The sequence below is a fragment of the Saimiri boliviensis genome, chromosome 8 (genome assembly GCF_048565385.1).
Source record: "Saimiri boliviensis isolate mSaiBol1 chromosome 8, mSaiBol1.pri, whole genome shotgun sequence".
NCBI classification, from domain to species: Eukaryota; Metazoa; Chordata; class Mammalia; order Primates; family Cebidae; genus Saimiri; species Saimiri boliviensis.
The window spans coordinates 83,098,359-83,170,124 of record NC_133456.1 but is presented as its reverse complement, the minus strand read 5'-3'; the positions used below and the strand labels follow the sequence as shown (position 1 = coordinate 83,170,124).

The following is a 71,766-nucleotide window of genomic DNA, read 5'->3' as shown; positions in this document are numbered from 1 at the left end:
AATTAGATAGACTAAATGCCCTTTAAGTTCCCTTCCAACCTGGAGATTTTATGATTCTATAATTCTATGTATTGTAAAGAACTTAGCCAAATCAAAGTACTTCCATCCTATTCAAATTATAGTGACCTACCTTTTAGCTTCCCCGAGGGAACGGACTTAAAACTGCTGTGCACTCGGAATAGATGATGAGATGCCGGCAGTCTCATTCCAGGTCAGTGCACCTAAGTATGGAAGGAATTATGGTGGCGGAGATGCACCCACGTGCTGACCGGCAGCTGAGCTCGGCATTCGTCTCTCCAGAGCAGGAATGACGGGCTGGCTGAAAACAGAGTGTCACTTTGACACTTTTTTTTTTTGCTGATGCTTTTTCAATTTTCTGTTACTAAGCTCAGCATTTTCCTAGTTGACTCTGGGTTTTGTTCTCTTTAGAAAATTTTAGTTAGTTCTTATGTCTTCGAAGTAGCTCACTAAAGGAGGTAGCAAGAGGAAGAGGAGATGTCCTATATGATTCTGGCTCAAAGGTGCCACAGATATGACTGATGGCAGGACTGGGACCCATCTCCAGAGCCCAACTGAGTCACAGTTACTCCATGTGTCCTGGAATAAAATACAGGAAATAAAGACCGTTCCAACATCATGGGGCTTGCATCTTATTGGGACAGAGTTATGGAAACCCCAGTTTGGCTCAGCAAGTAACCTTTTCAACAAGGCTCATCATAACATTCATAAAACCATTGAACATTTTGCAATTCTATTCTAGTTTTAGTGACTCTCCTCAACTACTTCCGTCACCATAACCGTCTATTTGATGACCAGCAGCAGATGCATTCTCAGGAGACATGGGAGGCATCAGATGCAAACAGAATCTCCAGCCCTAATAAGGATACGTTTGTCCTGGAGTCTCCTTCTGCCTTCTAGTTAGCTTGTAGCATCTTGTGACTTAAATTATCTGCCCAACGCACTGAAATATTCCCTTATGGAACAAGGCTTTATCACTCTGTGGCATAAGACGTTTTGCTCAAGTCCTTCCTCGAGTTCAGCGTCAGGAGATTAGGGGAATATTAACATTATGCGAGTCCAACATGTCACAGGAGACAGAGGCAGAATCAAAGGGATTATCATCCTGTTTAGTCCATAATAAAATCAAGTTGATAAATGGCTTAGTGATGCCTAACGATAAAGAACAGAAGGGCAGAAATACTAACAAAAACTCCACTCACTGTCTGGAGAATCAGAAAGAGCTCTTCATTTCTGGTAACGTCACCTTCATCAATGCAGCCTAAAGTATATCAGTGAGACTTGCTTGACCACATATGGCATCTGAACATACTGAGGTTAAAATCAGAAACTATTGATACCATCCTTGGCTGTTTCTAAATAGATACTAAATAGCTCTGATACAGGATCCATAAATCTACAGGATTCTTCAACCAGAATAGAATGAGAATGATTTAGCAAGATGGAAAGAGAAAAAGGTTGTACCAGAATCAGCCTGAGTAGAGGTACTGCAATGACAGCTGAATTTTCGCCCTTGAAGAGTCTAGACTCACTCTAAGTTTCCTCACTTAGACTCGCCATGAGGTTTCTAACATATCATGATTCTTATAAGAAATAGTTACTAGCGTTGGCCGGGCGCGGTGGCTCCTGCCTGTAATCCCAGCACTTTGGGAGGCCGAAGCGGGTGGATCACGAGGTCAAGAGATCGAGACCATCCTGGTCAAGATGGTGAAACCCCGCCTCTACTAAAAATACAAAAAAAATTAGCTGGACATGGTGGCGCATGCCTGTAATCCCAGCTACTCAGGAGGCTGAGGCAGGAGAATTGCCTGAACCAGGAGGCGGAGGTTGCGGTGAGCCGAGATTGCACCATTACACTCCAGCCTGGGTAGCAAGAGCAAAACTCCATCTCAAAAAAAAAAAAAAAAAAAAAAAAAGAAATAGTTACTAGCATTTACCAAACAGGTACCATGGTAGGAGGATGGAGGGTAAATAGCGTTGATGTGAATTATCATAAAGCCCAGGGAAAAATCATACTCTAGAAAATGTTGGATAAACATAAACCCTTCTGCCACAAACGCCTGGATTAAATGTAACAAAAATTATTGTAAACAATAGCCAAGCATGCAAGTAAGAAAAGAAAATTACCAGGTACCAGAAGCAAAGAGGTAATCAACAGCTCCAGTGGAGACTGAGATGCCGCTGCTTACCCTTGGGACAATGGTGGGGAGAGGTTGACGGTGGAGCTGGGGTGGTGGTCATGATGTCATCAGTTTCAGCAACCGAAGGGCTCGGGCTTGCATCCTCATATAAGGTCAGGAAATGAGACCTTGGAGAAGGAAGGGAGCTAGAAGGAGACTTCTGCTACAATCTGCATTCTTGGAGGGCCACACTCTCAGGGAAAGTTGAGATTTGGGGAAAAGCCTGTCCACTGGCACAGCAGGATAACAAAAAGCATATCTGTCTCTACTTGGGCCCAGAGTGAAAATTTCTCCCCCAAGAAATCAAAACTCAGGGCCTGTGTTTATTTTTTTATTTTTATTTATTTTTATTTTTATTTTTTTGAGACGGAGTTTCGCTCTTGTTAACCCAGGGTCGGAGTGCAATGGCACGATCTCGGCTCACCGCCTCCGCCTCCTGGGTTCAGGCAATTCTCCTGCCTCAGCCTCCTGAGTAGCTGGGATTACAGGCACACGCCACCATGCCCAGCTAATTTTTTGTATTTTTAGTAGAGACGGGGTTTCACCATGTTGACCAGGATGGTCTCGATCTCTTGACCTCGTGATCCACCCGCCTCGGCCTCCCAAAGTGCTGGGATTACAGGCTTGAGCCACCGCACCCGGCCTTATTTTTATTTTTTTAAAGACAGGGTTTCACCATGTTGGCCAGGCTGTTATCCAACTCCTGGCCTCGTGATCCAGCCATCTTGGCCTCCCAAAGTATTGGGATTACAGGCATTAGCCACCACACCCATCCGAGCCTGTGTTTCATATAGATTTACACGTGAATTTATACTATCCAGAAGTTCAGGGAACTCCCAAACTGAAGCCCTTAATATACAGCCAGGCACGATGGTGTGTGTCCCAAAGTCCCAGATACTTGGGATGCTGGGTGGGAGGAGCCGTCGAGCCCAGGAGTTAGATTTCAGCCTGGGCAACATAGCAAGACTCCACCCCTTAAAAATGGGTCCCAGGCTGGTGATACTTTCGATTTGCCTAGAGATGTAAATATAGCAACACTTTAGAGGGACTATTCTACATATAATCTGGATGAAAGGGTTTCACAGAATACACAAGCTACATTAAAGATAAGAAAAATATCCACCAAGCATGAGAATCTGGTGACATAATTAACAGAAGGAGTAAAGTTCCAGGAAATTGGGTTAATAGCCAGATAAAGAATGTGAGTGTGTCTAAAACTAAAAGAACTTGCACATGTGAAAAAACAACCTATGTACAAGATTTTTGCAGTATTACATGTTAAATGAGTTTCATAGTATGCAAATGATATCTCTCTAAAGCTGTTACTTTAAGTGGTCTGAAAATTAATGACTAAGCCTACAATCCAAGAAGCAAGAAAAAGTGCAAAAGAGAATAGAAGGAAGAAAATCATAAAGATAAGAGCATAAATAATGGAATAGAGAAACATGAGAGTGATCTTTGCAAAAATTAATAAAATAGAAACATCTATGGCAAGACTGCTAAGGAAAATGTGAGAGAAGGCTCAAAATAGCCCAAATCAGGAGGAAAAAGGAGCCATCACTAGGGATGCTGCAGATGTTACAAAGATAATGTGAAGGTGGTATGAACAAATTTTGGCCAATAAATTAGACAATTTAAAAGAAATAGGTAAATCCACTCCCGAATTCTATTTGTTATTGCAGAGATTCTGGGCCTCCCAGGCTTTTTACATGGATCAGTTTAACTTACAGAGGAGGATGCTGGATTAACATGGATGTGGGCAGGCAGGGAAGAGCAGTGGTCCTGGGGGCAGGCCTGGGTAGGGCACCATGGAGGGAGGTAATTGGCATTGAGGGGACACCAAGAGGGCTCTGGAGCCTGGGAGGGAGCATCAAGAGGGTGAGTGGAGGTCGCCAGTGGCTACTTTCCAGGGTCACAGCGTGGCTTCAACATGACCTCCCCATCTTCCGCTTTGGGCTGTCATCTTTCTCTGCCACCATCTGCCCTGCAGCCTTATGAGGGTTCTCTGTCTCCCAGGCTGGAGTGCAGTGGCATGCTCACAGCTCACTGCAGCCTCAACCTTCTGGGATCAAGCAATCCTCCTACCTTAGCCTCCTGAATAGCTGGGACTACAAGCTCATGCCACCATGCTCGCCTAATTTTTTTTTTTTTTTTTTGAGATGGCGTCTTGCTCTGTCACCCAGGCCAGAGTGCAGTGGTACCATCTTGGCTCACTGTAAACTCCACCTCTTGGGTTCAAGCGATTCTCCTGCCTCAGCCTCCCAAGTAGCTGGGACTATAGGCGCCCACCATCACACCAAGCTAATTTTTTTTTTTTTTTTTTTTTTTTTTAGTAGAGATAGGGTTTCACCATGTTGACCACATTGGTCTTGAACTCCTGACCTCAGGTGACCCACCAGCCTCAGCTTCCCAAAGTGCTGGGATTACAGGTGTGAGCCATCGCACCTGGCCAACCCCTGGCTAATTTTTGTATTTTTTGTCGAGATGGGGTTTTGCAAGAGATGTGGAACAGGGCATGTTTGGTGATTTTGCAGTTTCTCCGCAATTCCAAGGTACAGAGCAAAAGCTGAAATGGTGGTTTTCACACTGTGTTTTGTGGAACCTCAGCGTTCTAAGAAAGATTCTCAGCCATCTCCGAGAAGTGAAATTCAGGAGCTCAGCTGCAGGGTTTAGGCCTCCTGCCTCACTGGCATCCTGCCAAACCCTGCCCATAGCTGTGTGATATCCTTGTGAAAGTTCATTTGCAGAAAAGACTCAAGTCTAAGCAATTTTCAAAGTCCTTCCCCATCTAAGTTGTAGTCAGAAAACAGGCATCAGATGGTCATTGACTGTGGACGTCTGGATTCCCTGCTGAGGCTCAGGGCCAAGGGAGTGTCTGCTATGAGCTGAAATGAGGGTTTCATCTCTCCACTGTGGGCTGTGCAGCTTGAGATTGGTCTGTGTTGGGTCTGTGATTGCTGCACATCCCTGAGGTTTTCAGAGCACTTCATATATGCCTAAGATGCTGATTAATCTTCCCAACACCACCTGAAGAGCCTCAGAAGAATGTGAGCCAACCTTCGATGTGGCTGTAGGCAGAGGTTTCTGCTTTGACTGGGTGTCTGCCTTGTCTTCAATCCTGTGCTGGGTTTATGATAAGACAAACAGTGGGAACAGGAAGTAGGGCAGGGGTGGAATTTGAACACAGAGGAAGAAAAGGCCAGGCTAGTAAGGTCTACCTGATGAGAAAACATGTCTAAATAATTCAAAAAGAACCAATGGTATTTTTGGAGGGGGATTATAGAAAGAAAAGGAGCTGTGTGAGACTTGCCAGATGGAAGACGAATAAAATCGTGTGACCTCCAGAAGTAGAACCGTGAGTGGAAGCTACAGAGAGACACATCTTGGGCTAATGTTGTGAAGCTTCTCTGAACTCTCAGCCTGACCTGAGACTGAATGACCTCCCTGGTGACGTGAGATCCGCCCCCTCCACAGGTGTTCAGAGTCTACACAATTCTTCTTGGCAATGTTGAGGAGAGAATGGGTTATGGACCAGTGCGGGGCGGGGTGAGTCGTGTGATCTCCATGGTGCCTTCGAGCCTGTGGGAAGTAGAAAATTTCCTTTTTAAAGTTTCCTTTCCTCTTAAAGAATAAGTGTGCTAATTACTTTGTTAAACCCTATCCTGTGTAGCTATTAAACATGCCATGCTTATAGGCATGTAGTATACTTTATGTCCTTGTACTTTAACCAAGACATCTGTGCTGAGCACGTCCCAACTCTCCATTGCTTTTACCTGTTTAGAAAAGTTTTAAGTTCTTAGCCGATCAGGTTTTAAATTGTGAGGTCTGTCTCCAGCCAGCGGAGATCAGACACAGCAATAAGGACCACCCCAAATGCGTAAGGGAGAAATTTGTCTGTTTTCCTGTATTCATTGTACTCTCGTGGCACGATGGCTAGCGAGAATACTCTTCCTGCAGTCCAGGAAGTAAAACTTGCATAGCTAAAAGGTCCTTTGTCTCAGTGTTAATTTTTCTTTTTGGCACCGAGCATCTATTTCCAACATCTACTTCCAGCAAAGCCCTTGTGAATTCCAGTCAGGAGCTACATTTTTAGGTGCAGACTCAGCTACTATAAAAGTCTAGAGAAAGAAGCCAGCACAGTCCAGACTGGTCAAAAAGGTCTTCCTTAGGCCCTTGCAGTCAACCTTGAAACACCAAGTACAACAGCTGTGCTCCAGGAGCATTAGTGAGGAAATTACGGTACAGAAAAGTGCACTGTGATCTATCTCACTGAGTGTGGGTGTGAGATACCATCAGGAGACGAGACAGCACCGAGGCCTGGTGTAAACAGGCACAGGATTCCAATAATTGGAGCTATCACATGGGCCTCGTTAGTTTGACTCTGTACCTTCTAAGCAGCCTCTGAGTGAAAAGCACATTTATGAAATGCTCCATTCATTTCCTGCCCGAGATCCTATCTTAATTCTGAGCTCTTGCCTCTTGGAGAATTAGCTGTTTCTCGGAAAACATTCCCCCCGCTCCTAAAGATGCTGAGGCTTTCGGAGGCTTCATTTGGCAAAGCAAACTCTGCGATTGCGTGTTTTCCATATATTTTCTTAAGTATACTTTCTTTGCTTGTTTAAACATCTGGTATAAAACACTAGACCAATTTGATGTTGCATCACTTCCTATCACAGATTTTGGTTGAGCTGAGAGAATACACTTAAAAACTCTGAAAATTATCTGAGTCACTGTAAATGCTGCAGCCAACCATCATGGAGAGCCACTGGGTCTTGATATTGCAGATGTAAAGCTGTTACACACTTTACCCTGCTGCGTGCAGGGTATGGCTGCGTGCACGAGCTGACAGAGACTGCAGACGTCCAGTGAGGATGGAGACAAGCCAGCAAGTCATGTCATGGCTTTTGTAAGGCAATCTGAAACGGTGACTTGTATGTAGCACTGTTTTCAGATATCTATCTTATAATGACAGGAGGAAAATTAAATTCCACGGTCATTCTCAAAGGGTCAGCTAAATTGTCCCTGGCCTCGGCCTATGAAAATTTTTCATTGTATATATCTGTGAAGAATTGACATTCTCAGTGTCTGAGGAGAGGATTAAAGCATGGAAGTAGGAGCTTTGATGTGTAATTCCACAAGCCCCTGAGTTTTGGTGACATGGGAGTTGGCTGGCACAACCACGTGCTTACTGACTTTAGATTGGGTTGAGCACCTGTTGGGGAAGACAGATACCTCTCCCGTCCTACGGCTGTCCTGAGGCGTTACACAAGCTGGGAAGGGGCCTGGATTGTAGAACTGCGGCAGCCAGCCCTGGGGACTGCCTGGAATGCCACGTATGAAATGGGGTGGGGTCAGGGAAGATGAGCATCTCTGAAATTACAGTGTAATTGATGAGAAGATAGGACTGAATTGTTCAGCCTTTCCCCAAAACAGTATCTCCAAGAAAACTGAGGTCGTTCTTACTTTTCTGGCTGCTCAATTCTGCCCTGATCTCCTTTGAGCCTGAAGCTCTTCCTTGGCTCCATCTCTCCCTCCTCAGAACCCCACCAGACTTCCGCTGCTCCCTCCTCCGTCCTCTCTCACTGCCCACCTTGCGATAAAGGCAAGTCTCTGGTCCTGCCCAGACCGCAAGCTGCTTGAGGGGAGAGACATTGCCTTATGCACCTCTGTGTTGCCACAAGTAAGTACAGGTGAGGGTGAGTGCTGAATGAGCGCTGGAGCCGGGCCCGTGTCGGCTCCATCTCTGTGTTGTTGGCACACAGCAGGGCCTCAGTAAGTGTTTGCTAAATAAAGGACTGACAATCAGAGTCTGGGGACCCTCTGGGATGGCTATTTGAGGGTGCCACTAGAGCCCCTTGCATGTAGAGAGGAGACTGTCTTGTTCAGCCTGTGAAGCGGGTGACTGACTTGCCTTAGAGCACTCTCTGTGCTCTGGGGAGCCTAGCTCTTGCGTGGCGCCCTGCACCAATGTCCTTGCTTACCCTCCTAGGCTGATGCCAGGGCTCGTGATGGCTGGATGGAGGCCTCAAAGTGTTTCTCTCCCTCTGGAACAGAAACAGTGATCCAGAAGAAGCAGCCGAGCGTCAGGACAGTGAGGAGTCTAGAGGAAGTGCCAGTGGCCGTAGCCAGTAGTTGCCCTCTGTGCCCCAGTGTGGAGACGGAGGCACCTATCCATGGTGGCTGGTTCTGGGATCTGGGGGCAGGGAGCAGGCAGCCGGGCTGGGCCACCCACTGCAGACTCTCTTGGGATATTGTTTCTCACTCCTGTCCTTGGCCACTCTCTGGCTCACTGTCACCCAGCACTTCCCTGCTCCAACCTGCTGGGCACCCTTCGGGCCCCCATGTCTTCTCTCTTCTCTCAGCTACCCAAAGGGCCTCTGAGAGTAAATGACAATGCTGCACTTTCTCACTTTTGGGTCCCTTCTGCCTGGCTCTACACTGAATTAAAGTCCCCAAAACTATATTTAGCACCTCCAAAAAGCCCTTCTATCGATTGAGGGTAGGAGCTGGGAAAGGCATTGCTTTTACAATTTTTGCTGAATATACATGAGTCCAGTAAAGTGTGGAAATCCTAACAGTTCGCCTTGGTGAACCTTTCCATGTGTGCTTGCCCATGGAGCCACCACCCGGATCGATCGAGACTTAGAACATTTCCAGCACCGTAGAAGGCTCCTCCCAGTCAATAACCATCCTTCTCCAAAGGGAACCACTCTCTCGATTTTGCATGTGCACCGTGTATTAGTTGACTTGTCTTTCACCAAACGATGCAGGTACAACTGGGTATTTACATGCAAAAAACCTTCCTGTCTCACGTCGTACACAATTTTGTGTGTGTGTGTGAAATTTCTTCATTTAAAAATACGATGCCATTTTAGTCAACATTGTGCTTGTGCTTCCAGCCAGGGCGATAAGGCAAGAAAAGAGATAAAAGGTAACCAGATGAGCAAGAAAGAAGTAAAATTATCCCTAGTTGCAGAAGACATGATCTTTTATACAAAAATTACCAAGAAAGCCACTAAAAATAAAACTACTAGGACTAACAGATAAGTCCAGCAAATTTGCGGAATGCTAAATCCACTTACAAAAATCAGTTGTATTCATATACATTTGTAATGGATAATCTGAAATTAAAATGAAGAAAGTGATTCTATTTATAATAACATCAAAAAGAATAAAATAGGAAGACATTTAACCAAAGAGTACAAGACTTGTACTCTGAGAACTGAAACACATAATTGAAAAAAATTAGATAACTCAATAATGGAAAAATATAAAATATTAATGTATTAGCTGACTTAATATTCTTTTTTTTTTTTTTTTTTGATATGGAGTTTCACTCTTGTTACCCAGGCTGGAGTGCAATGGCGTGATCTCGGCTCACCACAACCTCCGCCTCCTGGGTTCAGGCGATTCTCCTGCCTCAGCCTCCTGAGTAGCTGGGATTACAGGCACGTGCCACCATGCCCAGCTAATTTTTTTGTATTTTTAGTAGAGACGGAGTTTCACCATGTTTACCAGGATGGTCTTGATCTCTTGACCTCGTGATCCACCCACCTCGGCCTCCCAAAGTGCTGGGATTACAGGCTTGAGCCACCTCGCCCGGCCTTAATATTCTTAAGATGGTGCCCACAGCCAGTCCCTGAGCACAGGGGTTGGAATAAGCCTATTACTGCAAGACAAGGACTCCTCCAACAGGTGACCTTGGCTCCCAGACCCCCTGTTGGGACCCTGAGTCACTTCCTCCGGCTCTCCCACCTGGCCCTCTCTCCTCGACAGGTCACACCTGCCTTGTGGCCAAGGGATCTCCGCACTGTCTCTGGCTCTCTTTCCTTTCTCCTTTACAGGCATTTGTCCAATAAGTCTCTTGCACGTCTAAACCCATCTTGGTGTCTACTTCTCTTTTTATTTTTGAGACGGAGTTTCTCTCTTGTCACCCAGGCTGGAATACAGTGGCATGATCTCAGTTCATGGAAACCTCTGCCTCCTGGGTTCAAGAAATTCTCCTGCCTCAGCCTCCCGAGTAGCCGAGATTACAGGTATGTGCCACCACACCCAGCTAATTTTGTATTTTTCTTTCTTTCTTTCTTTTTTTTTTTTTTTTTTTAGTAGAGAGGGGGTTTTACCATGTTGGTCAGACTGGTCTCAAACTCCCGACCTCAGGTGATCTGCCCTCCTTGACCTCCTAAAGTGCTGGGATTACAGGTGTGAGCCACTGTGCCCCGACAATGTCTACCTCTTAGAGCACCTGAACTAACACACAAAAACGGCAATATTCTGGTGCCTGGTTTCTTTCGTGTGTATCTGTCAATGAGGTCCACACAAGTCACTGCATAGAGCAGGAAGGCACTGCCTTGGATGTGGCTGGTGTCCCATTCCACGGGGTGGGAGACCTTATGACTTCCAGAACCTTCAAATGTCCTCAAAACCCACAAGTTGCCAGGGCAGGAGCCCCTGACAGCATCCCTGCCAGGCTGTCATCTGGACTCAGCTTGAGTGTCTTCAGGGAGAGGCCTCTGTCTCTTCTGTTCATCCATTGGAAGGCAGTGGACTAGAAAATTCTTCTTTATGTGGGGTCAGTGCACAAGATGCCTGACTCCCTCTTGCAGTGGTACGATTGACACAAACCATTCATTCCTCTGTTCCTTCTTTGAGGAAGCGTCACTTATGGCCTGGTGTGCGGGGTCTTGTGTGAGCCCTCACTTCAGACGGGGTGGGGTGGGTGGGGAGGAACAGACCGGTGGTGGAGGCCAGCCCAGCCCTGGGCCTTTTCTCTGTGCAGGGGTAGCTGGGCAGAGGTGAGTACAGACTTGGAGGTGCAGGAGGTGATGAGAGAGGAAGCGGAGCACCTCTATGAAGGCTTCCACAGCTGCAGGCTGAGTGCCCTCACTTCCTCCTTGCATGTAAAACATCCCCCTTGCTCTAGAGAGAGAAAAAAGTTTTGTGCTCTCCTACCACATGGGGCTGGGTTGAACTCTCGGCTCTAATTCCTAGACGTTGTGTGATCTTGAGACCTCACCCTCTAGGTCTTAGTTTCCTCTTATTTCAAACAGGGTAGTAATTTCCTACCTCTGAGACCTCCTTGAGGAGTATATAGTTAGATGCTTGTGAAACGTGCTTTATGAATGACACCTGAGCAGCAGCCCAACTCAGCTATGAGGTAGTGGTTCTAGGTGTGAGTTTAGGGGTGTATGTGGTGTAGGAGGTGACGTTATGGCCCCTAAAAAGATAGTCCATCTCCTAACTCCTGGAACCTGTCAATGTGACCTTACTTGGAAAAGAGTCTTTAGACAAGCAATTAAATTAAGTATCTCAAAATAAGATCATGCTGATTACCCAGATAGGCTGTAAATTCTGTAAAGCGCCCTTATAAAAGGCAGAGGAGGAGAGGATACAGAGAGGAGAAGACAGGCTACATAAAGACAGAGTCGGGCGAACGAGGTGGCTCACGCCTGTAATCCCAGCACTTTGGGAGGCTGAGATGGGCAGATCACCTTAGGTCAGGAGTTCGAGACCAGCCTGACCAACACGGAGAAACCCCGTCCCTACCAGAAATACAAAATTAGCCTGACATGGTGGCACATGCCTGTAATCCCAGCTACTTGGGAAGCTGAGGCAGGAGAATCGCTTGAACCCAGGAGGTAGAGGTTGTGGTCAGCTGAGGTCACGCCACTGCACTCCAGCCTGGGCAACAAGAGTGAAACTCCGTCTAAAAAAAAAAAAAAAAAAAAAAAAAAAAAGCAGTTGTGCCGCCACAAGCCAAGGAATACTTACAGCCATCAGAAATGGAAAGCAGAAAGGAAAATTATCCCTGGAGCTTTCAGATGGAGCATCGCCCTGCGGACACCTTTATTGCAGACCTCTCCCTCCAGAAATGTAAGAGGACATTTCTGTTGTTGTAAGCCACTTAATTTATAGCAATTTATTACAGAAGCCCTCGGAAATGGATACAGCATGTTACATGCCTTCTCTATAGAATTTGATGGAAGAGACTACTTTTAATATTTAGTCCATTTCTCCTTTATACTTGCAGGCTTATTGAACCCTTTTACATATGGTCATTAAGAAAAAAAAGAAGCTTAAATTTTTGGCCGGGCACGGTGGCTCACGCCTGTAATCCTAGCACTTTGGGATGCCGAGACAGGCAGATCATGAGGTCAAGAGATTGAGATCATCCAGGCCAACATGGTGAAACCCTGTCTCTACTAAAAATACAAAAAGATTAGCTGGGCACGGTGGTGAGTGTCTGTAGTCCCAGCTACTTGGGAGGCTAAGGCAGGAGAATCACTTGAACCCAGGAGGCGGAGGCTGCAGTGAGCCAAGATCATGCTACTGCACTCCAGCCTGGTGACAGAGTGAGACTCCATCTCGAGAAAAAATTTTTTTATTTTCTTGCACATTACAGGTGAGGCACCCGAGACTCAGAGAGTGAATGAAATTAAGTCCACATAGCGAGCTGGCGTCAGAACAGCAAGCTGGGGTCAGGAGTGCCCTGGCCTCGCACCCCTAGCCCCGGTACTCAGTCTTCAGGTCCTGCAGCCCTTCTCTATGTCCTCTGCTGTGTCCCCCTCCGTGCCCAGCATCCCACCCTGCACACGGCAAATGCTCCAGACACAAGGACTGGCAGGTGAGGTTTATCTCAGGCCCTGTCCAGATCCTCTCCTCTCCTGAGGCTATGGAGAACAGGTTCTCTGAAGTTCCTGGGAAAGGGTCTCTCATGCACCAGCTTGGGGCAAGGACCGTCTGATGCTACTGAAACACTGAGCAGCAAGTGAAAAGGCTTTGGGAAAAACTGGAATGTGTCCTGCAGGTGCACGTTGTGTTTTGATTTTCTTGAGACAACAGACAAGCCAGAATCTGCTCAACCCTAGAAGAAAATAGCAGCATTCCTAAAGTTAGCTCTGCCACCTGCGAGAGGAGCTGCCCATCCTCTCTGGAAGAGGGCAAAAAACCACAGCCCAGGGCTGGGACCAGGATGGCTGCTTCTTTTGTTAACACAGATTTTTTTTTTTTAATCAAAATGAAAAGTGAACAAATTATCTCATGTTCTAATTCAATAAGAAAAGCATCTGTTTCCTAGAAGCAGTTTTTCATGCTCTTGTCAGCTAAAAATGTTTTAGTGGAAATCAATTTCAGTAACCAATTTCCCCAGCTTCCCACCCATAGCAGCACTTTCTCTGCAAGGACTGTGGAAAGAGGCCACTTCTTCTTGCCTGTGATGTCCCAGTCAACAAGCTGAGCCCAGCCAGACCACTGCCAGGAGAACCCCCAGGGGCAGTTTGGGGAAAAGGAGAAGTTGCTGTAAAAGGACTTATAGGTTGGGAGCTGATGAAGCCATGACATGAAGTAGATGAGCAATCTCCATCAGGCCATCCTTCCTGCTGAGCAGATGCTTGAAAGACCTGCTTGCTTTGGATATTCCTGTCTTTGCAACTGGTAAGGCCACATTTTGGAAGCACAGAGAGTTGTAAAGTGAGTGAAGCATTATATAACATCTTGTATGTGTGAAGAACAAAAGAATCAGCTACGTGGAAATTGACAGGAGTCTGAGTGTGGAAAGGGAACCCATTCATGCCTGAAGGATCAAGAAAGTCTGCCTGCCCCCAGTCTTCCTCCTTCCTTCCTTTGAAAAATATCTCATGAGCTTCGAATTGGTGCCAGGCATTGTACTTATTAAGCATTGAGGACCTGGCTGTGAGCAAGATAAGCATACTTTTCTCCTTCCAGGGCACACCACCTAGGGAGACAGGCATTTAACAAATAATTTCAAATTCTGCAATAATGATGTGTTATGATGTGTATGTCAAACATCAGTGACCATATATATCATATTGTGATATGATATATATGCGTGTCTATGTCTGTGTTCTCTCTTCTGCCCTAGTTGAACTGAGGCTCTCCTGTCACCATTACCTCACTGCCTGCTACAGAAAGTCTTTTATTTTTATTTTGTTTGTGTGTGGACAGGGTCTCTCTCTGTCACCCACGCTGGAGTGCAGTGGCGTGATCATGGCTCACTGGGCTCACTGCAGCCTCCACCTCTTAGGCTTAAGTGATCCTCCCACCTGTTTCCCAAGTAGTTAGGACTATGTCACCAAACCTGGCTAAATTTTGTATTTTTTGTAGAGACAGGGTCTCCTTAGGCTGCTGAGGCTGGTCTTGAACTCCTGGGCTCAAGTGATCCTCCCGCTTCAGCTTCCCCAGGTGCTGGGGTTGCAGGTGTGAGCCACAGTGCCCGGCCTGTGGGAAGTCTTGAAAGCAGAGAATCTACATCCTCCGACTTTGCTCTTCTTTTCCAGAATTTGCTTTGGCTATTCTGGTTCCTTTGTTTTCCTAAATACATTTTAGAATCAGCTCTTTAGACTCAGTGAACTGTGCAAGTCAAGTGTTATGCAAGAAAAGCCCATTGGAGCTAAATATTTCTCACAAATGAAGTGTTATCATCAGTGGAGAACTGAATGTTAGACAGGCAAAACGGTGAAGGAGGGATAAGGCAGAAGTTAACTTTCTTTTTTACATTTTTAGGTTTTTGTTTTTCAAGGGACTCTGAAACATCCTGTGATCCTGTTATTTGTGAGAACAAATAACGTGTGGCTGATGGCTGGCTGTGGGGCAGAACTATTTGTAGCTGCCCAAGCCATCCTTGCTGTATTTTGCTTCTTTCACTCTTTCTTGATAACAAGCATGTAGGTGAAGCTGGAGACACGATCCTGGCCTGTAAAACAGAACGGTGGAGAGCAGGGGAAGACTCGCAGAATGACAGGCTCACAGACCCTGAGCCCACCGCACACGAGCCCACGGCCCCATTCCTGGCTGTAATGTTCCATCTAGGGACTTAGGGTACTCCGGTTACATGTGGCAGATTCAAGGATTAGAGAGGGTGAGGCAGCCCCAAGTATAGCCAGACAGGGAGGCTGCCCTTTGCCTGGGAGCCCTACTGGTCCTTGCTATGCCTGGTGCTGGCAGAAACCTCGATGTGCTGTGCTGTGATGAGCCGCGGTGCTGCTCCGGGTCCGCCCTGCTCCCTGCTGGGAGTGCGTGGGCGGGCGGTCAGAGCCCAGGGCTGCCAATCAGCGTCTGACCCAGGGTTGGAGGTGGCGCTCAACACTTCCCCCAGATCCCAGGGACTAGAACTTGGTCACCGGGCCACACCTTATTATAACGGGAGGCTGGAAAGTGTAGTCTTTCTGTGCACCCCAGGAGGAAGAGGCGAACACAGCAGTTTCTTCCACGTAAGGGTCCCTCTTCCTCCTGGGAAAGATGGAGCAGAACACAGCCTGGGCCGGCGGGAAGGCCCCTGGAGGAGGCCGCATTGGCAGTGGGCCTGGAAGGATGGTAGGCTTCCCCTGAGATGGGGCGGGTGGGCGTTGTGTTCTGACAGACAGAAGTGTTCCGCAGATTTAAACTTTCCTCTGCCCGCCTCCTCCTTCCAGCTGACTCAGGATGGAGCAGTGTAATTTGGGAGGACCAAGGAGGATAACTCACCCTAAATCTCTCCAGCTGCCCAACCAGGACAGGTGAGCACAAATGCCCCATCTTCTCACAAGGACTTTTGGTGGTCATTTTGTGAGTCAGGAAGGCGCTTTTGCAGCTGACAATTACGTATTCATTGAGGAAACGCAATACAAACCATTCCTCCTCTCATTTACTTAAACGTGATTTTTCTGGAGTCCTTATGTAATTACTGGTATGTTTCGGTAACATTATTAAGAATAAATGGGCTCACACTTCTCAACTGTCACACAAATTCACATGTGAAAAGTGCCTCGAGACAGAGAGTGGGGAGGGAAAGGGAACATTTTCTTGGCCATCGCCCATGCTGGCCGTGCTCAGGGCACATTGCCTGATTATTTGGAATGAACGGTGGCCGGTGCCTTCCGAGCTGGGCTCACTTCTCTGCATCCGCCCTCACGGCGCTGCCCGGGAACTATCTCGGAGAACGCATCCCTGTGCGTGGCTGATAGCAAACCTGACCTCGGTCTGGTACCCAGAAGGCAGGGCCCCCAGAAAGGGACAAACTGAGGGGATAGTTTAGAACTTCTGCGATGCCCTTTCCCCAGCTCTTCCCTCTCCTAGATGGCTGGGATGGAGATTGATAATCTTTTTTCAAGAATTTTAAATGGCAGGGACTGTTTCAAAAGAGCAGCTCTGTGACTGCTGTAAACTGCCCGTGCCCAATACCTGCAAAGCTGTTCCTAAAGCCCTTACGTTATTCACAAGGAGCGTGACAGGAATTGTCATGGGATCTGAGGGCAAGAGCACTGATGCCTCTGCCCAGGTTGTGCACTGCACAATGCCGGGAGCCATCACTTGCATAGTCAACAACGTATTACCCCTGCACTGCGGGTGGGTGGGTGGCCGGACTGCAGAATCCTGGACACAGCGACACAGTCCAAGGAGGCTGCCAGGAGCCCCCGGGCTGGTGCTGTCAGGCTTTCTCTAGTCCAGGATGCAAACATGCTTTACATCTCTGTCAGTTGCCAACATGAAGGCAACAGCATTTTGGGAAGGAGGGCCTGGGAGCTGTTAACTGGATTCTGTGGCCTGGGCAAAGCCACGCCATTGTCCCGGAGACAAGAGAGAACCTTTCTCTCCTCCTGTCCCAAGACATACAAATCTGAGGGGCTCAGGGAGACAAGAGTTTCTGAGTAGCCTAGAGGATCAGTGGGAGGAAAAACCGAAGCGTTCGATGCCAGAACCCAGGGTTAGCGCCTGCACACTGAGCTGGATGCAGACAGTCTCCAGCAAGCTAGTGATCAGATTTTATTCTTTCACTTGTGACCATTTCGCATCCATTGAACCTTTCCTTGTGCCAGGCACTGCACCAATGCATGATATTATCTCATTTACTCCTCAGGGCACCCTTCAAAGGTACTTTTATGATCCTCAAAGTAGAAATGAGGAAACTGAGGCAGGGAGAGTGTCAGTCACTTGCCCAAGATCACACAGCATGTATACAGTGGAACTGGGATCTGAGCTCAGATTCTCTGGCCCCAGAGCCTCATTTTGAACCATCGCGCTCTTCTCCTTTGCTCAGAATTATCTGAAAATACTGAATGTTTGCTTTAGGAGAGTAAGATCAGGGGAGGCCGACGTGAGCTGGGTAGATAGGTCTGTCCCAAACACTCGGATCTGGGCATCTTTCAACTCCTCGATATCCTTCCCTTCCCTCCTCTGCTACCTCCTCTCGTGCTTTTTCATGTTATAGTCGTCCCCTCCAACCAGGTTAGTCCTGAACCCCTCTGCCTCTAGCGAGGGTGGGGAGAAGGTTATTCGCAGACCACTACTTTTATCTCTTCGTCAGCACTACTGCGTCTTCCCTTCCAGATCTGGCGCTACGGTCACAACCTTCAGGAAGCCTGCACAGGTTCGTGTCACTCATTTACTCATTCAATACCTGATGAGCACCTGTTTTGTGCCAGGGACCATTCCAAAGCCTGGGATGCGCAAGTGAATGAACGGGTGTGACCTACCCTTAAAAAGCCCGTTGGCTAGCTGGGGAGAAAGGGAATGGAACAGAGTAGGAGAGATCCGGTGTCCCCTGCAATGGCAACTCTCAAGCTTAATGTGCAAAGGACCACCTGGGGATCTGATTGAAAGCTGGGGTGGGGCCCAGCGTCCTGCCATTCCAACAGGCTGCTGGATGCTGCGGCGGGGGCTGGGGGCTACTCTACATGTAGCAGGAGCCCTGGGGATTTCAGTTGCTACCACAGGAATGAATGCCTCATGCTGGGAGGAGGGAGGCTCAGACAGGGGCTGGGGGTTTGGAAAGGAGCCGAGCGAGGCCTGAGCCAAGTCCTGACCTAAGCCAGGGGAGGGAGCTCGTTTGCCTTTTGCAAACGAAGTGCATTCAAAACCTCACAAGGGACCTGGGCTGGCTCTGTTTCTATCCTGGAATACATATTCGATTTCTTCTGCCTTGACTTGCTTTGAGCAAGTCACTTGCTTCTGGGAAACGAGGCGGTTAGGCACGGAAGTGGAGCTAAGGTTCCCTCCAGCTCTAACATTGTTAGGAGTCTGTGAGCAACTCCATTTCTTGCCATACTCCTAGAGCTTGGTGGACACAAAGGACCTAAGAAATGATGCAAATCAGTCTCTTCATTTTGCAAATGAGGAAGCAGATCCCAAGACGAGGTAATTTTCCAAGATTGCATGGTGGGTCTGAGGCCAACCCCAGCCCCAGACTCCCCATTGCCAGGCCTCGGCTCCTTCCATTACGGCCCCTTCCCTGGGCAGTCCCGGAAGCTCCTTTTCCTTGTATTTCCTCTCATGTGAAATCTCTCCCATGGAGTTGTGCACAGGGACCCTGCCTTCAGTGGTCCCAGACTGTCATTTAGAGTGAGACAAATCACTTGCCTGGGAGGAATTAACTGAGCCCTTCCGTGAAGAGCTGTCAACCATCAAGATAAAGCATTCCCAGCCTGCCAGAGTCTCATGGAGGGAAATTACAAGTCCTAGTAATTATCATCACGGGGAGCTCGGAGTTAACACAGAGTCTCTCTCTTTTTTAATCTCAAGTGATTGATGTGAGCAGTACAGCTTCCCTGGTGCTTTCAGGACGACAAAGAACAAATGGAATTTGGTAAGCCAAGTGCTTTCGCTGAGGGTGGCGTGCCATGGGGTGTCGTTCAGATGCGGATGCCGTACTCAAACCCACATAAACACAAGGGCTCATATGAAACACTCACACGTGTGTAGCTCACGCATGTACACATGCACAATTGCATATACCTACATTTATTCCTCCGTACTCAGGAGTGTTCAGGAGCAATACTGTACTTAGCAGAGGGTGCTGGACACCATGTGTGCACAGCAGATGCCCATTTGGGACTCTGAAAAGCAAACCAGAGGCCTGTAAGTTGAAACTGTAGCCCTTTGAAAAATAAACCCCGCCTCTCCCCCAGAGGATTAACTGGGTTTACCTCATCCGCTGTTTTAATTAATATAGGATACAGCTGGCAGATGGAAGGCTGAAGCTTGAGTTGCATGAATGCAGAATTTCAAATATGTCAACAAGGTTTAATGGGCATTGTGATCAGAATGCTTTGGTTAAATAAACAGGTGCAGCCAGAAATGCCAATAAGCACACAGTGCGTCAGATGCTCACCTACGAGGAGGCAACCGCCCTCCCTTTCCCACACTTGGCCACTGTCCAGGCCAGCTCTGCTGTGACAAAGGGATTAGAAGTCCTGCCCCAGCTCTCCTGGCCAGCAAGGCCACCATCTGCTGGCTGGCTGAGGCATCCCCTCCCCTGATGCAGCCCCAACACACCCCTCCTTCCTGCAAGTGAATTCTGGGGACATCAGCAGAACGTGTGGGAATGTGGGTGAAGGGCTGAGACTCGAGAGGGCTGGGACTTGTGAGCTGGGGTCCTTGCCCTCAAGAAGCCCCCAGTCAAGGCAAGAAGACAGATCTAAGCCCCCAAAATTCAATTCTTCTTGTAGGCTGAGGGCTTCTCTATACTTCATCCTCCATCTTCACCGAGTTGGCTGTGCCCAGCAGAAACCAGAGTTGTGTCAGTGGATGTGACATTGGCTAAGTGCTCTGGGAGGGAGGGAGATTTCGTCTGCTGGAAAAGTGGGGATGGCTTAACTTGGATATTATTTGGGTTGGACCTTGGAGGATGGGAGGAAGTCAAAAGAGAAACTTGGGAGGGGAGAGAGGCAAAGGAAACAGAGGTTGGAAGATGTCTGCACAAAGGCAAATCAATGGTTTGACTCGGGGGTTGGGGGCTTGACGTTGGGAGGGATGGGGAGGATAGAGAAGCATCCCTGCTGAAGCCAGAAGAGAAGGTGGTGCCGATCACACAGAGCTCCGAACAGCCTGCGGAGGAATTGGAGCCTTACTCTGTGGGGCAATCGGGAGTGAAGAAAGGCAGCTTCACACAGAATAAGGCTGGCTAGTCTTGGGTCTGCGGTCGTCACTGAGTAGCAGGGATTGTGGCTGCATGGAGGTACAGGGGGTAGGTGGCAGGGGCATGCCCACATAACAGTCAGGCCCATTTATATTAATTAACGCTAAACTAGCACGGTGACGGAGATGGCCCTCTGGCCCAGGGGGCCCTTCGGCAGATCCATTTCTTTGCCTCTGCCTCTTTTGAAATGTACGTGAGTGATTGAGGATAACTGCTCCAATCATCACTGTCCAGTCAAGAACATGTCTGGGGAACCCCAGGAGTCCTTAGCCCCTCCGTTTGAGAAATACTGTCCTAGCTACTGTGCTATTCCCCTCAGCTTACAAAGGCCACCAGAGAACTTCAGATATATATTGTAGTTTTTTGGTCCAGGCCAAGCTGATTTCACCAAATTGCTTTGGCAGTTATGTCACTGGCCACATCAAGGGGCCTTATAAAGAGGCTAATGCGTTTCCTAAAAAGATCCTATTGAAAATGTGCCTGTAACATGCCAGCATTCCCTCTCTTTAAAGACCTAAGTGAGAAATGTCTCAGACCTTAGAACCAAGAAGAGTTGATCCTTTCCTGAAAACTGGTCTTTTCTTACCGTATCTATGCTCTTGGTCTCAAAACTAATCCCATTTTCCTCTTTGCATTGGCTAGCAGGAATCGCAGAAGCAAAAATTTGGCCCAACTTTAACGAAACGTATAGGATGTTATCATGCAGGTTAGCGGCTAATTTTATTTTAGTGTCCCCACTTTACTCTTCTTTCTCATCCAATTTCTTTTTCTTTTTTTTTTTTTTGAGACGGAGTTTCGCTCTTGTTCCCTGGGCTGGAGTGCAGTGGCGCAATCTCTGCTCACCGCAACTTCCAGCTCCCGGGTTCAAGCAATTCTCCTGCCTCAGCCTCCTGAGTAGCTGGGACTACAGGCACGCGCCACCACGCCCAGCTAATTTTTGTATTTTAGTAGAGACAGGGTTTCACCATGTTGACCAGGATGGTCTCAATCTCTTGACCTCGTGATCCACCCGCTTCAGCCTCCCAAAGTGCTGGGATTACAGGCGTGAGCCACCGCACCCGGCCTCTCATCCAATTTCTTTGCTTAAGTCTTTACGGTCCTATGCCAAATTTATTTTTGTAAGCCACCAAGAATCATACGAAGTGGGGCATAACAAAATCAAAATTAATCAAGATGCATGGGCATGAAGCTGGAAGAAATTTTAGAGAAAATGTAGTCCAACTCCTTAAATTACAGACAATGCAATTGAGACTTTGAGAGGAGTAACATGTCAGGGTGCCTCCGTGAACTTGGAGTTCTGGGGAGAGCCTGGACTCCCACCTGGTACCCTGATCTGACCACTCTTTTCTGTTGTGCCACAGAACCCAAAAATCTAGAAGACTTTTCTAACTCTTTCATGCAGTCTTATGAAACCAATCTCTGTGGGAAACAACCCATCGTGCTACTCTAGCTTCCTCTGAGGGATTCTCCTCGCGTCACCAGCCAGGTTAACATACCCGCTGATGCTCTCTAGCCAAAGCCAGCGGAAGGCATCGTCTTCTGCGTTGCAGTGGAGCAAGACCTGGACATTGAAAAAAATGTCCTGTTTTATGTACAATCATTCTGATGTGTACTGCAGAGCTTGAAGTGAGCTGGTTGTCAGTGGCGATTAAAAATCAAAGCAGAGGATGCTCTATTTTACTATCTGGCTGAAGGGCGGGGGACAGGCATTTTATAACCATCCTTGAGAGAGAGATTGCAAGAGAGATGGGGATGACAGCTTCGCTCCTACGTTGACTCCCAGGCAGCAGCGAACCAGCCCCACTGCCTCATTTGGAAACTGCAAACAGCCAGTGACATTATCGTAAATTCACCAGGGACGGGATCTCTAGTGAGGAAGTAGTTGGGTGCAGGGGACAGTCAGTGATTTTTTTCCCTTTTTTTTTTCCCCCACAGTACTCTTAAAAGCATGAGCCTGGCTCTGCTGAATGAGCTAGCTCATAGCTAGCCTTTGGTTGGGGTCTTTTGGGGCTCTGGGGTAAGGGTGTCCAACCCAGCCCCTTGGCGGGTGAGTGGCTTAGGCTCAAGTCTTGGGCCCCACTCTGGGCAGCCTTGCTGCTCTCAGCTCTCCCTGCAAAGGGAGCTGTGCAGAGGGGGCTGGGTGGGCTTGGGAATACGGGGATTCTGGGTGGTGCTGGAAAGCACTGCTCTGCCTCCTCCAGCGCTCAGCTGAATCCTCACCTCCTCGGGAATCCTTCCTCACCTTGCTGACCAGTTCTCATCATTCTGTCTACCTCTCTTTCTTGGCTTTTGTGATGGTTGCCACTTTACATTAATTTGTGGAACTGTTCATTTAATGTCTGTCTCTTCCAAGGAACTGTGAGCTCCAGGAGGGCCCACACGTAATGGTCCTCACTCACCAGTCTGCTGAGCTCAGGGCCTGGCACGTGGAAGTTGTTCGATGAGTATTTTTTGGTTGGATGAACACGTGATTGAATGCGTTAGTCTCTAGGCCTCTTTAAGCAGCTACTATACTTGATCTCTTGAATTAGGCCCTATGTCTCCTGGGCCTGGGTCGGGTCTGGAAAGAGCACTCATTCCCTGTCATTATCTCCTGGCCAGGGATTATTCCCAGGCAGATGGGCTCAGGATGGCTGTAGCTGTGGGAGGAGAATGTGAGCTTCAGCGTGGAAGGTCAACCTGGGAGAGGCCAGAGACGGAGATCAGAGCCAAAGGGGCAGACCACGGAACAGGGAGGTGTGTGGGCGGCTGGACATGCCGGGAAGCTCTGGTCCAGGTTTTCACGTCTTAAACAAGATAATGAGACAAGTGAGCACAGCTTGAAGTGCGTATGTTTTCAAGTCTGTTGTTTATGATTGTAAAATTACTGAAAGAAGAAGAAAACTGAGTGGTTAACATGGACATGAAACATCTTTAATAATCATGGCAATGCAAATTCAAACAAAAATGAAATACCTTCTCCGTCCATCATCTTGGCCAAAAGTAGTCAGGTCGACAGTGCCAATACCAGAGAGGAGGTGAAGAAGCCCTCATACGCCATTGATGGGAGGTAAATCAAGCTGCCACGAGAGCTATTGGGGGGTACTTGGTGGACCGTAAGATGGCAGCCCCAGGACCTAGTGATTCCATTTCTAGCCATGTTCTCTAGTCTAAAGCAATGCTTCTCAAACTGTATGTAGTTTGCCTGCAAACTGCAGATTGCCAGGCACTGACCTCAGAGTTTCTGATTCAGTCTGGGGCGGAGCCTGAGGATTTTCCTTTCTGCTGATGCTTCTGGTGTCGGAACCACACTTGGAGAACCACTGCTCTGGTGAAACTCTTGCTTATGTGCATAGGAAAACATGCCCATCAATATTCATTGTATTGCTTCTTACAGCAAAACTTAGAAACAAATCAGAAGTCCATCGGAGGAGGAATTGATGAATGTATGTGGCAAATTATGCAATAGGCTATTTATTATACAGAAGTTAAGTGAATAAAAGGAAATATGTATTTGTGAATAGCCCTAGAAAGATGCAAGTTGCAAGGTGTTAGACACAGTAAGATGCATTTTATTGGTAAATTTAAGAGCAGTTTAAAAGATCCATTGTAATTCTGTGTACTCAATATAATATGAATATTAAAACATGGACTGGATATACATCTAATCTATAAAAGCTGTTATCTCTGGAGAGGGAGGGAGGGACTAGTGCAGGGGAAGAGAATAAAGATTAATCTGTTGTTTTGTTCTTTAAAAACATGAGATTGATCTAAATAAAATATGATCTTTCCTAATTTTAGGGGGCAGCTACATGGCTTTTATTGTATTATTCTTTGGGCTTGTCTATATTCTTTTTGTTTTGTTTTGTTTATTTTTTTTTTTAAAGACGGGGTTTCACCATATTGGTCAGGCAGGGTTTGGACTCCTGACCTCAAGTGATCCGCCCACTTCAGCCTCCCACAGTGCTAGGATCACAGGCCTGAGCCACCGCGTGGGGCTTTTCTACATTCTTTGTGATTTTTAAAAAAGAGTAATATAGGTTGGGTGCAGTGGTTCACGCCTGTATTCACAGCACTTTGGGAGGCCGAGGCAGGTGGATCACAAGGTCAGGAGTTTGAGACCAGGCTGATCAACATGGTGAAACCCATCTCTACCAAAAATACAAAATTAGCCAGGCGTGGTGTTGCGCACCTGTAATCCCAGCTACTCAGGAGGCTGAGGCAGGAGAATTGCTTGAACCCAGGAGGCAGAGGTTGCAGGGAGCTGAGATCACGCCACTGCACTCCAGCTTGGGTGACAGAGCGAGACTCCGTCTAAAAAAAAAAAAAGAGTAATATGTGCTCATTGTAGAAAATTAGAAAATGATGAAAAGCATCCACAAATCCACTGTAAACATTTTGCTATTCTTTCCAGTTTCTACTTACAAAAACCAAATAGGGACCATACATACCATTTACATTTTTACAACCTGCTTTTGTGGCTTGATATGCTATTATAAATAGCTTCCCATCCATCAAATTGTTTTGAGTAACATCCTTTTAATTCTCTGTGAAATGCCTCCTATGGTGGTACTTTTATTGAACCAATCCCTATTGGTCTTTCAGCTTTCCGATTTGTTACTGTTGTAAATAACGAGGTGATGAACATCTTATCATGAGAGCTTTGTTGAGGTGACTTCTTTCTGGGCTTGGATACAGCAATATCCTTGAGTTTTGGGTCACAAAGCACGTGATCTTGTCTGTCCCACTGGGCCTGGGATGCGGTGGCTTGAGGGTGTGAGTGAACTAGGTCTTTGTGTCTAGTTAAGTTCCTGGAACCCAAGAAGGCCTAGGCAATGGAGCTTGCAAGCCGTCCCCCGTCCTCCCTCCATTCATTCAGGACAAACAGGTTTTCAGGACGCTGGGTTATGTAGGACAGTCACAGACGACGGGGTCTCGTCTATATGGGAGATATAGGAACAAACAACCACCAATCTCACAGGTAAGGGTACCAAATGGGAGGGAATCCCACAAAGCTGCAGGAGTTCTGAGGAGGGCGTGGTCAGCTCCATGAGTGAAGGCAGCTGGGAAGAGTCTGGAGAGGAGGGTGTGTAAGAATGGGTGTTTTGTTTTTGTTGTTATTGTTTTGTTGTTCCTGGCTTTATTGAGGTCTATTTTACAGATCATAAAATTCAATCATTTTAAGTACATCATTCAATGACTTTTAGTAACTCACTGAGTGGCAGAACCATCACCAGAAACCAGTTTTAGAGCATGTTCACCCCGCAGTAAGATCTCTCACACCCATTTACGGGGAATCCCCACCCCTACAGCCACCCCCAGGCACCCTGATCTACTTTGTGTCTCTATACAGTTTCAGGTTTAGCTTACATTTTGCAGGATGCAGACTGGATCTCAAATTAAGGCAATAGCAAGGAAAGTACAAAACCCGGGGATACCAGTGGTGCTTCTTTCCAGCAGAAAAGCAGTTCAAAGCCCCTGCTTTGCTTTCCGGAGTGAAATTCAAAGGTGGAAGCTTCGAGCAGTCAAGAGCTCTGCACCCCCCGGAAGCACGTGTTCTACTTTTGGTCAAGTAAAGCACGTGTTTCTTTTCACTTCTTGGGTGTCTGGATTCCTCTCTTCCTGCAGTTCCTAAGCTCACTCAAGTGGATGCGGCGCTGTCATTTGCTTTGAAAACACATTTGGCTGTTGAATCTCTGGCCTGGCACTCATGGGAAAGCTGGGCTGGGGAGTCCCAGCAGGATCAGGCCACGAGGGCCTGGAGGCCTGCCAGAGAGTCGCAGAGGACGCGGTGGCAGAGTGGTCTCAATGAGGGTCTTCACTCCCTTGGTGTCATCTGACTTGGTTCTGCTGCGAAGTCCTCATGACCTCTGCTCACCTTAGAACAAGCATTTTTTCCCTGAAAAGAGGTTGAGCAGACCATCTGTGTTCAGTCCGTCTGCCTTTATATAATCATCTTTCATGCCTTGTACCAGATTCTTTAAAAATTACATTACAACTTTTCTAAAAATAATGCAAACTCAATGCAGAAAAACAGCACAATAAATAACCATTCAAAGTCAACTCTATGATCTCATCTGAAGGTAACCGCTGCTGTCATTGCGGGTATATATTTCCTTTTATTTATGTTTTAATTTCTGTGGCATTTTTGTTGGCTTCCATTAAATCCCCAGGGTGGTGGGAGAAGGCATCTTAGATCATCAGGGCACAAGCCTGGCTCTTACTGGCCTGGAAGTCCTGTGTCCTGGGGCTCTCATACTGGCTTAGAGATGGGTTGCTCTGGTACTTTGAACCAGTTGTTTAACGTTAATCTTGATTTTTCCTTTGATATGAGCCAAGTGCTCAGCTCTGGGGACAGAGTCCTTCTGCCTGGGACACTGTCTGTTATGTAAAGGAGAAGAGTGAACTTGAAGCTATTAGCAATTCTAAATTCTCTAAAGATTATCTGGGCAGCAGGCTGCAACACATCTCGGGATCATTCCATCTTTATAGAAGTCATTCCCATTAATCATTTATTAATTACTCTCCCAACTGAGGCAATTAAGGAGATCTAGGATTTAAAAAGAGGTCCCTAGGCTGGGCCAGGTGGCTCACGCCTGTAATCCCAGCACTTTGGGAGGCCGAGGCGGGTGGATCACAAGGTCAAGAGATTGAGACCATCCTGGCGAAACCCGACTCTACTAAAAAATATAAAAATATAAAGATTGAGACCATCCTGGTGAAACCCGACTCTACTAAAAAATATAAAAATTAGCTGAGCGTGGTGGCACGTGCCTGTAGTCCCAGCTACATGGGAGGCTGAGGCAGGAGAATTGCTTGAACCCAGGAGGCAGAGGTTGCAGTGAGCCAGGATTGCGCCCCTGCACTCCAGCCTGATGCCTGGTGACAGAATGAGACTCTGTCTCAAAAAAACAAACAAACAACAAAAAAAGAGGCCCCTATTCATTTCACATCTGAACACCCTGAAGTTCATGGATCCTGGAAGAATGTGAAAAATGGACTCCATTCTTCTTTGTACTTTGCATTTTCCTCTGGGTTTAGCTTCAGCCCCAAGGGGGGCCTAGGAGGGCAGGGGGTTGGCGGGGAGGTTGTGCACTGGTGTGTGCAAGAGTGTACACATATGTGTGACACCCAGTGATCCAGGCTCAGAAGGGAAGGACACTGACTCTGTGAAGTCTGAGGATGGCTTTGGGGCAGGAGCTGGGACAGAGGCTGCCTGTGAAAAGGGGAACGCAGAGAGCCGAGCCTGTCTGCTGGGATTGAGGGTTAGAGATGGGGAAATAGGGCAGCAGCTCTCTGGGTTTGTCCCAGAGGGCTGGATGGGGTCCTGACTCTGAGCTGGAGAGCAAGGGACAGTGGGATGGAAAGGATGTCACAGGCCATCTCCTGACCCCAGGGCACTGTCCTGGGTACCATAGATGTGTGCTTCCATTTAATCTTCCCCCACACTCTGGGAGTCAGGTATCAACAACCACATTTCAGATTTATATTAGGACTCAAAGAGGTGGACTGACTTGCTCAAAGTCCCACGATGGATAAGTGCGGGTTGGGGTTGGAGTCCAGGTGTCCAGACCTCAGCGTCTGGGCATTTTCCCTGATCCAAGCTGCCATTCACGCAAGCAGCCCAGCCTGGCACACTCTGAGAGTCTGTGTTGGAAGTAAAAAAGCCAAGTAATATTGATTTTCTGCTGTCCTGCGAATTAAGAAGCCGTCTCTCTTTTTTAAGGGATACAATGCCCCCTTTTTTCAAGGAATAGAGATGGTAATGAAAGAATTTCCAGAGAATCTAGTGGAGGTGGGAAAGAGTTTTTACCTTCGTGTCCTTCTCCAGGGTGGGTCCCGAAGATGGGAATGGGTTCCTGCTCTCCAGTGGCCATCCTCACCATAGGTCTCGGTTTCCAGGGAGAACATGTTCAGCCTTCCTCCATGAGAGGCCTGGGAGGCAGAGAGGGTGGTGCCCGACGGTAAGTGTGGGGCAGCAGGGGCAGCTGAATTGAGAGTCATTGGAACCTGCAGTGAAGAGAGATTGTGGATGCCAGCGCCCAAGAGCAATGGTGTTCAGAATGAGGGCTGCAAACCCCTGCAGGTGGAAAAGATCGTCAAGGAGCCCTGAGCACTGTAGGTCTGGAGGAAATCAGACTGATTCTCAGCTTCCCAGGAGCGCTGATCATTTCAAAACTGATCTCCCTGAGACACACTTAGTTTTAATGCTTCCCCTGCCTGGAGAAAGCAAGATCCCTATCACCCTTTGAGGAGTAGGGAACCTCCCTAGGGCACTACACAAAGCAGAGCCCTCTTTTAAGGCCTAATCAAGCCACTAACACCCCTTGGAGCACAAAACCTTTCCTGGTCTTACCCACACTCCTGTTAGAAGTAAAGTCTAGTTTTAGAAACGGGAAATTGGGGCTCAGGCTGGAATATTCTCAACCCAGAAATATTGTAGAGTCGGGTAGAGGGAGTAATAACAATTTTTGTTTAAGAATTTTAATTCTGCCGGGCGCAGTGGCTCAAGCCTGTAATCCCAGCACTTTGGGAGGCCGAGGCGGGTGGATCACGAGGTCGAGAGATCGAGACCATCCTGGTCAACATGGTGAAACCCCGTCTCTACTAAAAATACAAAAAACTAGCTGGGCATGGTGGCGCCTGCCTGTAATCCCAGCTACTTAGGAGGCTGAGGCGGGAGAATTGCCTGAGCCCAGGAGGCGGAGGTTGCGGTGAGCCGAGATCGCGCCATTGCACTCCAACCTGGGTAACAAGAGTGAAACTCCGTCTCAAAAAAAAAAAAAAAAAAAGAATTTTAATTCTGTTAGTCCCCAGATAGAACTCTAATGTTTTCTGAGACTATCATGAAAAAATACAAATAAAAGTTTTATGTAATGTCTTTCATATTTGTGCTCATTATTTAATAAAAGAGGTAAAAGATATTTTATCCCATCCATCATAAATTATCCTAGAGAGAGTTAATCTTCATCTTATTTCATTTTGTAGAATGTCTTATATTTTCTACTTCCCATTTAAAATATGCTAAGTGTGGACCAACCTTTTTAGTGGAATTTATCTTTCTTTCATCGAATACATAGAAAAATATGATCATAATATTCAGTGAAATTAATGGAATTATTTCTGATTCTTATTTAATTCCCCAGGCAAAACACCAGAGTTCAAAGAAGTATGCCTTTTATCATATTTCTCACTTCCTAAATAACTTGCAATTTTGGCTTCACATTACATTATTATAAGCTTAATAAATTAAGTAGTCAGGAATCATATATTGAGCTATTATGTTGTTTTTATGACTTATAAAATAGATTAATTATATTGGACAAAAATGATATAAAATTTGAACCATTTTTTAAAACACTACCTTATGGTTTTTTTAACAAAGTTTATCTTCTACTGAGTTTTACAGTATTCCTTAAAATGCCCATTAACATGTTTCTGAAGCTGGACTTTTTCTGACAAAAAGCCTATTTGGTTGGTAGATTTCATAGTAAGGACTGGTTTGATAATTAAGTTTTATGACATAGTTTTCATAATTTGAATTAACTAAATTTGCGGTTTTAGGTTTTCTGAAAATATATTTAAAACAAGTAATAAATAATAAATAAATAATAAAAGCATTTTATTAAAAACGTTGTATTTTCAAAAGTTTAATTAAAGTAATAGATTTAGATTTCCTAAACTTGTCTGACAATAAAGGGTCAAGTCAAGTGCCTCTTAGGGAAAGAGTAATGAGTCTGATTAACAGTCATTTCCTAAGTCTTTTTTTTTTTTTTTTTTTGAGATGTAGTTTCACTCTTGTTGCCCAGGCTGGGGTGTAATAGCACAATCTTGGCTTACTGCAACCTCTGACTCCTGGATTCAAGCGATTCTCCTGTCTCAGCCTCCTGAGTAGCTGGGATTATAGGTGCCGGCCACCACACCTGGCTAATTTTTGGTATTTTCAGTAGAGATGGGGTTTCACCATGTTTGCCACGCTGGTCTCAAACTCCTGACCTCAGGAGATCTGCCCGTCTTGGCCTCCCAAAGTGCTGGGATTACAGGCGTGAGCCACCGCACCTGGCACATTTCCTGGCTTAGTAGAATTTTTTGGTATTCTTTTCAGAAGATGACAAGGAGAATAACTCCTGAGACTGGACAAAAATCCTTTTGCCAATCAAATGGTTTTCAGTTTTTGGTTTTCATCAAAATTTTCAGGCATATAAGTCAGTAGTTCAGAGAATTAAATGACATATTTAGAACAAACTCCTTCCACTCCCATCTACTGATATGACTAGAGTTTCTCAATGCCCACATCTAAAAAACCAGGAAAATAGGGATAGAATTGATGCCGAACTCCGACTCATTAAAACAGCGTGTCATATTCATCAACTGATACACGACCTAGTTGGAAAAAAGCCAGCTCCATTGATCTCATTAAGAAGTACATTTGTAATTTTTAAAATTGCTTTTAAAATTTTATAATTATTAAATTTTAATTAGCTTCCTTGCCTCCAGGTTTTATTCTGCCTCAGTTTTACCTGGCTGGAGTTTTCCACTACAAGTAAAGATCTAAACTGCCAGAGGGAGCATCACCACTCACAGGTTTTACATAGTGGATTGCCTGGTAACATTGAGTTTAAGGAGCAAAGGAGGGAAGAGAGAGACAGAGGAGACCAGGAGGGGCAAGAGGAGAGGGAGGGGGAGGGGGAGGGGAGGGGGAGGAGGAGGCAGAGAGGAGGAGCATTGCTCTAGAGCACAGCAGTCTTCTGGATCGGGAATAATGACATGACCAAGCATGTCTGACTCTGTCTACTATGTGAATATTTAACTTCTCCGTGTCTCTCTTCTCTAGCTAACCCTGCCGTTTCCATCATCCCCATGACCTGGTCTGCAGACTGCTCTGTGCCCCTCTGTGCTGGTCACTTCCCATTAGACAGTCTTTCTAGTCCGCCAGTGTTCCCTTCCCAGGGCCAGGAGAGGAAGGAGTTCATCACAGTCACTGTGGTTAGAACCATGACTCCTACCACAAGACCAACCACACTCCTCTCGGCTACCGAGCCCCTGTGCTAACACAGCTGTGTGTTCCGGGGAATCGTAGCTAACCTGAAGGATGGGTTCTAAGCTCAGCACACTAGGTTAGAATCCCGTAGTCTGCATGATCCTTGGAAATCCCCTGGGAAGGCATGATACTAGAGTCAGGCGCGCGCGCTCTCTGTGAGTGCATGCCGGCCAGATTTTCCTCCAGCGCTGGAATTGTTAGTTCTTTGACTGAACATCAGAGGAAGTCGTTGACAGGTATTTGGAGATCGTGCACCATGAAGAATGTGTCTCTTTAGTCATTAGGATCGTCCTCTGCCTAACCAAGTGCTCATTCTCCGACAGGCATGTGGACAATGAGACTGGGGAGGGAATACCGGGTCTTCCGTATCACGTCTTATGCTCACACTAAGGCATGGGGTCAATGCATTGGGATCAAAGGCACTCTTTAAATCATCTCTCTCTCCCCTCCCCCAGGGGCTTCGTTGAGTCCACAGGTTACGCATGTGTATGATGCAGCCACACTCCTCAAATCCTGACAACCAGACAGCCATGGCGGAGGACGCTGAGTGTTTGGTCAGTGTAAAATACACACTCCTGTCTTCTCAGGGTGACGCTTCTCCTCCTGCAACCCTGTGTGTAGATTGCAAATGGCCACAGATTCTTTCAAGAGGTAGAATCTGTTTCCCTACTCCTTAAACCTGGACTTGCCTGGTGACTTGCTTTGCTCAGTAGAATGCGGCAGAAGTGACACTACGTGGCGGGTAAATCTAGGCCGGAGGAGGCTGTGTGGTACCTTGCTTTTGCCGCTTGGACTTCCGCCGCCGTGTGAATGCACTGCTGGAGACCTGAGACACCCTGGCTGGCAGCACACTCAGGGCTGAACATGCGTGTGAGGCCATCCTAGGCCATGCAGGCCCAGCCGGGCTGTCCGCTAACTGGAGCTGCATACGTGACCCCAGATGAGACCCGTAGAAAAACCATCGCTGGTTTCAGCCCACATTGTTGACCTAGAGAACGTGAACCAGTAAGTGTCATGTGAAACTGCTAAGTGGGATGAGTGGTTAGCTGTTGCAGAGACAGCTGTTTACAGAGGTGGGCTCCCCTTCTGTATGGTGGGCTTGTTGTTGGGTGGTGGCCACTTGACCAGACACTACGTCTCCCCATCCCCTCTGTGTCAGGTGTGGCCACCACGGAACTGGCTTTTGCCAGTGGAATATGAGTGGAAGTCAGGTGCAATCCCTCTGGGCTGAGGCTTGGAAGTTGATGGGGATTCTCCACTCTCTCTTCCCCATTCTGTTGACTGGAAACGGAGGCCTTCTGGGTCCTAGGGGTTCCGGAAGACACAGGAAATCATGAGCCTCAGTTCCTGGTTCCCATGTAATGAACAGCCCACCAATAAGAAATGCTGGCATTGGATGTTACAGGAGTGATCAACTTCTTTTGTGTTAAGACTTTGAAAGTTTGAGGTGTTTGTTAGAGCAAGTGACTAATACAGCCCACAATTACAAATTTCTCTGGCAGGCACTATTTTAAGCACTTTACATTTATTAACCTACTTCATCCTTCCAGCAGCTCCACAAAGAAAGGATATTTTGTCTTTGACAGAGGTGGACACTGTGACTCTAAGGGATTAAGTAAATTTCCCAGGGCACACCTAGAATGAAGTGGGGTTGGGGCTTGATCTAGAAAACCTGTGAGCTAGTTCCTGGTCCTGCCCTGTTATCTCCGGTCAGTTTCCTGATCTGTAAAATGGATTGGGAGTGAGGAGGCTAAAATCACCAGCTTTCCTCTATCGCCCTGACTCCCTGGGTTTCTGTGGTTCTCTGGCTTGACACTGGGACGCAGGTCAGGGCATGAAGGGAACTTACAGCAGGGCAGGAACGAACATCCTACTTCTCAAGTCCTGGGAGGTCCATCTTGGTCTCTAGGCCATTCTGTAATCAGCAGGGGGCGGGGGGAGCTGGACTGACTTGGCAAATCCTGGGAGCTGCAGTGTTGATGACCTGACTTTGGAAGACTCGAGTCAAAACGTGTGGTACCTGCATGTCGGTGTCTTTCCAGGGAAACCCAGGCCTGGCACTCCCCGTCCACAGCAGTAGTTCCAGAACGTTTGTACCCGGTGATGGGCACGGTACTTTTGCTGCCTGGGGAGGCACTGATTGGCTGACTGGCAGAATTAGGGCCGTGCCTTGGCATGAGAGAGTTGGAGACAAAAGCTTTGGACAGTAGGCTGGGTAGGGAATTCGAATGCCCTCCCCCGCTATGTGGCAGATGGGAAAGCAAGAGCCCAAAGGGGCCGAACAATTTGCCCTAGGTGGCCCAGCCAGCTGGGGCAAAGCCCCTTTTCCTGCATCCTGCTTCCTGCTGAATCTGGGCGGGGTTCAGCACACCGACACCTTTTGGCTTTGTTTTTGCAAGTTTCTGATGCAGAGAAGAATTTTGAAAATAAGCTTGGGAGAAGCTTCTTCTCTTGGGAAGTCCCATACAAATCACCTCAGCTGAGAGGAGAGCCCTGCAGACCTATTGGCTCCAAGGCCTTCAGCTGCTCCGCTCCTCCGGAGGACCTTGCAGGAAACCCTGCTAGACTGACGTCGGAGGGCGGCAGCTGAAAGGCCTATGCCTTCTGTGCAGTTTCAGTTCAGTCAGACGCCTGATGTGTGTTGGAGAGGAGGCCTGGGTTCTGCTCCCAACATGGCGAGTCGCCAACTACATGATTTGGTGGGAAGTCTTGATTTCCTCATCTGGGAGGAGGGAGGGAAGGGAAGGGGAGTGGGGTAGACTAAATAATCTCTGAGGCCCCTGTGACCCTGGTCCTGTGGAAATAGAAAAGGTGTTCCGGGGTGTATATTTGTATCTATATGTCTATACACACTTGCACATATACATATGTATGTATCTATTTATGTTCATTCTCTCTACACATATTTATATTCACGTATATTTATATTCATTCTATTTTTATATATTATAAAATATATATGAAATTTTTATATATAATATAATATATACATACACACACACACACACACACACACACACACACACATATATCTTAGCTTTGAAGCCTGATATTTCCGAAAGAAGCTTGACTCATTAAGGAAGTGGTATGAATATAATCCTATTGTCACACAACACTTACTGTCTACACACGTCCTCATACAAGTGGGTTTGGGGGAAGACTACAGTTCAACGTCACGCCCAGGGCCCGGGGTGGGGCGGGGCTGGGTTCTTGACTCCTCTGTTGCTTAGTTCCATCTTGGATTTCTCAGGTATCACACGTTTTGACTCCTGTCAAACATGTGGCCCTTGGCGAGGCCCTTGCATAAGCAGGAAGCTATGCAACAGTGGTGGTGCGGTGGAGACTGTATGGGGGGCTGCAGGACCAGGCGAGGAGTCTGGCTGGACCAGCCCTGACTCAGCTTGCTTCCAGTCGACTTCGGTGTGGGGGGCGTTGCCACATCAGTCAGGACTCCCTTGGTTGAGCGTGACAGAAACCCAGCTCACACTTGTCTACACACAAAGGGAGGCTTTGGACTCCAGAAATTGGGAAAGACAGGGTTGGAGTAGACCTCAGGCACTGGATGGCCACCTCAGCGCAGTCAGCTCTCTCTCTGTGAGTGGTCACCACTGTCTTCTACTACACACAGTATAACCTGGGATTGAGTGGGGAGGGAGAGGCCCCGCTGCGGATGACCCAGTTTAAATTACCCCAGCTGGTGACTGTGGAAGAGAAAGACCTCAGAGTATACAAGTTCCAGTGTAAGGCTGTGGTCAGCTGCCTTAGGCCACAGGCCCACCTCTGGGACTCACATCATGTCCAGGCCAAGGGCAGAGGGGACTGCCATGGGCAGTGAAGTCAAATCCTAAGGGATGGGCCGTGTGGAGGAGCAGTTCTAGAAATGAGAAGTACTGTTATCAGATGCCATCAAGATCCTGTGGATGAGATCAAAACGTTAGCTATCCGCTAACGATCCAGTAGCAGTCAGTGTCCAATCAGGAGGGCAGGGAGAGTTTCTTACACAGAACTGAGGTTGAAACAAGGACACAGCACAGGAGAAGCAGGGTGTGAAGGGGATTCTCAGCAGAGCAGGAAGGAAAATCCCTGCTTTGTAAGCCCTAGGAGGTCCACCTTGGTTTCTGGACTCTTCTCTGCAGCCAGCAGGGTGACAGGGACTGGGTGGGCAGAAGTGGCAGCTGCGGAAAGCAGCTACTACTATTTCTGTGGCTGAGGGAGCAAAAGGGAAAATTCAGAAACGTATTGGAGGGGCCCCGCAGAGCTGACACTCAGACTTGGTGTCGGGGGGTCTCTGTTCACTGGTGCTGGGTCCCTAAGCTTAGACAAGGGCCCATGGCCTGGGACCCCGACCTCTGAGTGGGTCTGGGCCAGCTGCTGATAGCATCTCTTGGGCTGCAGGGGGATGGAACAGGTTCAGCTAGAGTTGGAGAAGCTGCGAACAGCGTTCTGCTGTGGCTCCAGTTTGGCACTGCCTGCTGTTGGCTGGGAAGGGAAATAGCTGCTGGGACGGCACTCCCGGAAACAGGAAGCCTGCAGGAGGCGGACAGGGAGCAAGCCGGAAGCGGACAGGGAGCAAATAGGAAGAGCAAGTCCCACCTCCTGCGCCAGCCCAGCAGTGCCCCTCTTCCATGGCGGGCTGCAGAGCCTCCACAGAGCTGGCTGGCAGAGTGGAGCTGCAGGCAAAAAAAAAAAAAAAAAGGAAAAAAAAAGAAAAAAAGCAGCAAAAGCTATCGTTTATCATTGGAGCCTTTACACTATTGAGCACCGGCCTAATCCCATTTCCCACATGACGCATACACATTTTTGGGTTCCTTACCCCACTGGGCCTATCACCCTGCTGTCCTGCCCTGATGTGGCCAGAGGTGACAGCCGCAGATGAAGCAGGGGCAGCAAAGCGGGAGAGAAATCAGGGAGGACAGGGGCTCTGCACCAACCTGAAGGAAGCAGCTCCAGCATCACCCGTTGGCACCCAGAGGACGGGTGTGGAGCATAGACGTAATAACTGAAGAGCAGCCCCAGATGTCTTCCTGCAGACCTTCTGGTTGGTGCAGGAGTCCGTGGGACAGCCATCTCCCTCAGGAGGAGGCTGGGAACTTCTTGAGGCCAGGAACCTGCTGGCTTCAGTGTGCATCCTCCGCAAGCCTGATAGCCTTCTCCAGGCAGAGCAGGCCCTGGTAAGCAAGCTGCTATGCTGAAATGAGCCGCATGGCAGGAGCCTTTGTAGTGCAGCGTGTCCTGGCCAACTCTGCAGCCCTCCCTGCCCAGCCCTCAGAGTTCCTGTCTGTTTCCCTGGGGTGCGATTCCAGGCCCTCCCTAGAGTCTTGCATGGGGCCAGGGTGAGGGTGTTGAACACCGGACCTTGAACACCCTGGGGCAGGCTCTGCCCACACCTGGCAGATGCACTCTCCCTTCTCATCCTCGTCCACTTTCCAATGAAGTCAACAGGAGGATCTTAGCTCCACCATTTATAAGCTCTGTGGCTTTGGGCAGGTTCTTGGGCCATCCCTAGTCTCCGTTTCCCCAGAATGCCCTCTTCAGTCCCTTACTCCCTGCACCGGGAGACAGGAAGAGACTCTTGGTCCTCTTCCTCCCATCCGTTTCTCTCCCCTGCCACCTGCTCCTTGGAGTGAGATTTTAACACAGCCCCTCATAATCATGGTTTGAAAGGCAGTCACTATTAGCAAGGCAGATATCTGTTTAGCTCGAAAAAAAGGAAAGATCCAGGTCAGCTGGGACTTGTTGAACAGAGCTCATGGACAGCTGCAGATGAAGCAGGGCTCTCCGGTCTGGAGAGGGGGAGCAAAGCGGAGAAAAGGCGAGGAGGACAGGGCCTCTGCACTGACCTGAAGGAAGCAGGGGATCAGGTGGGCCCCATGCCCTGGGCTCCGGTGAATTCCCGAGAAGCTGAGCATTTAAAAAGGAATTCTCAGGAGAAGGCTGGAGCCCCCCAGCCTCTGGCTGCATCAGGGCAGGACAGCAGGGTGATAGGCCCAGTGGGGTAAGGAACCTGAAATGTTTATACACCATGTGGGAAATGGGATTAGGCCAGTGCTCAGTAAAGGCTCCAATGATAAATAATAGCTTTTGCTGCATGATGGCCATATCACAGTCTGCCCTGTCCTAAAGGTTTTTGTATAAATTTTTCTCCCTCCTCAATCTCAAGTTCTTTCAAGGCAGGGACTAGATCTGAGTTTTCTCTGATGGTGTCCAGAGAATATGTAGGGTGTATTGGGGGACCACAAATATGAGTGAGCGTTTGGAGGGGCTTCTGGCAGCATGGCCTAGGCTACTACTGTAGAGCCACAGGTTTGTGAACTAAAGCACTGATGTGAGCGGTGGCAGATGTGATGTTTCCCAGCCAGGACCCTTGGCAGGCAGGCAGAGGGAATCAAAGCATAGAGGCCTCGTTTTCAGCCAGAGAAGAGATTAATGAAGAGCCCATTGTCCCAAAGGGAGGCTAATTGGGTTCTGAAGAGTGATGAGTGTTCTTGGGCCCACTTGGCATGCTCCTGCGCTCTGATCCCTGCTTCCTCAAGAATTTAATTTCATTTCCCTTTGCTGAACGCAGCTCTCAAGGGAGGAGTGATTTGGGCTGTTTGGACTGTTTTGTTTCCCCCCACCCCCTTCCTTCCTTTCTACTCTTGTGGGCAGATGCCAGTGCTTGGCAACTTTTAGAACTGGCTGGTTGAGGTGGCCAGACCAGCTTTCTCTGAGCTGGCCCTGAGCACAGAAAGCCCTCCATCTGCTCAGCAGCCCAGACGTCTGCCTTGCTCAGTGCCTGTGGAGAGGTTTGCTGGGGCTGCCTTTCCTTGGAATTGGTGGGTGGAGTCTAGCAGGTGGAGAGATACCTGAGCCCAGGCTTCTAATGCTTTTGTCTGGGGTCCTGACATACAGCAGAGATTGGACATGCCTCTCCTTCTTCCCTGATTGATAACCATCCCTGCTGGGCCTCCCAACTTGAAAGATGGGACCCCAGTGCTTATAGAGAAGGATAGCTCTGGAGTTGGCCTGCCTGTGTCTCAGTCCCAACTCTGTGTCACCCCGGGCAAGTCATTTAACCTCTTCAAGCCTCAGTTTTTGCTCCTGTGAATCAATTACCCCAAAGAGATATTATGACATTACATGGGACAACCAGGGTGAAAGTTCCGCCCAGGACCTGGGATACGGTAAGCATGGTGTAAGGATGATAAGCTTTTATTAGTAGGAGAGCACATTAGTTTCTCGTGGCTGTTTTCACAAATTACCATAAATGGGGTGGCTTAGCAGAAACTTATTCTCTCCCAGTTCTGGAGCTCAGAAGTCCACAGTCATAGACAGCTGCACTCCTCTGAAAGCTTTAGGGGATAATCTGTTTCTTATTTCTTCATTTCTGGTGGCTGCTGGCCTTCCTTGGTTTGTGGCCTTATCATGCCAATCTTCAAGGCCAGCATCTTCACACTTCTTCTTGATTCATCTTTACATGGCCTTCTCATCTGTGTGTGTGATCAAATCTCCCTCTGCCGCACTCTTATAAGGATACATGTGCATGCATTCAGGGCCTATCCAGATAACCCTCCATCCCAAGATGCTTCATTTAATCACATCTGCAAAGACCCCTTTGTTTTGCCATACAATGCAAAATTCACAGATGACAAGGATTACAATATTGATTTTGGGGCGGGGGCAGGCGTCATTTTTTAGCCTACCAAAGATAGAGCAAAGAAGGAGTGAGGGGGAGAGACCTGAGTGCCTTTGTTCATTGTCTTAGGAAAGACTCTCTAGTAGCAGACACTGGGATGAGGTTCGCTGTGGACATGGTTTATTAGGGAAGTGCTTCCGGAGAAACGGACAAGAAATGGGAGAAGCAGGTTAGAGAAGGGGAAGAAACTCAGTAGGGTGAGATTTGAAGTCCCAGCCTGCTCTGGTTTGAATGTGTCCTCCAAAAGTTCATGTGTTAGCACCTTAATTGCCAGTGTAACAGTATTAAGATGTGGGGCCTTTAAGAGGTGATTTGATCACAACAATGGAGCCCTCATGAAGAGATTACTGCCATTATCATGGGAGTGAATTCGTTCTCTAGGGAGTGAGTTCTCATGAGAGTGGGTTGTTACAAAATGAGGTTTGGCTCATTCTTGCAGTCTTTTTCATACATGCTTGCTTGTTCTCTCGCTGTGTAATTTCCCATAACTTCCCCAGTGTTATGAGCAAGAAAACCCTCATCAGGTGCTGACGCCATGCCCTTGGACTTTCCAGCTTCCAAGACCATGAGCCAAATAACCTTTTGGTCTTTATAAATTACACAGTGTCAGGTATTGCATTAAAGCAACAGAAAATGGACTAAATCACAGCATCACATTAATCCCACAGAGAGCTTTGAAAAAGGAAATTCAGTGATGAAATTGAAACTCACTTTTATCACTACTTATTCCTGTTTCCCTCCTTCCCTTTCCAGAGGAAATTATTGTCATAAATTTGGTATATGCCTTCTTGTCCACTTAAAAAATGCTTATAATATATATTTGTGTTCCTAAGCATGTATTGTCTTCTGCATTTAAAAAATGTATGTAATAAATGTGTACAATAAATAATATCTTACTTTATATATATAAAATATATATATATATAAAGTAAGATACATATATATAAAAACTTTATATATATATATAAAATATATATATATATAAAGTAAGATACATATATATAAAAATCAAAGTGACAGATATATATATATATCTCTGATTTTTTTACTCAATACAGGGTTTGGAAGATCTGCTCATATCAAAATATACAGACAGAGTTCATTGCTTTTCACTGCTGCTAATTAATATATACCACTTTTACTTTAGATGAAAATTTCGGCTTAAAAACATTTTTATTATTACAAAGCTGAGGAGTCTCCTTACCTTCATAGAAAAGTTTCTCTAGGGTTGATGCCCTGGGGGAATTTTTCTGGTTGTAAAATGTGTGCATTTTTTTGATTTTAACAATAACTGCAAAGCTGTCCCCCAAATGGCTGTGCTAATTTATCCCCCATCAGCAGTGTTTCTGAAAGTTCCCATTTTCCTCACATTTTCACAAAGATTAGTATTTTCAGATCTTTTTTTTCTAAAACATGGGATTGACATGATATGAGACAGTTTCAACCAGTCTTCTAGGAGTGCTTGAGAATTGAATGCTTCCATGAGTTGAGCGTCTTTTCATGTATTCATTAACCACTTGGGTTTCCTCTTCCGTAAATTACCCCTTTAAATCTCTTACCCTTTTTCTACTGGGGTGAGCGCCTTTTTCTTATTGAGTTGTAGAAGGTCTTTATATATTCTGGAGACTACCTTTTTGCTATTTCATATTGTAAACAACTTCTAATCTGTCATTTTTTTTGTTACAAAGTATTTTGATTTTGATATAGTCAAATCTATGAATTTTAAATGGTTTGTTCTTCTTATATCTTGAAAACTTTCTATGACCTGGCATCATAAAGATATTATCTTTTTTTCTAATAGCTTAAAAGTTATATTTTTAATATATAGGCTTTAGCCAAACTGGAGTTTACGTTTGTGCATGCTATGAGATAGAAGCCTGATTTTATTCTTTTGTATGAAAACCCATTGTCCCAATACCACATATGTCTATATATATGTAGTCTCTAAGCTCTCTGGTCTGTTAATTTGGTCTATTTTTATTGATTTACAAATATCACCTTAGTTTTATTAGCATAGCTTTATAAGAATTGCTTACATCCTATTGGTTAAGCCATGTTTCCTAATCTCTTACTGTTCTTTAGAATTGCCTTGAGTTTTCTTGATGGGATAGGTGAGATGAAACCTAGAAATTCTGCAGCCATTTATCTCCCGAAGGGAAGCCAGCCTAAAAATAAAGCTTGTACCGTGGAAGGGAGAGCAGAGATGGGAAGATGCTGGGTCCTTAATGAGACTGTTGCTGAATCAAGCTGCTCTGAAGCTGATCCTGCCTCTGCGATGTCTGTTTATCTAAGCTAAGACATCTACTTTATTATTAACCAATTTAGTTGATTTTTCTGTAACCTGTAACCAAAGCTTTCTAACTGATACACCTGGTATATCTTCTTATGTCTATTTTGAAGCTCTGTCATTATGTTTAGTGCGTTTCTTACAAACTGCATAATCTGGACATTTGACGTGCACTCCAAGTGTCTGTTTTTAATAGGAATAATTAATCCATTTATGACTAGTGTGATTACTGTGATTATGTGGATTTTTGTCTATCTTATTTTGCTTTCGTCCTGTATCATTTCTTTGCCTTTCCCACTCCTTTTTTGTGGCTTTCTGTAAGATTGATTAGATTTTCTTCCCTCTTTTGCCCTCTGTTGATTTGAAAATTATGCATGTGTTTCTGGTCTTTCACTATTTTCCTAAAGCTTATAATATGCATACTTCACTTTGTATTTTTTGAACAAAGCCTGAAGTTAATCAACATTTTAATTTTTCTCCTGAATAAAAATAGAAATTTTATACACTCTAAATTTCTTACTACCTTTCCCGGCTCATATTTTTACTGTTTCTCTTATTTTAATTCCTCATGTTTTCCAATCTCCCAAATTGATGATGATGATGATATAATGGTGATAATGATGATTCAATACTTATTTAGATCTCACTCATTTCTTTGTGTATACTTATTGTTATGAGTTGAATTGTGTCTCTTTAAAATTCATATGTTGAACCCCCAGCACCTCAGAACGTCACTGTATTTGGAGATAAGAGTCTTTAACATAAAGATGTCATTAAGTTACAGTGAGGTATTTAGAATGGGTCTTAATCCAATATGATGGATGTCCTTCTAAGAAGAAGAAATTTGGACGCAGACATGTACGTACACAGAGAGGAAAGGCCGTATGAGGACAGAGCAAGAAGATAGGCGTCTGCAGCCAGTGAGAGTCCTCAGGAACCAGACCTACTGACACCTTGACCTTGGGCATCCAACCTCCAGAACTGGAGGAAACAACTGTCTGTAGCTGAAGCCACTCACTCTGTGCTATTTTATCATGGCAGCCCTAGCACATCAATATACTTGCTTTTTTTTTTTTTTTCTTCTTCTTTTTTAAGTCATGCTTTTCTTCTGGGCTCACTTCCTGCTTCCCCTCTGAATTATTTACAAGTTCAAGTTCTTTCAGAGGGGATCTCTGGGCCTTAAACTATATTAATATATCTAAACAAGTATTTATTTCACTTCCTTCTAACTGATCCACCTGGCATATCTTGAATGTCAGTTTAGTTGAATATAGAATTCTAGGAGTGAGTCACAGTCCTTGGGTAACATGGACCTAGCCAACCCCATTGCACCAAATTCTACTTCTCCGAGGAATGATTCTCTTTAGTCATTTCTTCAAAGGACATGCTAAAATAAACCAGAGCTTCTTCACAAGTACATTGACCTCTTAAGTGCAGACAGATTGGAAGAGAAGGAGAGGATCTGTTCTACACTGTGACCCCCTTGGAAGACATTTTTTCTTAGTGTATTGAAGATACAAATCCATGTCTTACAATATCTCTGTTGATGTAAGAAACTCTGCTGTTAACCTGATAACCATTCTTTTGTAGGTAATCTGTGTCTTCACCAAATTAGCTTTTACCATTTTTTTCTTTGTAGCTGTGAATTTGTATCTACTTACGCTGGTTCAGTCTCAGTGTGCTTATTCAACGTGGGGTCATAGGTCTTTCCTAGTCACTGAAAATAAATTTTTGCCATCGTCTGGTTCAGTATCGCCTCTTTCCTCATCTTTGTTTTTTCACGCTCCTATTTGGCATGAGTCTCTCCCCCAAATCTCTTAACTCCTCTCTCAGTTTTTGTATCTCTATGATTTTCTTTGCTCCGTCATCCTACTCATTAATTCCTCCTTCAATTGTCTAGTGATGGTTTAACTTGACCAATTAATTTTTAAAAACCAATTATTATATTATTCATTTCTGTAATTGTCTCCTACAATATTCTGTTTTTGTCTTATCAATCTATTTTTTTCCCTTCTTCTTTTTTTTTTTTTTTTGAGACGGAGTTTCGCTCTTGTTACCCAGGCTGGAGTGCAATGGCGCGATCTCAGCTCACCGCAACTTCCGTCTCCTGGGTTCAAGCAATTCTCCTGCCTCAGCCTCCCGAGTAGCTGGGACTACAGGCGTGCACCACCATGCCCAGCTAATTTTTGTATTTTTAGTAGAGATGGGGTTTCACCATGTTGACCAGGATGGTCTCGATCTCTTGACCTCGTGATCCACCCGTCTCTGCCTCTCAAAGTGCTGGGATTACAGGCGTGAGCCACTGCACCCAGCCTTCTTTTTTTTTTTTTTAGGATGGAGTCTCGCTCTGTTACCCAGGCAGGAGCGCAGTGATATGATCTTGGCTCACTGCAACCTCTGCTTCCCAGGTTCAGGTGATTCTCCTGCCTCAGCCTCCCAAGCAGCTGGGATTACAGGCACCTGCCACTACGCCTGGCTTTTTGTATTTTTAGTAGCTACAGGGTTTCACCATGTCAGCCAAGCTGGTCTCGAACTCCTGACCTCAAGTGATCCGCCTGCCTCTGCCTCCCAAAGTACTGGGATTACAGGCATGAGACACCATGCCCGGCTCTTGCCAATCTATTCTTTCTTTAATTTTTTTGAATACTTCAAGCATAGCTATTTTAAAGTCCCTTTTAGACTTCTGTACAGTTTTTTGTTTCTGACCTGCTTCTTGGTTGAATCTGCTGGTTACTGCTCAGAGCTTTGGATTTCTTTGCGTGCTTTGTAATTATGTGGGTGAAGCTGTCTTCTGCATATGCCTGGATTGCAGAGATGTTTCTCTGGAATGACACTGTGATTGCATCTACTGTCTCTAAAGGGTAAACAGTTTTTAGACTGGTGTTTTTGTGAGTTTCTAGGCTCGGGACATCTCACCATGCTGGTAGCAATGAGGATACCTGTCCATATCTTGTGTCACGCAGCCTAGAGGTTCAGATATTTTATAGGTGACTATTTCCCTCATAGCTCAAGGTAAGTGACCCACTTTTGTGCCTAATGTTCAAGCTGGCAAGCAGTTTTTCTAATCGCTGTTCCTGACTCCTGGTTTTATTTGGGGAACTCAGTTCTAGTATTCCTGCTGTTGGCAAGTCTGTGGCCCTCAGTATCCCTTCCTAGGCAAGAACAAAAGCTGTAGCCTTTCTAAACATCGTGTGACTCCATTTCTGTGGAATTCTGGAAAAAGCAAAAATATGAGGGCAAAGAAAGATCAGTAGTTTCCAGGGGAGGGGAAGAGAGTCCCTACAAAGAACGGAAGGGCATTTGCGGGGTGATGGAACTGTTTCACGCCTTGACGGGGCAGTAGGTCTGTGACTGTATTCATTTGTCAGAACTCACAGTATTATATCCTAAAAGGAATGAATTCTACTGTATGTAAATTATATCTTAACCCAATTTTTAAAAGAGGTAAGAAAATAAGCTGTCTCTATAGCTCAATATGATTTTTGATAACTCGAAAAATAAACCCAGTCTCTAAGGCATTCACAGGGTGTAGTTCAACCCTGATTATCTCCTCTTTATTTGAGTGTCCACAGATACTTTTCTAGCTTCTGAGCTTGGTTATAGGTTTTGAAATTTAATTTTCTGTATTTACCTAGAATTTCTGTGTGTTTGGAGCAGGAGACCGACCATGCTGTACCTTACCTAGAATTTCTGTGTGTTTGGAGCAGGAGACCGACCATGTCAGCTCAGACCACTACCTTGACTGTGAGCCAGGCCACTGGCACTGCTGGACATCACGGCTCTGATGGGCCTCGGGACTCTGGAAATGATCATGCATTTTCCAAACAAGCAGCAGACACTGTTCAGGGTGAAAGGAACTGCCTTGCTTTCCTCATCTAGATGCTGGGTCTTTTATCCTCTCCCTCTCTTCCAGATGTTTCCTTTGGAAGCATCTCCCCAACCTAGGGTTCCACTTCATGTCCCTGAAGCGCAGTCTGCCCCAGTGGCTGGATCCTCCCCATGGCTGCTGAGGACTGGACTGGTGTGGATGCAGTGGGCGCTGGCTCCATCCTGAGCAAACCCCTAGGACTTGACTTGGCATCCGGGAAGGGATCTGCTGGCATTACTTCCAGTGCATGCTGGTTGCCCAGCAATCTGGGTAAATAGTGACTTTGCATTTGGCTGTATCACTGGAAACAGGCCAACTCCGAGAGGTTGCACTGCTTCTGCCTTAATTATTCGCATTGGCTGTTGAAAGGATCTGAAGCTACTGAAACCCAAAATGGATTAATTTGAGTGAAGTAGTTAAGAAGTTACAAATCCTTCTCTATTTTATTTTCTCACAAACTTAAGAGCATGTTAAAACATTTAGAGCAATACAGTACGTTTGTAAAATGTACCCACCCAGAGATGTGTGTGTGTGTGTGTCTGTGTGTGTGTGTGTGTGTGTGTGTGTGTGTGTATGTGTGTGTGTATCAGAGACAGAGAGAGAGAGAGAATGTCAGAGTGGGAAGAACTCTCTAGAGATCATCCAGTAGGGCCCTCTGGTTTTACTGCTGTGGAAACTGAGGCTTAGAAAGAAGGAGTGACCTATTCAAGGTCACACAGTTGGTTAGTAGACAGCAGAGCCCAGCTGGCCCCCTGAGTCCTAGTTTAGGACTTATCCCACTGAGCCTGCCTGCCTGTGAGTCATGTGACACCTGTCAGATCAGCTGTGAAGCTGGACTTGCTGATGGAGCCCAGTAGACAGTGGCCCTGAGGTTCCCTGATCCCAAGCCTGCAGAAGGGGAGAGCACCCGAATCAGAGGTGGGGGTGGTGAAGGCACAGCAGGCACCAGCCAGCAAGTGACCAGTGAAAACAGAGACTCCTTCCCTTAGCTCCATTAGTGTAGCCAGAACACAGAACTGGAGTCCTAAGGCCCTGAAGGTCTGAAGGCTTGATGCCCTTAGGAAGTGGCAGGGGCACCCTAGTCACTGCTGTCATAATGGAGGCTGTTGTCATGAGGAAGGTGGGGCTGACTAAAGGGAAGACGGTCACTTTCCCTGCAAACACATTCATCTCCTTCACTAGTTCAGGGGCTCTTCAGGTCTGGGCGGTGGTACACGGGGTATAGCACTGACCTTATTTAGAATTGCAGCACATGGTGAGAAAGAAAAGCAGGTTGACTTTCATGCAGATCTATCACTGTTTTAATCTCTTTACAGATAATACATGCCGTCTTTTCAGTATCTGTGGGGACTGTCCTCACTGCCACTATCCCCCTGGATACCACCGTCCAGAACCCCCTAAACAGATCTCCATGTGGCTGTCTGCTAACTGGGTTAGCAGACATGTGGGGCTGGGTTGCATGGTTACCCTTGCATGAAGGAGCAGCTGGGAAAGCAAGTATTTTTCACTTTCCAGCCTCCACCATGGAAGGTAACGAGGGAGGTGCCTGGCAAGCTGCCATGCCTTTCAGCCCCAGTCTCCCCAAAGTCGGCAAGGGGGCCCAGCTGTGGCCTAGCATCTTGGGAGTTTTCTTAGCAATCACGGAGACCACCAGACCCTAGCAGAGCCAGCTTCATTGGCTGATACAGCTGTTGCTAAGGTTTACCTTGATAGAACCCAGGGGCACATGCACCAGTGAGGCAGATCACAGATCGCACAGCAATGAGGCATGAGTGCGCGTTTTGTGGGTGGGTGTAATTGGAAACTGAATGGTTCTGGAGAGGCCAGGACCGGGGCTCACTTAATCCAATGGATAATAATCTACATGTAAACCTCAAAGCGTTCGCAGGAAGTCAGAATTAGCGTAAACAGTCTTATCCAAAATATCAGTGACAGCTAAAAAATTTCATTAGAAAAGTCAGCTAGGCATGGTGGCTCACGCCTGTAATTTCAGCACTTTGGGAGGCCGAGGTGGGCGGATCACCTGAGGTCAGGAGTTCGAGATGAGCCTGGCCAACATGGCGAAAGCCTGTCTCTACTAAAAATACAAAAATTAGCTGGGTGTGGTAGTGCAAGTCTGTAATCCCAGCTACTCAGGAGGCTGAGGCACAAGAATTGCTTGAACCCAGGAGAGGAGGTTGCAGTGAACTGAGATTGTGCCACTGTACCCTAGCCTGGGAGACAGAGTAAGACTCCGTCTCAAAAAAAAAAAAAAAAAAAAAAAAAAAAAGGTAAATTGGATGCTACTGCTGAAATATACCTTTCTATGTATCTCATCATCAGTTACCAAAATTCAGTGATTCCCACTGGTGTTGCTGAATAGCCCTGTTGAACATTCTATTAAGTAAATTAGATAAGTTTGGCGATGTGTTTTGGCAAGTTGAGCTCTGCAGATTGTCTTGTGGTGAGTTGGCAAGTTGAGCTCTGCCGATTGTCTTGTGGTGAGTTGGTCGCTCAGCTTTCTGTAAACTGGCTTCTGCTGGAAGGACCCAGACTTGCCCTTCTGAATGGAAATAGGGAGAGCTGGGGTTACTGAGTCAGAGGCCTCAGGGATGTGAGGCCAACGTTGTGTCCAATGAGTCAAGGTGTCACTGGGCCTGAGTGGTCCTTGTTGAGGCTCTGGCTGGCTTCTCTCCAGTGAGTGTGAGCGTGTTGGCTTCGCTGAAGTCAACTTGCTGTCTAACTTCCAAAGGATCTCGTTGGAGAAACGTACAGCAGGAGACACTTTGGCGATGCTTGTCCTTGATAAACCAGCAGCTCTGGAGGGTGTAGAAGCCTGAGTCACTTCTTTCTCAGGAAGAAAGGAGCTGACTGCTTGAGAATCCTGGTGAAGACTATTTGTAAATGTGTTAAGGACCTGATTCTGGGCAAGACAGCTGGGGGTACCTTGAAAAGGTCAGCGTGCCGCGGAACACATGAGACAGCTGTGCCCATTAATCAAGGCTTGTCCTGGGGGAAAGGCATGAAGCTGGGCCACCTTCTGGTTTGCTAGGGGGGCATCTGTGGGTGGGGTGGGATGGGAGAGAGCATCCTGGAGCAGAAGTCTGAGGTAAAATCCAATACTATGGAGCATGTCCAAAGGATGCAGCCCATCCAGTCCTTGTTAGAATGACAGACTTTCAATTCTGTATGCAAAAAAAAAAAAAAAATTGTGCCATGTTTATTTATTTCTCAAACAGTCACAAAGTATTAGGTGTGTATGGGAGTGAGGTAGCTGGGGTGTGGTTGTTGAGTAAAGGAGGATGTTTTGCCAATTTTAGAGCATTGCTAAATGGGTCCATTTCTAAAGACAAATATATGTTTGTTGATTGACTCGATTGTTAATTACAGTTCTGCCTGCCAATCTGCACAGCTGCTTGAGTACAACATAAGACATGCTTCATCATGGTTGACATTTTTTCTAAGCGTAGTGTTGGCAAAGTTTAGAAGTTTTTCAAGTATTTTTTTCTGGGTAAAGAGGCTTCTTCAGGCTGGGAATGGTGAATAATTTTCACTGTAAAGCATCTCAGAGCTTTGCAAAGCACAGGCTTAAACTACCCTGTGATGGGCTTAAAAAGGGTTTTATTAAATCGCAGTGTCTTAGGAATGGGAGCAGATTCAGGGCCCTTGAGAGAGAGACCCATGCTACTGTCTGGATATCTGGGACCACCTGAGTCCCAGCCAGGTCTGCAGTCCTGACCCTTGAAGCATTGACTGAATCCTGACCCTTTGACATTCCTTCCAGTACCCATCTCTTTTTATAGAATTCCTTAGCTCCAGCATTAACCAGGAAGCACTCTGTATACCTCCAACCCCTCTAGAAACAGGGAAAACTCTCTAGAACATCACCAGCAACACAGCTATGGGGAATAAATCTGGTTTTATTTTTAAAAATGCCAGGTCTGCAGAGCAATGCACCACGTTTGAAAACAGCATTCTTAAATATACAAGTTGCTGAATGAGTAGCTCTGCAGTGTTCCCATTGCCCATGCAGTGGAAGTTACTGGGTTTTCCCAAAATAGAGAGGAACTCAATGGAAGATTAGTTGGTGTCTTATATATCCATTCCTGCATAACAAATTACCCAAGAGGCGTCACGTAATAATAATCCTTTAAGATTGCTCATGGTCTTTCTGGATTCAGAAGGCAGGAGCAGCTTGGGCTGGACAGTTCTTGCTTGGGGTCTCTCCAGAGGCTGTGTCAGATGTCAGGCAGGGCTGCAGTCCTCTGCAGGCTTGTCTGATACCGGAGGACCCATTTCCAGCGTGGCTCACTGTCATGGCTGGGGAGTGGGGACTGGCTGTTGGTGGGACCCTCAGTTTCTCTCCAGCCTGCAGGGCTGCTTGAGTGTCTTCTCTGAAAGGTGGCTGGCTTTCCCTAGATTGGGTGAGCCATCCTAAGGCCAAGGAGGAAGCTGCAGTACTTTTTATGACCTAGCCTTGGACGCCATGCACTGTCACTTCTGTTTGTCATCCAGAGCAGCTCTGATTCAACGCGACAAGAGAGACCACATAGGGCTTGAATGCCAGGACGTTAGACTCATTAGGGGCCATTGTGGAGGCTGGCTGCCACCTGAGAATCATGTGTTCTGCCTGTAATGCACCCAGTCAATAGCAGCATTTGGTCCAGCTGGGCTATGAAGCTGGACACTTCCTGATGCTATCAGGGCCATATTTTGTTTGCATACATCAGAACTCTGTACCACCGTAGGCAAGACATTCTTTTGCTTCTCTGTGTTTAAACCGTTTCTCTGTACAACAGTAAATCATTCTTACCCAGGTTGTGTCTAGGTTAGAGTGCTTTGGTGCCTGCAGGGTTTGCTTTGACAACTAGAATATTTTGTTGGGAATCAGTTGAGCCTAACATCTGTTTGAGCTTCTCATGCTAAACACAATCCAACATGGTTGTTACCTCTTTCGATTCTGAGTGTTCATTGAATGTGGCATTTCTCAGGAAAAGAAACGTCATCTTTGGCTAGTCAAGCTTCTTCACTGCAGTGATAGAAAGCTATTATGCTAATTTAAAAGAAAAAGAAACTTACCGATCTTGGATGTTTTACCATGTACTGGGAAAGATGCAGAACTGAGCTTAGAAAATGGGCTAGAAGAGAAGGGCTAGCAGCACTCAGGCTCACACCAAACCGCAGCGCAGAACCAGGCTGGAGGATGCTGCTGTCACATCTGCTGGGAAACAGAGCCTCAGCTGGCATGGCTGCCACTCCACTGCCACCAGCACCTGGGACGCTGGGCACTCACACTGCTGCCCCTGCTGCCACCCATCTGATGGTACAATGTCACCATCACAGGTCCTGCTAGCCCTGCCATGTTTTTCCTGGTGACCCTCCTTCCTCCCCTCACCAGATCCTAGCCCACATTTGGGGCAGGTGGGAATCTGGCTGCGTCTAAGCCATGCTCTTGTGTTCTAGCTGCAGGGGAGACTGGAAAAAGCACAAATCTGGCCTTCTTGGCGTCCATCGTGGTGGAAGGGCTCTGCTGCCTATAAAGACTCATAGTAGTAAATTCACAAACACCAGAAGGGTTCCAGATGCCGGGCCATCAAAACCACAAGAGGCACAAAATAGACAAATATTTGCCATGATTAGTTGCTGCCCAGAGAACAACATTTCGGCTTGTTTTTTGTTTCTTAAAAAACACCTGGAGAGTGTGTGAGAAGTTGACCCGAGCTCTCTGATGTGTCAAAAGATCAAAAGAATGTCTAAAACCAAGTCCAATAAAAAATAGCATCAAAGCAAGAAGAAATACTTGCAAATCTATAATGAAATAAAAGGACAAATGGCCCAATTAAAAAACAGGCCAAGGATCTAAATGTGTATTCCTTTTTCAAAGGAAATATACAAATTGTCAATGAGAACATGAAAAATAGTCAATGTCATTAACCATCAGGGAAATATAAACGAAAACCACAGTGAGATACTACTTCATGCCCACTAGGAAGGCTGTAATAAAAATGACAGATAATAATAAGAGTTGATGAGGATGTAGAGAAATTGGAACCCACATATTTATTGGAGGGAATGTAAAATGGGGGACATATTTTGGAAAACAGTCGGACCATTCTTCAAAAGAGTAGACAGAGTGTCACCATATGACCTAGCAATTCTAGTCCCTTGGATATACCCAAGAGAAATGAGAATATTTGTCATTTTGGACAAAAACTTGTACACGAATGTTTATAACAGCGTTATTCATAATAGCCAAAAGGTAGAAATAACCCAAATACCTGTAACTGATGAATGGATAAACAAATATGGTACATCCATACAATGGAATATTATTTGGCCATAAAAAGGGATGAAGTGGTAATACATGCTGCAACACAGATGAACCTTGAAAAAAACGAAAAAGCCAGTCACCAAAGGCCACACATATTGTATGATTCCGTTTATACAAAATATCCAGAATAAGAAAATCTATAAAGAGACCCAGAGATTAGTGGTTGCTTGGGGCTGAGAGGGTTGGGAGCTGAGGGGTTTGGGGGCTGAGGGTGATAGTTAAATGTGTAGTGGTTCTTTCGGAGATGATGAAGATGTTCTAAAATTGACAGTGGCAATGGTTGCACAAACTGCGAATATACTATAACCAATGGATTGTATACTTTAGGAAGAAATACTTGCTCACTTTAGAAAAGTAGAAAAAGAGAAAAATAAAACTACTCAGTGTTAACATTTTGGGGCATGTCCTTTTATTCCTTTTCTAGGCAAAGCTTTTTAATATTCTTGAGGATAGTACATATTTAATTTTATGCAACTTTTTTGTTTAATGTGAATATTTCCCATGTTTTTATCACACTTGGTAAGCAGTGTTTTTAATGATTGTGCAATATCTCTCACCAAATGGATGTATTATAGGAGCCTTAAACATTCCCTCCTGGTGGGCATTTAAATTATCTTAAATTTTTGTTATCATAAATATGTTTTGATGAACATCTTTGTTATGAGGTTTATTTGAGATTTTAAAATTATTCCTCAGGATAGATTCAAATGGTGAGATTATTGGGTTGAAGAGTTGGAATACTTTCAAGACTCTTGTTACTTAGAGCAGCTTGCTTTGCAAAGGAGATGCACCCTTGCAAAGGAGATGCACTCTTGCAAAGGAGATGCACCCTTGCAAAGGAGATGCACCCTTGCAAAGGAGATGCATTCTTGCAAAGGAGATGCACCCTTGCAAAGGAGATGCACCCTTGCAAAGGAGATGCACCCTGGCAAAGAAGATACACCCTTGCAAAAGAGATGTATTATTGCAAAGGAGATGCACTCTTGTAAAGGAACTGCACCCTGGCAAAGGAGATGCACCCTTGGGAAGGAGATGCATTCTTGCAAAGGAGATACATCCTTGCAAAGGAGATGCATTCTTGCAAAGGAGATGCACTGTTTTAGAAGATGTCATTTAAGAGAAAAAATATTCTGTGTTCTCCTTCCCCTACAAAACCCCCCCGTGGCCTAAGCCACACTCTTCCTCTGATGCCCTGCCTTTTTCTTCTCCTTCCTCATTTCTCTTGGAAGTGGATTTGCACTGTAATATACACAGTCAATACGGGTGTTTTATTTTATCTTGGCCCCTTAGTTAATTGCTATCTGATAACATTCAGGACAACATATTGGATTTTTTTCAGGACATAAATGTACAAGGACAAATAGTGCAGCAGAAGAGACAAGAGCAACAAAATTTGGAAGCTGAGAAACAGCTGGACAAGAAGTAGTGGTCTTAGCAGACACGGTGAAGGTGAATATTAAGTCAGTATTGGGGCAATTCGAGAAGAGGCCCTCGTCGGGATTCTGTGTGGTACTCAGGGACAGCGGCATCTAATTCTTCCAAAAGTGAGAGCAAAGGTGGCATTCCAAAGAGGCTTGGTTGCAATTAGATGTCCCAAGATCAGGTCTCTTGCCGTACCCTACCAGGCACCTGTCTGCACCACATGCTTGCTGAAGGCTGTTTTGTTCTCTGGGGAAGGGTAAAACAGGAGGTGCTGGACTGGAGAACCGTGGCTCTGATGGCAGAAGCGCCACACTGAGAGCAGGAGGATCAGGTGAAAGTTTACATGGTGAATGTTGAGATACTCCAGTCTTCTTCCCCTACTCCACCTCCATGACACAGGCCGCCAGGTGTACATTCTCCAGGTAGGAGGGGGATGAATCTTCTGCAGAGCCCAGGCTAAGAGAAAACCCCTAGGGGACTGACATCAGGAATGTTCCACAAAATGGCCTAGCCAGATCACCTCACCTGGAAGCCCACGGTCAGCAGGCCACAGGCACACCCTCAGCGCTCTCCGCCAGCACACCTGAGCAGCACCGTTAGAGCAGCAGGGGTTGCTGAGCCACTTGTCCATGAAGAAGCACGGTGTCCTCACCACACCCAAGTCTTTTGTAGCTCTTTGTAAAGTTTTATGTTTTATTGATTATTAACCAATTAAAATTAGAATGAACAATTAATGTTAATTTCTACATTTGGTCTTATTTTCATTGTCACAAGTGAAAGGAAACTTTCATCCACATACTCCTGAACTGATTACTAGACATGTATGCATGGAAGTGTGCTTTTTATTCTTCTTATGTATTGTATTACTTCATCAAGCTCTGTCATTAATTCCAAGAATTTTCTGATGAGTCTTGGGTTTTATGGGATGATGATTATACCATCTGTAAGTTATAACTGTGTCTCCTCTTTTTTTTCCATAGCTACACTTTTTATTTCTGGTTTATATGCTTTGGTCCCACATCTTAGAAGAGTGTTAATTAACAGACATTTTTGCTTGCCCTTGACTTTAATAAGATTGTCTCTAGTAATGGCCATTAGGTATTATGTTTGCAGCTGGTTTAGAAGAAGTATTATCATATAAATGGAGTATACCTCCCCTTTTTTCAGAACTTGATGTAAATTTTATCAAATGTCTTTACAGTTCTTACTGAGATGTGCATGGAGGTTTTTCTTTGACTTAAAGATACGTTCTGCCAAATACGATTAATAGTATCTTGTCAGTACCCTTCCTTTGAATCGATGGAGTAGGTGTATTGGCAGAATCACGAGGAGACACAGGCCTTCTGGGCATCCGTCCTCAACAGGCATGCCCTGCAGGCTCTCTCCCCAGCTACTTCTGCCTCCACCTGCAGTCCCTGCAGATCCCCACAGGATGAGGAGCTCATTCTAATCCCTTGCTACTCAACATGGGGCCCATAGACCAGCAGCTTCAGCATCACCTGGAAGCTTATTAGAAATGCAGAATTTCAGACCCCACCACTGGCCTGCTAAATGAGAATCTGACCTTAAATGAGACTCTCCCCACCACTGAGATTTGTGTGCATGTGAAAGACTTGGAAAGATTGTTCTAACACAGTGGTACAATGGCTCATCCCAGTTTTCCTTCTGCCAATGGGGCAGCCCTCTAGTCCTACCCAACAGCTGTTGAGAGAAGTTCTAGGTTGTTTTCCTGTGAGTGTGTGTGTATGTGTGTAAGAGAGAGAGAAAGAGATATAGACATGGACAGGCAGACAGGCAGACAGCCAGATATAAACAGGCAGAGGTGGACAAAGACAGAGAGAGCAGATATGGAAAGAGCACACATTGCATGGTCCATTTCAGGTTCCTTGGGTGATTATCACAAGTGATTAGTGCCCATGTGTGAAGCAAACTCTGTGTCCATGACTTGGGAAATGGAGTGCTCCCTGAGTTAGCAGGAGAGCAGAGAAAGAGAAAGAGAGGGCAAGAGTTCTCCTAGAAAGGGTCACCTGGTGATTTGCTTTCACCAAATGCAGATGGTGATTCCTAAAGTGCCTGTATCATCAGGAAGGGGATGCTGGCTGGTTAATTGTCTCCAGACCTGATGCTACTAGCTGCTGGAGACAGGATTTCCTCTCATTCTTTTGAAACACTGATCTGGTTAAGAAGCATAGGCTCATCAAGATCTGTTTCTTCTTTGGAAAGTGTCCCAGTCTCTCTGTATTTGCTTCCTCGTTTGTAAAACAGAAACAGACATCTCTGCCTTGAAATGAAGCTTCAAGCGTGGCTGGGGGAGTGTGGACACATTGGAAAGTACAAGAGGAAGTTCACTGTGAGCTCCGTAAGAGCGAATGAGTACTGAATCAAAGGTGTCCTTCACATGAATTGCAGCCGCAGGATGGTGTCATCATCTCACGCAGAATCGATTTACCATGCTTCTCCAGAGAGCTCACAGGGAAAGCGGAACCAGCAAAGCAGAGAGCACAGCTGTCTTTCTGATGAACACGCCAGGTTCCTATGCGAAAGAGCCGTTATGTGGTATGTCTTTTTACCTCTGGAATACAGATTGGGTTTACTTCAAAGAAGCTCGAATATCAAAAGAACTTCAATATTAAGTTTTGCAAGTGAGACCAGAAGCCATCATTTAAGACAGTGCTAGAGAGAGTGATGTGATGGTCCCAGGAGGGGAAAGATCAGAGTGTGATTGTCATCCATCAGCTGCTGCATTACAGACAGGAGAGAAATGGACGCATCGGAATAATACTTCTGCCGAAGAGTTACACTCTTTCAGATCTGAAAAAAGAAGCTTGAAAGACGTAGTTGAGGGAGGGAAGAATGTTGTTGAGCCTCTGGCAGTGGCAGGCACTGTGCTGAGTGCTCCTTAGCCAGTGCTCATGAATTAGTTAAGCAAGACTTGGGATTCGAGTTCAGCTCTTTCAGGCTCTGGAGGTCCCACTCGAAATACACCACACTGCTGTATAATCTCCCATACAGGAGTGCTGGTCAACTTTCATGTGACTACCAATTGCTGAGGATCTCTTTTAAATGCAGAGTCTGATTTGGAACATTGGTCAGGGGAGGGGACTGAGATTCCGGACGTCTAACACATCCTTGGCCATGCCAACGCTGCTGGTCCGTGGACCACAGTTACAAAGACAAGGCCTCACAATCCCTTTTCCAGGGATTCACAATCTTGCACTGCTCTACCTGGGGATCCCTAGGCCCAGACACTTTTTAAAACTTCTTTAGTGGATTTCAATGTTCTGTCAGATCACCGATCTGGGCCACCGATTCTCAAAAGTGTGTGGATGGAGATGGGGTATCGGTAGGGGTAGGGTCTGACTTGCAGCAAAACCATCTTTGGGTTTTCTCAAACTGTGAGGTATGTTTATCTCTTCATGGATACGTATATTTTCCAAACTGTACATGTGCCTCTGTTTTGAAATTCAAGTGTGTTTTCTGAACTCACACGCTTCTGTCTACTTTCTCTTGACATTGGAGGTACACTAAAATCATAAATAAAAGCCAGCTAGCCCTGGAAGAATCAGACATCATTTGAGATGCTAGTAAGAGCATTTTAAAAAATTGTAAATGGTGTCCTCAAAAAGACCAAGAGTCTATTGTACCCATAACGCAAGAGTAGTCTGCTACGCGAAGAGCTAAGAACAAGAAACAAAGGTCTTCTAGAAATTCAAAGCATGATTGGTGAAATAAAAAATTCAATGGGATAAGCTAAATAACGTAACAGATAAGACTGAGAACCAAATTGGTCATTGGGAAAGGAAATTTCCAAAACATACAGCAAAAGTACAAGGAGAAAATGTTAGAAAAGTCAAGAGAAATAAAAAATAGATCAGAAGGCTTGCTATCTGTTAACAAAAGTTTTAATAGAAAATGGACATCAAACAAATAGAAAAAACATTTTCTGAACTGAAGAAGGCAGGAGTCTTCAGGTTAAAACAGTCCACAGATATCAAAGATTTATGAACTAAAGACACACTGATGGAACAACAGAACTCTAAGGATGAGCATGTAAGTTTACAGAGCAGGGAAAACCAGGTATCTTGAAAAATGACAAGACTCAGACTGACATGAGATTTCTTTTCTTCTTCTTCTTCTTTTTTTTTTTTGAGACAGAGTCTCCCTCTGTTGCCTAGGCTGGAGTACAATGGTGTGATCTCGGATCACTGCAACCTCTGCCTCCCAGGTTCAAGCAATTCTCTGTCTCAGCTGGGATTATAGGCACCCACCACCACACCTGGCTAATTTTTGTATTTTCAGTAGAGACGGGGTTTCACCATCTTGGTCAGGCTGATCTTGAACTCCTGATCTCGTGATCCACCCGTCTCGGCCTCCCAAAGTGCTGGGATTACAGGCATCAGACACCACACCTGGCCCATGAGATTTCTTTTCATCTGCTACCCTGGATGCTAGAAATTCATAGTGTAATGTCCTGAATGTTATAAAGAAAAATGATCTTTAGTATAAGAGATAGAATTTTATACCCTGTCCAATTGGAAATAAGAGGGCAGTGCTCAGAAAGTCATCCTGAGGTGTGTAAGAAATTACAGCGTTACTCTATCCATTTTCTGTGGCTGCTGTAACAAATGATCATAAACGTGGTGGCTTAAAACAACAGGATTCTCTCATCATCCTGGAGGACAGAAGTCTGAAGTTAGTATCCTTGGGCCAAAACCCAGGCATAGGCAGTGCCAGATTTCCTCTGGGGTTTCTGGGAGAGAACTTTCCCGTCTCCCTTCCCGCTCTCCTGGTAGCAAGCATTCTTTGGCTTGTGGCTGTACAACTCCAATCTTTAGGGCCAGTGTCTTCAAATCTCTCCCTGATCCATTTTCAAATCATCTTCTCCTCTGTGTCTGTGTGAGAAATCACCATCTACCTCTTTCTTATAATGATATTTGTGATTGCATTTAGGGCCCACTTGATTAATGCAAGATTATCTCCCCATCTCAAAACCCTTAACTTCATCACATCTGCGAAGACCCCTTTTTGCCATACAAACTAACACTCACAGGCTCCAGGGATTAGGATGTGAATATCTTTTGGGAGCCTACCACCTTACCAGTCATAACCCTGAAATGAAAACAGATTCTGAGAAAGTACTCTAGCAGCAAAACTAAAAATAATTTTAAAGGAGGATGACATGACTGACAAAAACAAACGAACAAAACAGGCCAGGTCTTGTGGCTCACCCCTGTAATCCCAACACTTTGCGAGACCGACGGGGGCCTATCACCTGAGGTCAGGAGTTCAAGACTGGCCTGACCAACATGATGAAGCCCTATCTCTACTAAAAATACAAAAATTAGCTGGACATGGTGGCGGGTACCTGTAATTCCAGCTACTCGGGAGGCTGAGGCAGGAGAATAGCTCAAACCTGGGAGGTGGAGGTTGCAGTGAGCAGAGATCATGCCATTGCACTCCAGCCTGGATGACAGAGCAAGACTCCGTCTCAGAAAAACAAAAACAAAAACAAACAAATGAAAAAACCATCAGCTGGAATTGACCCAAAAGAAGTGAAAAAAGTGGAAAGAAAAATAAGAGTTTTCATGTATTAGTCAGGGTTCTCCTGAGAAACAGAGCCAATAGAATAGATAGAAAGAGAGATAGATAGATAGATAGATAGATAGATAGATGGTTTGATAGACATAAAAAGAGATTTATTATGAAAATTGACTCGTGATTATAGAGGCTGAGAAGTTTCATGAAATACCGTCTCTAAGCTGGAGCACCAGGAAAGCTAGCGGTATGACTCCGTCTGAGTCTTAAGGCCTGAGAACCAGGGATCCGATGGTGTAGACACCCAGTCTGAGGCCATGAGGTCAAATGCCTGGTAGGAGAGTGCATAGACAGGCAGCACAAAAAGACAGAATGCGACCTTTGGCATCAAATAGCTATGAAATCTGATCATTGTCAATGCTTTGTAGGGGCAGCGTGACATTGAACAAGGCAAATTCAGTTTCTGAGTTCCAGTGTCCTCATCTGAAAACAGGATGGATAACTGCTAGTTTATAATGTTGTTCCAGAGGCTTCAATGAACTACTCCATAAAAAAAATCAGCCAGTAAAGTGCTTGGCACTGAGGAAGTGCTGCATAGAGGGTGGATGTCATTACGGAAGCCTCGGCTGGGGCGTGAGAGACAAGAGGCCGAATCACCTGCACGGTCTCTCTGCCCTGACTTTTCTGTGCCTTTGGAAGCAGAGGTCGGGCCCAGGCACTGAGCTCTGAGGTCCCGTCTAAAAGCTCAGGACTCTGAATGCTGAGCCCTTCCTCCATTTCTGCCATGGGGATCACCGGGCCAGCACTAGTGTGGCCTCTTTCCCTTTTTGCCAATTGGAGTCTGGAGAGGTGGGAGACAGGAAGTTCTGGATCACACGGTGAGTCAGGAGAAGGAGCCCGTCTGCAGGGAAGATGCGAATATGATCTGGGGCACCTCTTCGAAGGAGGTAGGAGGCTTGGAAAACGGCTGTGACTCATAACCTTTGAAACCCTTGGGCAAAACCTGCCCGGCAAGTGAGAGGCCAGTGCACGCCTTGTCTTCCCATGCCTCCACCCCGGACGGGCAGATTCCCGTCGCAGGCTGTGCTGTTCCTGCCTTCCACCCCAGCAGACAGTGTGGAGGGAACTCAGGGCGAGACGGCTCATTCTCAGCCACAGGCATCATAGCACAGCCCTGATGGATTCTCCAGACCTGACATCGGGCAGGCGCTGGGCTCTTCCAGGGCCACGACCATGAGCCGTTTATAAAGGCAGCTTCCGCATACGCACGCCCCTGTTCCCGCAAGGACATGACCTGCCTCAGAGCCGGAAATCCGCTTCCCTCACCCTTAGCCCCACAGAAAACACCACATCAGAAAAGAAGACGAAACTTGTTTTCCTCCTAAAGCATTGGCTGTGAGTATCCGCGCTCCGGCAGAGCTCTGTGTTTCAGACAGTGGGAGTCCTGCGGTCCTTGTCAAGGCAGGACCCTTAGGGCTAGGACACGCGGTGGTGAGCCAGGGCCCACCCCATTCTCAGAAACCCTGGGTTTGGCCGAGTCCTGTGTGGGTAGGCCCTGGGCACATCCCCACAAGAGGCTGAAGGAGACCCATGGAGCATGAACGTCCTCTTCCCGTGCTGGGAATGGAAAGCATTCCCTCACCTGCTGTCCCTCTCGGGGAGCCAGAGGTGGTTCAGCAGACATTGGGTGACACGGACGCTTAAGGGAAGGGTGGAAGGTGGATGGAGGTTTTCTGGTGGCCTTTCCTTCATGATTTTTCTTGAAACGCTCTACATTTACAGAAGGTCGGCACATTTGACATTTACATGTTCACCGTGCATGACTGAGCAAAATGGCATTTGGGGACTAACACTCGAGGGCTTACCACAGCTCCTTCTCAGCAAGGGCAGCGTGAGCGCTGCAGACACGGCTTCTGACATCCCCAGCCTGGCCCTTCTCCAGGTCAAGCCTGATGGGATGGCCACACCCAGGTGGTGGTGGTGTGTGTGTGTATATCTTATGACCCCCACCAGATTGGGGGAAGGTCCAGGAGGGTGGGGATCTTGTCTTGTTACTGGGTGCCCTCCCCTATCCTTGCACAAACTAAGCCAGCAGCTGGCATTGGTTCACTAAGTTAGGGTTAAGAATGAAGAAATGGGCCAGACGCGGTAACTCATGCCTGTAATCCCAGCCCTTTGGGAGGCCAAGGCGGGTGGATCACCTGAGGTCAGGAGTTCGAGACCAGCCTGATCAACATGGAGAAACCCCATCTCTACTAAAAAAAAAAAAGAAAAGAAAAAAAGAAAAATTAGCCGGGCGTGGAGGTGCATGCCTGTAACCCCAGTTACACGGGAGGCTGAGGCAGGATAATGGCTTGAACCTGGGAGGCGAAGGTTGCAGTGAGCCATGATTGCCCCATTACACTCCAGCTTTGGCAACAAGAGCAAAATTCCATCTCAAAAAAAAAAAAAAAAAAAAAAAAAAGTAACAAATAGGTGGACATCTTTTCACAGCCCTGCAGAGCCCAGGCTTTCAGATGGCGGGCATAGAGGCAATCATCCCCATGCTGGAATTTCTTTGCCTCTCATCATTTTCCTAAAAATTAGTAAGAACTGGTGTAATGTATAGAAACTACATTGCTAAGCGCTTTCTGCTTCTCATCTCATTTAATCCTCACAGAGCCCTCTCAGGTAAATTCATCTATAAAATTATAGATGAGGAAACTGAGGCTTAGTGCCAAATAATTTGACTGAGGCTGTTCCAGCTAGCACCTGGAGGCACTGGGATTCGAACTCCGTCTGTCTGACCTAACAGCTCTCCCTTCCTTCTTGCCCCTGCCTTTGCTGGTCATTCTCTCATCCCCTCTGCCCATTTGGCCTTGCTCACTGCTGCTCACAGGGCTCGGGGCTGACCTGAAGGCGGGTCCCGAGTCACTCGTGGGCATGGGGCAAGAGGATCATTTTCTAAAGCTGTCCTCTGGTCTCGTTCTCTCCCAGGGGTCATGATACTGGCTCTCGCCCTGAGCCGAATTACCGAGGGACTGTGGACGCTGGCAGTGAATGGTGTCTGAAGGAAAGCACTCAGGCTCTTGAATCAGACAGGCCTGGCACAAATCTCAGTTCTTTCATTTCTTAGCTTTGGCAAGTCAACTGCCCTCTCTGGACTTCAGTTTCTCATCAGAGATGAGTTATTGTAAAGGTTCAGTGCAATAACTTGCTAAAGCACTCAGCGCGAGGCCTGGCAAGTGGGAGACACTCATGAGAGCTAGAAAACAGCCTGCCTGGGCATCTGATAAACTCCTGGGAGCCTGCATCCCTTGACTCGTCAGTTAAATGATTCATCATTTTCTAGACTTTTCATTAGTTTGCTGGGTTTCCCCTGTGCTATATGCCTCTTTAAGCTAAGAGATTAAGAGAGTTTATGGGTGGACTAAATTACAGAATAAGTTAGAATTTTTTGTTATTTATTTTGAGATGGAGTCCCGCTCTGTCATCCAGGCTGGAAGTGCAGTGGTGTGATCTCAGCTCACTGCAACCTCCACCTTCTGGGTTCAAGCTATTCTCCTGTCTCAGCCTCCCAAGTAGCTGAGATTACAGGCACCTGCCACCACACCTGGCTAATTTTTGTGTTTTTAGTAGAGATGGGGTTTCACCATGTTGCCCAGACTGGTCTTGAACTCCTGACCTTAGGTGATCTGCCCGCTTTGGCCTCTCAAAGTGTTGGGATTACAGGTGTGAGCCACTGCACCTGGCCCTTTCTCTTCCTTTAAAAACAAACAAACAAAAAACCAGAAAAAAAACCCAAAAAACTCCCCCATGTTTCTCATTTTTGATGCTTTTCAAAATACAGATTAAGTAAATTTAGTTTTTACCTTTTCTGAAAACATGCATTTTCTAAAACACACACACACACACACACACACACACACACACACCCCATTCATAGCTTCCAAACTACTGCAGGCTTGCATAAAACATCCTGTGCTCTGAACCCAACTACAGAGCGGTGGCGAATGGCACAGGCTCTAGAATCAAACACAGAGTTTAAATACTGGCTCAATGCTTAATGACCACGTGACCTTGGCTCTGACACTGAACAGCCCTGAGCCTCAGGTTCCTCATCTGTAAGGTGTGTCTAGCCACAGAAATTCATGGAGTTGCTGAGAGGGTCTGACAGGAAGCAAAGCTCTGAACCTGGAGCCTGGCACCCAGCGAAGGGTAGCCAGCATCCTAGGGCTGCGTGTGGAATTGCGTGGAGGGATCGGAAGAGATCTTAAAAATCTTTCTGTGTCGGCCGGGCGCGGTGGCTCACGCCTGTAATCCCAGCACTTTGTGATGCTGAGGCAGGCGGATCACGAGGTTAAGAGATCAAGACCATACTGGCCAAAGTGGTGAAACCCCATCTTTACTAAAAATACAAAAATTAGCTGGGCATGGTGGTGCGTGCCTGTAGTCCCAGCTACTTGGGAGGTTGAGGCAGGAGAATCGCTTGAACCTGGGAGGCGGAGGTTGCAGTAAGCCAAGGTCACGCCACTGCACTCCAGCCTGGCGACACAGCGAGACTCTTGACTCAAAAAAAAAAAAAAAAAATCTTTTTGTGTCATGGTTTAAGGTTACCCTGCTTCCCTACACCACCCCTCTCACTGTCCAGATGTGGTTTTCAAAATGCCTCAGTAAAGGCATTCAGAAATATTATCACTACTAAAGGGCATATTTAACGAATTAACTTTTCTATTGTCATTGAAGCCACTGGCCCCTCAAAAGTGGGGTGAAGTGCTGAGAGTTGAGCTGCTATACCGTATTTTCACAGGATGAAGCTCATGGCTTCCATCAGCTGCAAAGACAGGGTTTACAGAGTTCCTCTGAGTAAACAGGAGAGAGATTTAACTTCAGGATGGTTAGCTTGGCATCTGCTTTTTGGGATGCCTCTATCCTTTATAAAGGATCTGCCCTACCGTAAAAGACAGGAAAAAAAGGCAAATGCTAACCACAGGTCAAGCCCTCCTAGAATGAACTGGGTTTCCACACTCGGCTCATCCCATTCTCCTTGCACACCCATGATTGCCCCATGCACATGCTAAAACAATACCTTCTCACAGTATCAAGAAGTCAGGGTGGATCCTGAGGTCTTGTTCGTTTGAGCTGGTACAGGCAGGCGGAGCTGCAGAGACGCAGAACACAAGGGGTGATTAAGGACTTGACAACAGCTGTGCTCCTTTGGGAGGTGGCATCTGTTCCTGGAGGTGTTAGGACAGAAGACAGAGCTTACACAGGGATGAGATAATCCGCCACAAACCCATGGCTTGAGGCCATGAGAAGAGGGAGACCCGCGGAGACCTGGGTTCGAGCTCTGCTATCGGCCATGGGAGCCCTGGCGAGTCCCAGCATTCCTTCCCCTCACCGTTTTGTGGAAAGATAGATGCTGAGCCCAGCTACAGCCAGGGCACTGTGATAAGCCAGGGGGCCAGAGTAATGAAAAAGTCCCACCACCGGCCACATACAGCTGTAGGGCCATCTTCGTCCCTGGTGGTGATGCAGTTCAGCCAGGCACAGGAGCAGCTAGATTCCTTCTCCCTGGGAGGGAGTCAAACGTGTTTCCGAAGAGGAGGTGGGGAGGCTTGCCGAGACGGGGCCCATGCGTCCTGACTGCCAGTGAGCAGCGTTTGCACCCCAATGCTCTCCATCTCTGTTTCCCCAGGTTGGGGCTGGCAGCCCTCCACCACCTTCTGTTCCTTCTTCAGCTCTGACTCTTGCCTTGGGCAGACTGAGCTGCCGACTGGCCCTTTCTCTCCACACTCTGGCTAGATGACTGAAGCCACTCTGGGGATCTGCAAAGCCTGCCGGACAGAGGCCCTGGAGTTGAGGTCAGCACACCTGAGGAAGGCTTGTGGTCCCCCAGATGCAGGCTTAATCAGCTGAGAGGAGCCAGCTGGAGCGCCCAGGGCACAGGAGAGCGGAGGTGCCTGTAGTAAAGGGAGCAGCTTGCTCTCTGCCATGCAGACCCGGCCAATGGGGAGGGTCAGGCGAGGCTGTCCGCATCACTCCATAGTAGGGACAATGACTTGCCTGTGATGACAGGCAGAAGACTGGGCCATCTGAGGAAGGCTGGGGATCCTTGGGGGTTGGAGTCAGGGAGAAATGGCAGAAGGGGCCTGGAAGGACATCCTGGGAAGAGCCGGCCGCTTGTGCTCTGAGGCCCTATTCGTCTGAGCTGGGACGGGCAGGTGAAGCTGCAGAGACAGAACACAAGGCGTGATCAAGTGCTTTTCTTTCCCCAGGGTTGCCGCCCACGTCTGCGGCTCCTTTGGGAGGCGGTGCGCAATCTGTTTCTAGAAGTGCTTGAGCAGAAGACAGAGCTGCTGCCAACGCTGTGGCAGAGAGAGTCATTCTTAGGTAGTGACTGAACCATGCCCTTTCTCCTAGCTCTTTTTAGTTTAAGATGGATTTTACGTTAAAACAGACTTCATGAAAATGGGGAGGACTCTTGAAAGTGAGACCCTCTATTTCCCTCCCGGTGTCCGAGGTGACTGTGTTTAAGCTTCCTCTTCCCACCAAACGGCTCTTCTCCCCTCACTCCCTTCAGTCTCCCCCCTCCGCCAAGACCAGATGAGCCTGGAAGCTGCAGTGTGGCCCAGGACCCACTTTTGCACATTCCAAAGCCCTTGTCAGCTGGAGCCAGGCAATGGGGCAGCGTCTCAAACTTGGGGGCACAAACTCCATGTTCAACCTGCTCTCTGCAGCAAGCAAGGGTTCTTCCGGCACCACACACCTTTGAAACTCTCCTTGTTTTGAGCTATTCCCATATTCAATTTTCTTTCTCATCTCAAAAACTGAAAACAGCAACGTTTATTCATTGCCTATCCTAACATTTTCTTCTTATTAATTTCAATACATTTTTTAAAATAAGAAATGAGGGGTCTCACTATGTTGCCCAGGCTGGCCTCGAACCCCTGGGCTCGCGTGATCCTTCCACCTCAACCTCCAGAGTATCTGGGACTACAGGCACATGCTACTGCACCTGGCTTTTTCATTTTCTATCTAGTTTTTTTCCTTATTAACTTCAATTGGAACATTCAGGACCAGGCCGTGTTCCGCCTTACAATGCTCTGCAAATTAGCATACATCTCTTTTATTGATTCAGTCATTGGCATTTTCCAATAAAGTGGAGGCTTGTTTGGAAAGATGGAGTCACTATTCTTAAGCCCCAAGAAAGCAATAAAAATAGGGGGTGGGTAGGCCAACAGAGGAGACCCTAAAGGCAACCGATACTATCTATTCTCAGGATTCTGCAAAACGAGTCACTGCCATCCAGACTTCGGAAGTAGGTTTAACACACTACCTGAGAGGAAGACGGGCACAGCTGGGGGATGCAGCTGCAACCCAGGCCCTTTTTATTAGCAACAAACTACCACGAGGGGCCCAAAGAATGTTGTTGTGAAAATAATGAGGTCTGGAGAGAAAGGCGTGGGAGTGGCTGGTGGAAGCCAGAGTTGGTAACTAACGGCCTCAGAGAAGGGGAGTATGCACCAGCCCTGAGCAGAGCCTCAGAACCATTCCCGGGGAAGGGGACGGAATCAGCAGAGCTGGGGGAAGGCATCTGACTCTCAAACTGGGGCTGAAAACCATGGGCTTTGGCTCCTTTGACCCACAGTGCTTCCCCAGCCACGCTGACCACTCTGCTACCACCTTACTTTAGGACTTTACCCTTTCTCCTCTAGATTGACAGCACCCTCTGTGATGGTTAATACGACTCCAAGTTCTTCAGTTTGGGGACTTGGACTGGCTTTCCTTGTTTCTTAGCTTGCAGATGGCCCACTGTGGGACCCTGTGATGGTGTGAGTTAATACTTAATACACTCCCCTTTATATATCTATCTATCCTGTCGGTGCTGTCCCTCTAGAGAGCCCTGACTGATACACTCTTCCAGCACGTCTCCTTGCCTCAGACTTCTTTGCAACCCTCCAACTCCTCAGTCCACGATCCACACTGATCTGGTCTGATCATTCCCAGACGTCTAGACTTCCAATGTGTCTCATCTCCTTCCAGAAATCTCAGAAAATGTTCTATGAATGAATAATTGAATGAACAAATGAACGAACAAATAATGAAGTGGGTGCCAAGACCATCAAAGCACATAAAAGTGAAGGACCTGGGTCTCAGCCTTCAGGGAGCCAGGAGGTCCTGTAAAGCCCATGAGGACAAGGTCATAGCTCTTCGAAGTGTGGGTTGGAGGGAGAGGAGATGGGACAGTGGTCCTGAGTGCCTGTCCCTTCCCACGGGAAGAGAGGTAGAGCATAGCCTCTGGCCTCTTGCACATTTGGCGTGTGATTCACAAGCTTCTTCCCTTGTGCAGTTCCCTGGGCTGTGCAGAGAATCATTTGGGACATTGCTTGTGATAGTGCTGTGCGAATCCAAGTCAAATAATCTTTGAGAGAGAGAGAAGAGAGAGGCTGAAGAGACTCCACCTGACATTCCACTTACACACACACTCCTATGGAGGTTCCACACTCCCACCAACCAACCCCTGTGTAGATTCTGCACAAGCAGGAAGCCTTTCTCAAGCACACGCGAGAGCTGGGGTCATTTGGGGCTGCTGATAAAGCAGACAGGAGCTGCTTCTCTTCAGCAAATACCACAGGCCATCTTGCATAGAGCCTTCCATTTTAGAGGGTCTGGGGTGGGTCCAGCATCCAGACAGTGGCTGAACCCAAGCTGAGATGTTTTGCCAGGAGAGGCCAAGCAAGTGCCAGAGAAAGGGAAGGGCTGGGCTGTCTCATGCAGGTAGGGCCTTTCTGGGTCTTCCCCCAAAGCTCACTGAGGTCTGCTGGATAACACACTTATTCCAGTGTCTACCGATGACAGGATGCAGGCCGAGAGCCCCCAGAGCCGAGACAGAAGAGCTAAGGCCCGCTTGGCAGCTTTTCCCTATGTTTGCAGTGAACCTATTTCCATGTCATGACCATATTACATAAGCATGATAGTTTGTTCATCAAGATTTCCAAGAACTAACAAATTCAAAAACTAGTAATCCAAAGTACACGGATTAATTGTTTATACACTTGCTATGAAGTCAGTAAACACGATGTGGCAGTTAAGTGATGGTTTAGAATAATTAGGCTGGCAATGTGAAACTGTATCACACGCACACTCAGTGTTCGTTCAACAAAGAAGATAACTCACAAATGTTTTGAGTGGGTGGAAATGAAAGCCAACGAAGAAGAGGCAATTTCCCAGAATGGAAACTGGTTGATGTCCAGGTGGACAGCACGCAGCAACACTCAGCCCTGCGCTCAGCAGGGCAGTCGGTGTGGTGTCTGGGCAACAAGGAGAGGAACACAGGCAGGGGAACCCAGAGGACCCTGGGGGGACACAGGGGTCCCGCAAAAAGCTTGCCAACAACTGAAGCTTCAATAAAGGGGGGTTGGAGGAAGGAAGGTCAGATTTAGCAGGAGGAGGTAATAATGGCTAATCCTGATTGAGTGCTTACTATGGGCTCTGCTAAGTGTTTTCTGTGTATGTTTCATGCATAGAGGAAAGAGATGGAAGGAGGTGACTTTACTGTTATCACCACATCTATCTATAGATGGAGAAACTGATGCTCAGAGAGCTTAAATAACTTCCCCAAGCCACAGGCAGCGGCCCAGTGGTTAGCAGAGTTTCTGATGCCAAAGCCCAGGTGACTAATCACCATGTAAGGCACCAGGCCAGCATCAAAGCACTAACATTTCCCTCAGCCTTGTTCCAGATTATGTCCTCTAGCAGGGTGTTTTCTTCCGCAGGGGTTGGGGAGACAAATGTGTGTTTATGTATCTATTTGTGCTAAAATAGTAAAGATTTCCGTTTCTGGAAATCATACTTGACTAGAATTATTTGAAGGAGGCCGGCTCTTGACCTCTGCAGCCAGAACCCTGGGGCGGATCTCAACTCTAGACTGAGCACCTGGGCAGGATGGCTCTCCACAGAACCAGCCTTTGAAGCCAGGTCAATCAGGCGACAGCAAGCTTCTGCAGATGCAAAAATCTCACCATCACACATGCGTTTCACAATCTCAAAAATTATTTTTTAAGATTTGTTTTTATTATTATACACTAAATTCTGGCATACATGTGCAGAATGTGCAGGTTTGTTACATAGATATATATGTGTCTTGGTGGTTTGCTGCACCCATCAACTGCTCATCTATATTAGGTATTTCTCCTAATGTTATCCCTCCCCTAGTCCCCCGCCCCCCAGCAGGCTCCAGTGTGTGATGTTTCCCTCCCTGTGTTCTCACTGTTCAACTCCCATTTATGAGTGAGAACATGTGGTGTTTGGCTTTCTGTTCTTGTGTCAGTTTGCTGAGAATGATGGTTTCCAGGTTCATCCATATCCCTGCAAAGGACATGAACTCATCCTTTTTATGGCTGCATAGTATTCCATGGTGTATATGTGCCACATTTTTTTTATCTAGTCTATCACCGATGGGCATTTAGGTTGGTTCCAAGTCTTTGCTACTGTGGACAGTACCACAATAAACATACATGTACATGTGTCTTTATAGTGGAATGATTTATAATCCTGTGGATATATACCCAGTAATGGGATTGCTGGGACGAATGGTATTCCTATTTCTAGATCCTTGAGGAATCGCCACACTGTCTTCCACAATGGTTGAACTAATTCACACTCCCACCAACATTGCAAAAACATTCCTATTTCTCCACATCCTCTCCAGCATCTGGTGTCTCCTAACTTTTTAATGATCACCATTCGAACTGGTGTGAGATGGTATCTCAATGTGGTTTTAATTTGCATTTCTCTAATGACAAGTGATGATGAGCTTTTTTCCCATATGTTTGTTGGCTACATAAATGTCTTCTTTTAAGAAGTATCTGTTCATATTCTTTGCCCACTTTTTGATGGGGTTGGTTTTTTTCTCATAAATTTAAGTTGTTTGTAGATTCTAGATATTAATCCTTTGTCAGATGGATAGATTGCAAACAATTTCTCCCATTCTGTAGGTTGCCTGCTCATTCCGATGGTAGTTTCTTTTGCTGTGCAGAAGCTCTTTAGTTTAATTAGATCCCCTTTGTCTATTTTGGCTTTTGTTGCCATTGCTTTTGGTGTTTTAGTAATGAAGTCTGCCCATGCCTATGTCCTGAATGGTATTGCCTAGGTTTTCTTCTAGGGTTTTTATGGTGTTAGGTCTTATGTTTCAATCTTTAATCCATCTTGAGTTAATTTTTGTATAAGGTATAAAGAAGGGATCCAGTTTCTGCTTTCTGCATATGGCTAGCCAGTTCTCCCAACACCATTTATTAAATAGGGAATTCTTTCCCCATTGCTTGTTTTTGTCAGGTTTGCCTGACAAAGGTCAGATGGTTGTAGATGTGTGGTGTTATTTCTGAGGCCTCTGTTCTGTTCCATTGGTCTACATGTTGTTTTGGTACCAGTACCATGCTGTTTTTGTTACTGTAGCCTTGTAGTATATTTTGAAGTCAGGTTGTGTGGTGCCTCTAGCTTTGCTCTTTTTGCTTAGGATTGTCTTGGCTATGCGGGCTCTTTTTTGGTCCCATATGAAATTTAAAGTCGTTTTTTTTCCAATTCTGTGAAGAAAGTCAATGGCAGCTTGATGGGGATAGCATTGAAGCTATAAATTACCCTGCCTTCGTTCTGTTTGCTTTCTCATGCCGTTCTTTCCTATACGTTGAGGCTATCAGGCTTGGGTAGAAAGGTACAATGCATGAGTTGATTTTTGCCCCAGGGGTGATTCACTGTGTTTAGCTGAGAAGAAAGATTCATTGGGTCTTCATTGTTCAAAGTCTTTTAAAATTCAGACACTGAACAATGTCTAAGAGAAAAACTTTCATGTACTAAACACAGGGGATTGTTAATTACAACGGTTACCAGATCTCCACTAATATGAGATTAATTTTATCTGGGGAGGCAGAAAAATAAAGCCCAAAGAGGAAAGAGTTTTCTAGGAGGGGTCATTTTTTCCCCCATTGCTGCATGTCCTGAATTTCTGATTCTCTCTGTTCTGTTTCATTTCTTCTTGTGAATTGACCGTTCTTTTCTGAGCTCATTGTTTTTCTTGGAATGTCTTGCAGAATGCAGCCAACAACATCCAACACATAGCATAATATTCTTGTTTATTCATTTCCATCCTCCTCTCCTAGAGCATAGTTTTTGACTTCCAGGTTATCATAGGCAATAGTTTTTACCAAATGTTTTGTCTGAGTTTGACATGGATCTCTAGTTACCTAACCACTACATCTCTTTCTTTTTTGCTCAGCCTCCATATTCTAGTTTTTGTCATGGAAGTGCCCCATTTCAGGAAATAAATTATTATATTAGTCAAGAAATACTAATTGCTGAAACAAACAGCTGCCAAATCTCAGTGGAACATAACAATTAATACGAAATAAACATGTTCCCCCTCTCATATCAGAACGAAATGTTGACTGACTCTAGCGGAAGTAAGAGAAGTGAGAGCTCTGCCCCATGTTGTCACTCAGAGATCCAGGCTCCTTCCATTGTATAGCTTGGGTGCCTGTTAGGGCACTGAACCTTTTCGCTGGATTCAGGTAACTGGTTGGCAGGTGAGGAAAAAGAGATTATGAAGAAGCTCATGGAAGTCCTTAGGGCAAGCCTGCAAGGGTGTGTCCATTGACAAGAACTCGTCACATAGCCCCAGTAGATGCAAGAGCTCTTCGAAAGTCAGTCTACTAGTACCCCAACAAGAAAAAGAGACACAGATATTGGTGTATAAGAGCATTCTCTGAATATCCCCTCCTTCCTCCATGCTGTGGATGCTATGAACACAGCGGTGCACCGCACAATTTTCCCTTTAATGAAGCACTTCTTGCCCCAGCTGCAGGAAGGGCTCTCTGTTGACAGCTTTCAACTGTCAGCTCCTTCAGGAATCATCTTAGCTGCAAAGAGCTACCTTGCCTAAGGCCACATCATCCTTCCTGGCATGGCCCTCATCCAATTACTGACCAAGGTGAGAGTATAAATTTCTAGTCATTTTGACCCAAAACAGGACAGGTGTGATATGGAGTATTTCAGTTCCAGGCCCTTGCGGGATTGGCTAATTCTGTTGTTGAGTTTCCTTTGCAGCTGGACTTTCGCCTCTGCCTAATCTGGCTTTTCCCTCCTCTCCAAAGATATTCCCAAGAGCACCACTTAAGAAGTATTCTGCAGGCCAGATGTGGCGGCTCTTGCCAGCACTTTGGAAGGCCGCGGCAGGAGGATCGCCTGAGCCCAGAAGTTCAAGACCAGCCTGGGCAACATAGTGAGGCCTTGTTTCTACAAATAATAATAATAATAATAATTATTATTATTATTATTATTTTAAAAGAAATTTTAAAAAGAGAAACATCCTGTGCACTAAATCCCAATCTCAGAGTCCATTTCCTTGGAGAACCTAAACTGTAACAATGGGTAAATACTATCAACTCTATCAGAGTTCTTTTCTATTATCATTCTTTGATGTGACCCAGCACCTGTAATGATGCCTGACACACAGTATGTACTTGCTAAAATACATTTTAAGCCCAGCCATGATGGCTTGTGCCTG

The 71,766-nt window shown here is 46.3% G+C and overlaps 1 long non-coding RNA gene across 3 annotated transcripts; it reads left to right on the top strand.

Moving 5' to 3' along the window:
- The first annotated feature begins 15,323 nt into the window (after positions 1–15,323).
- Positions 15,324–53,411, top strand: LOC141585421 (uncharacterized). Of its 3 annotated transcripts, XR_012518874.1 has the most exons (6): positions 15,324–15,530; positions 15,629–15,712; positions 17,523–17,562; positions 18,714–18,777; positions 31,585–32,134; positions 52,609–53,411. It is a non-coding gene; the product is annotated as an uncharacterized LOC141585421 (long non-coding RNA). The 3 variants fall into 3 exon arrangements; XR_012518875.1 differs by lacking the exon at positions 31,585–32,134; XR_012518873.1 differs by lacking the exons at positions 31,585–32,134; positions 52,609–53,411 and having other exon boundaries at positions 18,714–19,891.
- The last annotated feature ends 18,355 nt before the right edge of the window (positions 53,412–71,766 follow it).